At 42.9% G+C, this 71,657-nt stretch overlaps 2 protein-coding genes and 1 pseudogene across 4 annotated transcripts; 1 reads left to right on the top strand and 2 right to left on the bottom strand.

Annotated features, from left to right (window-relative positions):
- Positions 1 to 3,355: 3,355 nt before the first annotated feature.
- Positions 3,356 to 4,648, bottom strand: LOC138085252 (UAP56-interacting factor-like; annotated as a pseudogene).
- Positions 4,649 to 13,024: 8,376 nt separating this feature from the next.
- On the top strand, positions 13,025 to 13,957 carry LOC138086239 (olfactory receptor 2M3-like). The gene has a single exon (XM_068981036.1). The coding sequence runs from the start codon at positions 13,025 to 13,027 to the stop codon at positions 13,955 to 13,957; it is 933 nt and encodes a 310-aa protein (XP_068837137.1).
- A 32,144-nt stretch (positions 13,958 to 46,101) lies between these two features.
- On the bottom strand, positions 46,102 to 68,808 carry BTNL9 (butyrophilin like 9). Of its 3 annotated transcripts, XR_011145363.1 has the most exons (12): positions 68,682 to 68,808; positions 63,562 to 63,696; positions 61,162 to 61,509; positions 59,460 to 59,741; positions 53,916 to 54,044; positions 53,686 to 53,718; positions 53,387 to 53,407; positions 52,239 to 52,259; positions 51,987 to 52,013; positions 49,376 to 49,402; positions 47,364 to 48,272; positions 46,102 to 47,207 (listed from the first exon to the last, which is right to left on the bottom strand). XR_011145363.1 is itself a non-coding variant. In XM_068979481.1 (11 exons), exons 1-11 carry the CDS (start codon positions 68,713 to 68,715, stop codon positions 47,653 to 47,655), a joined length of 1,677 nt encoding a protein of 558 aa, XP_068835582.1. In that variant the 5' UTR covers positions 68,716 to 68,808; the 3' UTR covers positions 46,102 to 47,652. The 3 variants fall into 3 exon arrangements, 2 of the variants coding, with proteins under 2 accessions (XP_068835582.1, XP_068835583.1); XM_068979481.1 differs by having other exon boundaries at positions 46,102 to 48,272; XM_068979482.1 differs by lacking the exon at positions 47,364 to 48,272.
- Between the last annotated feature and the right edge of the window lie 2,849 nt (positions 68,809 to 71,657).

Genomic DNA, 71,657 nt, shown 5'->3' with positions numbered 1-71,657 from the left:
GTACCTCATTGTGGCTTTGATTTGCATTTCTCTGATAATGAGTGATATTGAGCATTTTTTCATGTGTTTGTTAGCCATCTGTATGTCTTCTTTGGAGAAATGTCTGTTTAGTTCTTTGGCCCATTTTTTGATTGGGTCGTTTATTTTTCTGAAATTGAGCTGCAGGAGTTGCTTGTATATTTTTGAGATTAATTCTTTGTCAGATGCTTAGTTTGTTATTATTTTTTCCCATTCTGAAGGCTGTCTTTTCACATTGCTTATAGTTTCCTTCGTTGTGCAAAAGCTTTTAAGTTTAATTAGGCCCCATTTGTTTATTTTTGCTTTTATTTCCATTACTGTAGGAGGTGGTTCATAGAGGATCCTGCTGTGATTTATGTCAGGGAGTGTTTTGCCTATGTTCTCCTCTAGGAGTTTTATAGTTTCTGGTCTTACATTTAGATCTTTAATCCATTTTGAGTTTGTTTTTGTGTATGGTGTTAGAAAGTGTTCTAGTTTCATTCTTTTACAAGTGGTTGACCAGTTTTCCCAGCACCACTTGTTAAAGAGATGGTCTTTTCTCCATTGTATATTCTTGCCTCTTTTGTCAAACATAAGGTGTCCATAGGTGTGTGGATTTATCTCTGGGCTTTCTATTTTGTTCCATTGATCTATATTTCTGTCTTTGTGCCAGAACCATACTGTCCTGATGACTGAAGCTTTGTAGTAGAGCCTGAAGTCAGGCAGGTTGATTCCTTAAGGTCCATTCTTCTTTCTCAAGATTGCTTTGGCTATTCGAGGTTTTTTGTATTTCCATACAAATTGTGAAATTGTTTGTTATAGTTCTGAGAAAAATAACATTGGTAGTTTTATAGGGATTGCATTGAATCTACAGATTGCTTTAGGTAGTATACTCATTTTCATTATAGTGATTCTTCCAATCCATGAGCATGGTATATTTCTCCATTTATTTGTGTCCTCTTTGAGTTCTTTCATCAGTGTTTTATAGTTTTCTATATATAAGCTTTTGTTTCTTTATGTAGATTTATTCATAAGTATTTTATTCCTTTCATTGCAATGGTGAATGGGATTGTTTCCTTAATTTCTCTTTCTGTTTTCTCATTGTTCGTGTATAGGAATGTCTGTGTGTTAATTTTATATTCTGCAACTTTACTATATTCATTGATTAGCTCTAGTAATTTTCTGGTGGAGTCTTTAGGGTTTTCTATGTAGAGGATCATGTCATCTGCAAACAGTGAGAGTTTTACTTCTTCTTTTCCAATCTGGATTCTTTTTATTTATTTTTCTTCTCTGATTGCTGTGCCTAAAACTTCCAAAATTATGTTGAATAGTAGCAGTGAGAGTGGGCACCCTTGTCTTGTTCCTGACTTTAGGGGAAATGCTTTCAATTTTTCACCATTGAGGATAATGTTTGCTGTGGGTTTGTCATATATAGCTTTTATTATGTTGAGGCATGTTCCTTCTATTCCTGTTTTCTGGAGGGTTTTCATCATAAATGGATGTTGAAATTTGTCAAAGCTTTCTCTGCATCTATTTAGATAATCATGTGGTTTTTACCTTTCAATTTGTTAATGTGGTATATTACATTGATTGATTTGTGGATATTGAAGAATCCTTGCATCCCTGGGATAAAGCCCAGTTGGTCATGATGTATGATCTTTTTAATATGTTGTTGGATTCTGTTTGCTAGGATTTTGTTAAGGATTTTTTGCATCTGTGTTCATCAGTGATATTAGCCTGTAAATTTCTTCCTTTTTTTTTTTTTTCCTTGTGTGGCATCTTTGTCAGGTTTTGGTATTAGGGTGATGGTGACCTCATAGAATGAGTTTGGAAGTTTACCTTCCTCTGCGATTTTCTGGAAGAGTTTGAGTAAGATAGGTGTTAGCTCTTCTCTAAGTTTTTGGTAGAATTCAGCTGTGAAGCCTTTTGGCCATGGGCTTTTGTTTGCTGGAAGATTTCTGATTACAGTTTCAATTTCTGTGCTTGTAATGGGCCTGTTAAGATTTTCTATTTCTTGCTGGTTCAGTTTTGGGAAGTTATACTTTTCTAAGAATTGTCCATTTCTTCCAAGTTGTCCATTTTATTGGCATATAGTTGCTGATAGTAGTCTCTTCTGATCCTTCGTATCCTTCTGTCTGTTGTGATTTCTCCATTTTAATTTCTAATTTTGTTGATTTGACTTTTTGTTTCTTGATGAATCTGGCTAATGGTTTGTCAATTTTATTTATCTTCTCAAAGAACCAGCTTTTAGCTTTGTTGATTTTTGCTAAGGTCTCTTTTGTTTCTTTTGCATTTATTTCTGCCCTAATTTTTAAATAATTTCTTTCCTTATGATAGCCCTCGTGCTCTTCATTTCTTCCTTTACTAGTCGCTTTAGGTGTAGAGTGGACTTCCCTGGTGGCTCAGAGGGTAAAAGCATCTGGCTACAATGCGGGACACCTGGGTTCAATCCCTGGGTCAGGAAGATACCCTGGAGAAGAAAATGGCAACCCACTCCAGTACTCTTGCCTGGAAAATCCCATGGACAGAAGAGCCTGGTGGCTGCAGTCTATGGGGTTGCAAAGAGTCAGACACGACTGAGCGAATTCACTTCACTTCACTTCATTTAGGTGTAGAGTTAGGTTATTTATTTGACTTTTTTCTTGTTTCTTGAGGTAAGCCTGTATTGTTATGAACCTTCCCTTTAGCACTGCTTTTACAGTGTCCCATAGGTTTTGAGTTGTTTCAAACATCACATTTTAAACTGAGGCTAATGCCTGAAGTCACATTTCTTGTTTTAAAAAGTTCAGCATTAAAGATTTACAACTCTGGAGGATTAACCTAATGTTATTTGAAAAATGAACCAAGTTACAAATATCCCCATAACTCTTAAACCCCAAACTGAAATTCTAATACTTTTTATATCCCTAATGAAGAAAAGACAACTGCAGTTATTACATGAACAGTATTAAAGTACAAGTGACAGCAACAAAGGGACCTACTTTAAATTTTGAAGACCAAGATTTACCATGGCAAGGTGTAAAAAATGGGCAAAGGTGATGAGATCCTAAATACTACTATCATAAAATAATCAATTTCTGTCTTTCCACCTTCTTTCTGCTACATGAGAAATCAAAACAGTCAAACAGAGAATTGTTCTGTCTGGACCAACCATGAAATCTTTAAGAACATATAGGTATAGTCCCTCTTATTCTTTCAGGGTATTATTTATACATGTTTAAAAAATACTTCAAAAACAAAAATGAGTTATTTAGCCTTGTGAATATTTTGAAATAAAGTTTCTTGAATTTCTGTGATGAACTCTTCAAGCAATTAAATTTTTAAGCATCATCATTTAAAAGTTCCTTTGACATGAGATCTATCCCATGGTTACAAAGCGGCTACCTCCTTTGTTGAAAGTGGCTCTCTGTTCCTTCAGGATCCCAAATGGCTCATTAAAAGTCATCCCCATCTGTTTTCCAACACTGTTTATTTCAAATTGTAGGGGGACACCTTTAGGAACTTTCTTTACATCAGATTGATCCCGTTTTGTCAAGAATGAGGGCACAGCAGTATGAGCTGATTGTGGTTTCTGAGTTACTGGGCACTGCGCTGCTCCTGGATTATCAATGGATACAGTCAAAATTCCTCCATTTGTGATAGAAGTTCTCTATTGATGAGTTCTCTTTGCTGCTACATCATCTAGCAGTTGTTCTGAGTTCAGCTGGGCCTGAACCTTCAGGCCTCTTCTGAAAAGAAAAGCTCCCTGACAAGTGTCTTTCTGATGACTTAATTTATTTCCACTCCTGGTAAAACCGGCTGGAATGTAATTTTTTCTATTTAACTGGTTAGGTCTGTGAGTGCTGCAACTGGTTATCCCTGCTCTATTCATTTAGTCTCAGAAGGTTTGCCTTGCTTTTTAATGTTGGAAATTATCGTTCTATATTCTTGTCACTTAGAGGTGATCAATTCATAGGACTAATTCTTTTTTGAATTCCAGTTGCTTTCCTAGATGCAAGGCCAGTGATAACTCCATAAGGACGTCTATTCCCAGGCATCACTCTTCTTCTACGGCTCAGACTATTCTTACCAAAACCAGAATTCCATTGATTAGTACTCTCATTCTGAATTGCCTGGCACCACTTTGCTGAAGTCTTCTATTTAATCTCAGGAAATTCTGCTTCTTTCCTTCCTTTAGATTCAATTTGATGATATCATCCTCAGTTCAGTTCAGTTGCTCAGTCGTGTCCGACTCTTTGCGACCCCATGAATCGCAGCATGCCAGGCCTCCCTGTCCATCACCATCTCCCAGAGTTCACTCAAACTTACGTCCATCGAGTCGGTGATGCCATCCAGCCATCTCATCCTCTGTCATCCCCTTCTCCTCCTGCCCCCAATCCCTCCCAGCATCAGAGTCTTTTCCAAAGAGTCAGCTCTTCGCATGAGGTGGCCAAAGTACTAGAGTTTCAGCTTTAGCATCATTCCTTCCAAAGAACACCCAGGACTGATCTCCTTTAGAATGGACTGGTTGGATCTCCTTGCAGTCCAAGGGACTCTCAAGAGTTTTCTCCAACACCACAGTTCCTAAAACATCAATTCTGTCCAGGTTTTCATTGCTGCGGGCTTTTGGCGGCGCTGTTGCTCCTATTAACTGGGTACTAAATCGGTTCATGGGAGAAAGCAATGGCACCCCACTCCAGTACTCTTGCCTGGAAACTCCCACGGACGGAGGAGCCTGGTGGGCTGCAGTCCATAGGATCGCTAAGAGTCGAACACGACTGAGCGACTTCACTTTCACTTTTCACTTTCACTCATTGGAGAAGGAAATGGCAACCCACTCCAGTGTTCTTGCCTGGAGAATCCCAGGGACGGGGGAGCCTGGTGGGCTGCCGTCTATAGGGTCGCTTAGAGTTGGACACGACTGAAGTGACTTAGCAGCAGCAGCAGCAAGTAGCTACACAGCTTCTTTATTTGTTTTGGTTTGCATCAGTTCAGTTCAGTTCTGTTCAGTCGCTCAGTCGTGTCCAACTCTTTGTGATCCCATGAATCCCAGCACGCCAGGCCTCCCTGTCCATCACCATCTCCCGGAGTTCACACAGACTCATGTCCATTGAGTCCGTGATGCCATCCAGCCATCCCATCCTCAGTTGTCCCCTTCTCCTACTGCCCCCAATCCCTCCCAGCATCAGAGTCTTTTCCAATGAGTTAACTCTTTGCATGAGGTGGCCAAAGTACTGGAGTTTCAGCTTTAGCATCATTCCTTCCAAAGAAATCCCAGGGCTGATCTCCTTCAGAATGGACTGGTTGGATCTCCTTGCAGTCCAAGGGACTCTCAAGAGTCTTCTCCAACACCACAGTTCAAAAGCATCAATTCTTCGGCGCTCAGCCTTCTTCACAGTCCAACTCTCACATCCATACATGACCACAGGAAACACCATAGCCTTGACTAGATGGACCTTAGTCGGCAAAGTAAGGTCCCTGCTTTTGAATATGCTATCTAGGTTGGTCATAACTTTTCTTCCAAGGAGTAAGCGTCTTTTAATTTCATGGCTGCAGTCACCATCTACAGTGATTTTGGAGCCCAAAAAAATAAAGTCTGACACTGTTTCCACTGTTTCCCCATCTATTTCCCATGAAATGATGGGACTGGATGTCATGATCTTCGTTTTCTGAATGTTGAGCTTTAAGCCAACTTTTTCACTCTCCTCTTTCACTTTCATCAAGAGGCTTTTCAGCTCCTCTTCACTTTCTGCCATAAGGGTGGTGTCATCTGCATATCTGAGGCTATTGATATTACTCCTGGCAATCTTGATACCAGCTTGTGTTTCTTGCAGTCCAGCATTTCTCATGATGTACTCTGCATATAAGTTAAATAAGCAGGGTGACAATATACAGCCTTGGCGTACACCTTTTCCTATTTGGAACCAGTCTGTTGTTCCATGCCCAGTTCTAACTGTTGCTTCCTGACCTACATACAGATTTCTCAAGAGGCAGGTTAGGTGGTCTGGTTAGTCTCTTATACGCAGCATATTGATGAGTCTTTTCTTATCGTATTTCACCCTTATTTACCTTAAGTGTTTTTTATTGTATCTCTTTGCGTAACTTTTTTTTAAAGCAACTCCTCTAGATATTGAACTATACACATAGCTTTTCAAAATCTACCAATATTAACATTTTATCCATATGAGTAAGTTAGAAAATTTATTTTTCCCTTTATGTCCCTTTATCCAATGCATTTTTAACTTAATTTTCTAAAGTATTTCCTATATTTATTGAGAACCACATTAGACAATGTAATATTTTTCTTCATCCTTCAAACATAATTTAGAAAACTAAAATATTTCTCATATTTTTGTTCTTTATTTTTTTTCCAAGAATCCTTATTTTATCATTTGTATTCTGTTTAGAAAAATTCTTTAAGTCATTTTTTTAGAGTAGATTTTCTCCCAACAAATTCTCTTAGTTTTCTTAAATTATTTCATTTCCTTTTCTTTACTAAAATATATTTTCAAAAGATATCAAATGACAGTTCTTTTCCTTTAGGACTTAAATACTGTTGTGTCTCTTCCTTCTGTCCATTACTGTTTCCTATAAGAAATTTGCTGTCAAAAGATTTGTCCCACTGTATGTAATATGTCCTTTCTCACTCACTACTTTAATTAATTTTCATTTTGTTTAATTTTCAGAAGTCTGGCTATGATGTCATTGCTTGGATTGCTTTGGGTTTATCTTGTTAGAGGTTTCTTCAACTTCTTAAAGCTCTAGGTTATTCATTTATTTATTTGCTACCTATAGTGAGTTTCTGTTTGCATACTTTTTCAGCTCCACCCTCCTTCATCTACTTTCTGGAACTTTGATCACATGATTGCTAGATCTTCTGTTACAGTGCAGACATGTCCTGAGGCTGTTCCTCTTTTCTTAGTCAATCTTCTTTATATTGTTCACATTAGGTACTCCCTCTTGTATTATCTTCAGATTCACTGATTCTTTTCTTTGTCTTCTCCTTTTTGTTCTTTAGTACAACCATTGGGTTTTAAATTTCAGATATTTTACTCTGAGTTCTAAAATTTTTCATGTTTTTCATTTTATCTTCTCTTTCTTTGTTGAGATCGTCTCTTTTTTATTTATCTTGAATGTATTTTAATTGCCTATGGAGGCATTTTTATAATAGTTGATTTAAGATCTTTCATGCATTTTGACATATCATCATTTCAATTTTGGCATCTGTTGTCTTCTCATTTAGTTTGAGTTTTTCCTGGATTTTTGATATAATGAATGATATTTGATCATAACTTGGGCATTTGGGATATTATAAGGCTGTGGTTTTCAGGCTTTAGTTTTTGTAGGTCTCCTCTAAGACTGTTCCACTGGATAAAAGGGGGTTTACCACCTCATTAGTGACAGGTGGGTATGGAAATACAATTTCTCCACTTAGTCTCTACTGACACCTAGGTGTTGTGGTGGGAGTAAATTATGTAGGTCTTTTTGATTGACATCTGTAATTACAATTAATTGTGTATAATTATGTGATGAATATTTTTGTTACTGCTAATTTCCTTTTCTTGTGCCTTCATGATGTTAATATAATTTCACCAGGTTTCTCATGATTATTGTTTATAAGATATGTCTTTCTCTATTCTTTCACTTTCCTATCTATTCTTTAGTTTTAAAGTGAGTTGCTTATAAAAAGTACCATATCATAGGCTCTTTTTATTTTTTAAACCTCTGGCTAAATATTCATTTCCATTGAAATGTTTAGTTCATTTATATTTATTGTAATTATTGCTCTGGTTGAATTGAAATCTAACATGTTTCTCCTTGTTTTCCACTTCTATCATCTGTTATTCATTTACAAAAATGATTTCTCCTATTGACATTCTTTGGGATTAATCAAAATTGGCATTCCATTTTTTCCCCTCACCTTTTAGGTATATCACTTTCTCTTATTTTTGGTTTTAAGTGGCTGTTGTAATATTTACAATATGCATCTTCCACAGTTTACTATCTGATTTAATTATGTATCAATTCAGGTATAATATAACAAATTTACAATTTTCTCTATCAAAACACTGGCTAACCCATGATTTAGAGCACTCTGTTTTCTGGCTCCATCCCTTCTGCCAACTAGCAGGAAATTTAATATTGCTGCAATACTCTTGCTGAGCTACAGTTCATAGTCTAAATTTATGAATATAGAGACCATTCATATTTTTTCCTGGAGAATTCCATGCTTGTAGGAAGATCCAGGAAGATCTTTCTTTCTTCTGTTAGTTATTTCTCTGTCTACTATTTGTCTTGGAGGGGAAGATAATACAATGCTCCCAAATATTCCACTTTTCTGTAATGATTATTTTGAGTGAAAGGAACTTGAAACACAGTGAAGGTAGGAAGAAGCCTTCTCTGAACTCCTGTTATGGGTCTATAAACATATCCTCCAAAACAAGTGTAGTTGTCATGAATCCCTTCCCCAGGAGTTTTAACACAAATGAAAATTTGACTCTCATCATGGGAAAAGACACTAGAAGTGATACCACATCCAGATGAACTTTGTCAGAAACTATCATATCTCCTGTCTACCCTTCTAAGTCCCATTTATCTTTCCTAAAAATCATGTGCTGCTGCTACTGCTGCTAAGTCACTTCAGTCGTGTCTGACTCTGTGCGACCCCATAGACGCCAGCCCACCAGGCTCCCCGGTGCCTGGGACCTCCAGGCAAGAATACTGGAGTGGGTTGTATTTTCCCTTAATTGGCTTATATCCTCTCTCCTTTTTGGCAGTTAAGATGGTGTTTAAGCCTGAATGCTAAGTCATCTCAGAGTTATGCACTTTCTTGGGTTATCTCCTATGTATACATTAGTTATGCATACATGTATGCTTAGTCATACATGTCATGCTTAGTCATGTCCAACTCTCCAGGGGAGCTCTCCAGGCTCCTCTGTCCATGGAATTCTCAGGCAAGACTATTGGAGTGGGTTGCTGTGCCCTCCTCCTGGGGATCTTCCTGACCCTGGGACTGAACCCATGTCTCCTGCTGCTCCTACATTAGCAGATAGGTTCTTTACCACTGCACCACCTGGGAAGATCTGCATACATTCATGGTAATATTTTTTTTTTCTTGTCTGTTTCTTTTTCTCTTGGTCTTTTATTACAAAAGTCAGTGAAGAACTCAGAAAGGTAGAGTGCCTGCCATAGAGTCTCTGCCAAAATGCAAGTGATCAGGACTGATTTCCTTGCTGTACCAAACTCTGAATAAGTAGCTTTTACTTTCCTCGTTTGACTGGTCCTCATTTAAATCCACAATGCTCAATAATTATTTGTTGAATGAACAACCAATAATTGAGTAGAAAAATTATAGGACATCAGTTGAATGCAAGATTTGCAGAAGAACTAACTAAGCTCTACTTCTCATTATTCACAATTAAATTCTCAGAAAGGAGCTAGACATTTGCTCTGATATTCTTTGGTGATCACATTGTCTCCCAGCCCCTATGGGTGATGTGAGGGTGAAGAACCCCGAGGGACGCATATGTGAATGTGTCAAGGGATGTCTCGTGTGTGCCTCCTCCCTTTGTTTAGGTGAGACTCAGGGGTATTTTTCAGATCCAGGGTTATGGGGAATAAATTTTGTCCTATAGCCATTTCATTAATTTTGGCTTCTTCCTTGAAGTAGAGTTTCTGTCCATCCCCTGGGGTCATTATGTACTGAATTGGGTCTCAAGATAGCTGCTCTCCAACTGAAGGTATAAACCTGGGATATGAGCTCATCAATTTTGTAAGAAGGAGAAGAATATCTTGGATAGTTAATTGTAAAATTTTTAGTTAGAGCTGTGGAGTTAGACGAGACTCTGTGTAAGAGTCTTTCTCAGATGACAGCTTGCTCTTGCATTGTTCTGAGGACTAGATCTTTGCCTACTTCTTAGGTCTGACCCATCTCTGCTATACTCCACTGGGTGGAGTAGAAGGTGAACTCTAGGGAACTGAATGGGTCTGGTAAGTGCTGAAGGGGGTGAGGGAAGACTAAACAGATGAGGGACAAAGGTGACTGGGAAGGGGAAGAAGTGGATCTGACTTCCAAGTTCAGTCTATAGAGTGTCAGGCTGGATACAAAGATACCTCCTTGTTGCCAAAGTCAGAGACTTGAAAGATGGTATTCTTAGTTTTCTTGAGCAAAATTGCTATCATTGCTTACTGTTCTCCAGTCTCTGGACTCAGTTCCAAAGTAGGAAGACAGACCTGTTGTGTCATTGCCTCAAATGTGCCCCCATCAGGCTGGCGTCCATGGCTATGCTTCATTCCTGCTTGTGCTGATCAGGAATCTACCTCCTTGAGCTATTCTCCGGCTCTCTTGGCTGGTATATCTCTGTAACTCACTCTGTCGTAGGATTTCCCTGTCTCCTGCCGTGATCTCCTGATTCTAGCCATTTATCTCATCTCTGCTAAGATGAAAATGGCATTGTGCAGGCACATTGACCTATACCAGTGTGTAAACCTATATTTCATTAGAATTACCTGGGGATCTTTCAAAAAAATCATATGATGAGACCCTATCCAGACCCAGTACCCATAGTCCCTGCAGTGGAACCAAGATGTACACATTTTTGAAAACATTCTCTTTAATGTCTTAGAGACAGACATGACATGACCCCAGTCATGACCACTGGATTTCAGGAATCTCATTCTTCCTATCTTTTCTATTCATAATTATCTTCCTAATGGAAACTGTTCTGATAGTCTTTGTTTCTCTTTGACATTCTTTTCAGTTTTTATTAGAGGGAATGCTTGAATTGCAATTGTGACATCAAACAAGACAGAAGCAGCACACTCCAGAAATGCGCCCCTGGAGACCCACCACTTGTGGTGTGAGCACTGACTATTTCTTTCTTGGTAAGTTCAGTGAGTGTCACTGACTCTTAGAACAGTTACTGGTTCTAACCAGTTTAGAGTCAACTGAGTTTAGGCACTAAAGAGACTGATGGACAACTGAGAGATAGTCATGTCCAAGTCCCTGCCCTCACATACCCCACAGTTCAAGTAATGGAGTAGGGTGAAGGGTTGGCATACTTCCAGAGAGGCATTTCTGAGGTTCTCTTGTGTATTTGACATGACACTGTTGTGTCACAACTCTGTTGCAGTGCCTGCTGTGTTGGGAAAATATAATTAAAAGCCAAGTCAGTCTCTTCCCCATTTTTAAAACCTATCCACAAAGGTAGAAGAGAAAGAAAACAGTTTGTTTTTTTAAAAATTATTTATGTATTTTATTTTTGGTCGTGCTGGATCTTTGTTGCTGCTCAGGCTTTGCTGTAGTTGTGGTGAGTGGGGGACAATCTCTCGTTGAGGTGCTCAGACTTCTTACAGAAATGGCTTCTTTTGTTGTGGAGCATGGTCTCTAGGGCATGTGGGATTCAGTAGATGTGGTTCCCAGGCTCTAGAGCACAGGCTCAATAGTTGTGGCACAAGGACTTAGTTGCTTCGCAATATATGGGCTCTTCCCAGGCTAGGGATGGAAAATTCTTTACCACTGAGCCATCAGGGAAGCCCAGAAAGCAGTTTTATTTTTGTATAAACATTAAGTCAGAATTTGATGTGTGTTTACAGGTAATCAGCTAAGAGGTTGCAAAGACAGAGGAATTTGAACCCTTTGTACAGCCAGGCAGTGACTACTCATTACTTGCATGCTCTCAAGATAAACAACAATAGTCCTCAAGGAAGAGGAATTGACAGCACCATTTGTCACATGGAGTTCATTCTAGATTCACCTGGTAATTGGTGTGACTCTCTGTGTTTGTCACTTGTCTTCATCCAAAGGAAATACCAAGTTCTCACATGTTATGACAAGAGATAGTTCTGCAGCTTGGAGCAAGGTGCCTGCTGAAGTTAGGGTCCTGCCTGCCTGCAGAGCCTGGGAGGTAAGGACTCTATCTTTTTTGACAATAATGTTTCCAAGAATTGGGTTCTAAGTTCTTAAGAAAATATTTTTATTTTACTCTTAAAATGTTTACATACATTTCAGAGAGATGAGGAACTTACAAGTATACATTTTCTAAGCAATTGCTAAGTAAAGTGAGGATAGGACTCTATCCCTTTATTTTCAATTTATAAATATAAATTACATTTACAGCTGTCACCCCTTTCCCACATCCTTCTCTCTTTCTCTCTATCCCCAATACTCACTTTCTCCAAATCAGAGAAGAAGAAATTTTCTTCCACCTGTCTAGTTTCTGGCTGGTGTAGGAACTAAATTGACATGAGACAGATCCACAGGAGAAAGTCAAATAAAGGTTTAAGAACATGCATACCTGAGAGAGACTCAGAAAATCTGAGTAACTCACCAAAAGGGCTAAAACCCTCATTTTAAGTACCATCTTCAGCTTTCAAGACAAAGTAGGATGTTGAGGGTAGTAGTTTGGGACTTCAAAGGGGAGGAAGGTGATGGACATGGGGATGAAAAACCAAAATTTGGTAAATAAATGTTTGCTGGGCCATGCTGGGACAGAGCAGACTCTGCCCACAGTTTCCCCCACACATACACTCTAAATCCATGTTCTTTGCAGATCTCTCTGATGATAGATCTATTCCGGGATGAGTCTTTTAGTGAAATTCTTTTAAGCGCTTAGGGGGAAGGTTAAAGCTTCTTCTTTAGTCTTTTAGGTCATGATTGTTTTCAGTTTGAAATAATCCAAATGCCAAAGTGACATTTTGGGGTGACAAATTTTATTCCCCTATATCTTCTTAAATCTATATTCTCTTTCCCCAAATCTCTAGGTATTCACTTGCTAATTAAAAGTTCTGTGTCTCCCTTGCATTCTCTGACCTTCCCCCACTGGGGGCCTGCTTCCTAGTCTTTCAAGAGAAATAAGCTCAAATCCTGGAGACAATGGAGAGGAGATGGATTTTCACTGTAGGAGGAAAGGATGGGGCTAAGACAGAGGGTTGAGCACTGTCCTTTAAAAGAAACCAGAAGAACTTATTTTCCTTGTACAATGGAGATGCCAGGTTAGTCATTGTGTTCTTATGTTTGCTCATTTATTTTTTTCTTAGGCTGAAGGCCATGGACGTATGGAACCATACCTCCCTGTCAGATTTCATCCTTTTGGGTCTGTTCAGCTACTCACCGTATGACTTCTTGCTTTTTACCCTTGTCCTCCTGGCCTCTGCTGCTTCTCTGACTGGCAACATCCTCTTCCTCCTGCTCATACAAGCTGACAGGTGCCTGCACACTCCCATGTACTTTTTTCTTAGTCAGGTCTCCATCATGGACCTGACCATGATGGGCACAGTGGTGCCCAAGATGGCAGCCAACTTCCTCTCGGGAAGTAAGTTCATCTCTCGGGGTGGCTGTGCCACTCAGGTCTTCCTAGTGGTCATGGTAGGAAGTGCTGAGTGCTTCCTCCTGGCAGTCATGGCCTATGACAGGTATGTGGCTGTCTGTCTCCCTCTGCGGTACCCTGTGCTCATGAACTGGAAGGCCTGCTGTGTGATGGCCCTTGCATCCTGGATGGTTGGAGTGACTGACAGTGTAGTTTATGTGGGCATGGTCTTCAGCTTCCCCTACTGTGGCTCTCTCCAGGTGGACCACTTCTTCTGTGAGGTCCCCACCCTGTTGCGGCTCTCCTGTGCAGACACCTCGCTTTTTCAGGACCTCATCTATGCTTGCTGTGTAGTCATGATGCTGCTGCCCCTAGGGGTCGTTGTAGCTTCCTATGCCCGGATCCTCATGGCTGTAGTTAACATGCCCTCCACCGAGGGGAAACAGAAGGCGCTGACTACTTGCTCCTCGCACCTGACTGTGGTGGGTCTTTACTATGGGGGTGGCCTATTTAACTACATGCAGAAAGCTTCCGCTAGGACGCCAGCAGAAGACAGAGCCATCTCCACCTTCTACACCATCATTGCTCCGATGCTCAACCCACTCATTTACAGCCTGAGGAACAGGGAGGTAATGAGGGCCTTTAAGAAGGTCCTGGGGACATGGAGAATGTAGCCATGCCCACCCTTCTGAGGCTTCCTCTCTTGTTCTGTTCCTTCTTCCAGAAGCTCAGATATTCTTGTGGCTCATCCTCCTCTGTACCCCTCAGCCCCTTCAGGCTGGTTGGGGTGAGGCTATGAGCTGAGTAGCCTCACCTGAAAGCATTTGGATCGAAGATGTCAAGGAAACATGGTAGTTATCAGTTTCACAATGAGTCTTTCCTCCATGAACATTCCTATTTCCATGCAGTGAAGGCTCATAAATACATTTTTGCCTTTTCCCCAGAATTGCCAGGGACAGTCTTTCTTCTGATCTGCATGCTAAAAGTGAGCAAGGAGTGAGAACTGATTTAGAACTCACTGTCCACTGAAATGTGGTACATAGGTCAGAGGTAAAGTCTGACAGGTAGGAGCTGAGCAACCTGGACAATGTTATTTCTTTCTCTGAGTTTCACTTTATCATCTGTACCATCATAGCTACCAGTAAAGTCCAGTGTTTTCTGGCACTAACTACTAGTTACTTATTATAATACAAACTCCATTTCAGTCTATCTTATGTTAGTAAGCAATGTAAAGAGTTTTGTGCCTTCTTGAAATTGTACATTAAATATGCCAAAGTATCAAATCTCAGAAACAGCCAGAACATTTTTATAGTCTGTCTGTCAGTATAACATTGCAGACGAAACAGAAGACACAAAGGTTTTTGCAGTCAGGTTATTTGGGGATCTACTAGTCAAAGTATTATGGCTCTAGCAACAGTCCTTCTAAAGATTATTCAGGGTTGATTTCCTTTGGGATCCACCGGTTGGATCTCCTTGCTGTCCAAGGGACTGTCAAGAGTCTTCTGTAGCACCACAATTCAATTGCACGAACTTTTCAGCACACAACTTTCTCTATGATCCAACTCTCACATTCTTACATGACTACTGGAAAAACCATAGCTTTGACTATACAGACCTTTGTCGGCAAAGTAATGTCTCTACATTTTAGTACGCTGTCTAGTTTTGTCATAGCTTTTCTTCCAAGGAGCAAGTGTCTTTTAATTTCATGGCTGCAGCCACCATCTGCAATGACTTTGGAGCCCAAGAAAATAAAATTTGTCACTGCTTCCACGTTTTCCCCTCCTATTTGCCATTAAGTGATGAGACCAGATGTCATGATCTTAGTTTTTTGAATGCTGAGTTTTAAGCCAATTTTTTCACTCTTCTCTTTCACCCTCATCAAGACACTCTTTAGTTCCTCTTCACTTTCAGCCATTAAAGTGGTATCAGTGTGCATATCTGAGGTTGTTGATATTTCTCTTGGCAATCTTGATTCCAGCTTGTGCTTTATCCAGCCCAGCATTTTGCATGATGTACTCTGCATAGAAGTTAAATAAGCAGGATGACAATATACTGTGTTGTACTCCTTTCCCAGTTTGGAACCAGTCATTTGTTCCATGTAATGTTATAACTGATGCTTCTTAACCCACATACAAGTTTCTCAGCAGACAGGTCAGGTGGTCTGGTTTTCCCATCTCTTTAAGAATTTTCCACAGTTTGTTGTGACCCACATAGTCAAAGGCTTTAGTGTAGTCAATGAAGCAGAAGTTGATGTTTTCCTGGAACTCCCTTGCTTTCTTCATGATCCAACGAATGTTGGCAATTTGTTCTCTGGCTGCTCTGCCTCTTTGCAACTCAGCTTATACATCTGGAATTTCTCCATTCAGGTATTGCTGAAGCCTAGGATTTTGAGCATAACCTTGCTAGCATGTGAAATCAACTCAATTGTTCAGTAGTTTGAACATTCTTTGTCATTGCCCTTCTTTGGGATTGAAATGAAAACAGATCTTTCCAGTTCTGTGGCCATTGCTGTTTTTACAAATTTGCTGACATATCAAATGAAGCACTTTAACAGCATCATGTTTCAGGATTTAAAAAATCTCAGCTGGGATTCCATCACCTCCACTAGCTTTGTTCAAAGTAATTCTTCCTAAGGCCCACTTGACTTCACACTCCAGGATGTCTTGCTTTAGGTGAGTGACCACACCATCGTGGTTTTCCAGGTCATTAAGACCTTTTTTGTATAGTTCTTCTGGGTATTCTTGCTGTCTTTTCTTAATGTCTTCTGCTTCTATTAGGTCCCTACCATTTCTGTCCTTTATCATGCCCATCCTTACATGGAATGTTCCCTTGATATCTCCAGTTTTCCTGAAGAGATCTCTAGTCTTTCCCATCCTATTGTTTTCCTCTATTTCTTTGCATTGTTCAATTAAGAAGGCCTTCTTATCTCTTCTTGCTATTCTCTGGAACTCTGTATTCAGTTGGATATATCTTTCCCTTTCTCCCTAGTCTTTCACTTCTCTTCTTTCCTCAGCTATTTATAAGGACTCCTCAGACAACCATTTTACCTTTTTGCGTTTCTTTTTCTTGGAGACAGTTTTGGTCACCACCTACTGTATAATGTTATGAATCTCTGCCCATAGTTCTTCAGGCACTCTGTCTACCAGATCTAATCTCTTGAACCTATTCATCACTTCTACTGTATAATCATAAGAGATCTGAACCAGGTCACATTTGAATGGCCTAGTGGTTTTCCCTACTTTCTTTAATTTAAGTCTAAATTTTGCAATAAGGAGCTCGTGATCTAAGCCACAGTCAGCTCCAGATTTTGTTTTTACTGACTGTATAGAATTTCTCCATCTCTGGCTGCAAAGAATATAATCAATTTGATTTCAATATTGACCATTTGCTGATGTCCATGTGTAGAGTTGTCTCTTGAGTTGTTGAAAAAGAATGTTTACTATAACCAGCGTATTCTTTAGACAGAACTTTTTTAGTATTTGCCCTGCTTCATTCTGTACTCCAAGGCCAAACTTGCCTGTTTTTCCAGATATCTCTTGACTTCCTACTTTTGCCTTTCAATCTCCTATGATGAAAAGGACATCTTTTTCTTCTTAGAACCAGTCAACTTCAGCTTCTTTGGCATCAGTGGTTGGGGAATAGTTCAATTACTATGATGTTGAATGGTTTGCCTTGGAAACAAACCAAGATCATTCTGTTGTTTTTCAGACTGCACCCAAGCACTGCATTTTAGACTTCATTTTCTGTGAGGGCTGCTCCATTTCTTCTAAGGGATCCTTGTCCATAATAGTAGATTTAACGGTCATCTGAACTAAATTCTCCCATTCCTGTCCTTTTTAGTTCACTGATTCCTATAAGATATCAGTGTTCAATCTTGCCATCTGCTATTTCACCACATCCAGTTTACCTTGATTCATGGACCTAATATTCCAGTTTCCTATGTAATATTGTTCTTTACAGCATCAGACTTTACTTTCACCACCAGACACATCCACAACTGAGCATCTTTTCTGCTTTGGCCCAGCTACTTCATTCTCTCTGGAGCTATTAGTAATTGCCCTCTGCTCTTTCCCAGTAGCATGGTGGACACCTTCTGACCTGGGGGCTCATCTTCCAGTATCACATATTTTTGCCTTTTCATACTGTCCACGGGGTTATCCAGCCAAGAATGTTGGAGTAGTTTGCCATTCCCTCCTCCAGTGGACCATGATTTTCCAGAGAACTGTTCACTGTGATCCATCCCATCCATTTTGGATGGCCTTACATGGCATGACTCATAGCTTCATAGAGTTATACAAGTGTCTTTGCTATGACAAGGCTGTGACCCCTGTCTGGGGCTAAAATGCAGTGTACCTGACAGACAGTTGGTTCCCTGGGGGCTGCCTGGCATCCTAAAGCAGGTAAACACATCTCCATCTACCAGGGCCAGGCATAGGGCAGGCTGGGCAATTCTCCAGCAGGAGGTGCCCTCTGACTCAGTCTGGAAGGCAGAGATGGGGGTGGAGACCCAGGTTGGGGTCCCTGCCTCCTCCTCCCTGGGGCCCTGAGCTTTGTCCACATGTGAGTGCCTGGGGGCTTCCACCTCTTCCACCTCTGCTGACCTCTACTGGAACTGAGACTGCAGCTTCACTGAAGGGTGATATTCTTTTAGACAGAGAGTCTTAAGTGTTCATTTATGGGTGATTAGGTGGAGATTAAAGTATCAGGCAGTATCCAGGTACCAGGGACCAGGGGGAAACTTCTTAATATTTGTTGTCTGGTTTCACCTCAGTCTTAACTGTAGAGAACTGACAAGACAGTACAGTGGTAAGAATTTGGCTTCTATATGTCCCTCATCTTATTTCCTTCATGTTTTCCAAGTAGAATCCTGGATCCCATTATCTCTTTGATTTTTTAAAAATTATTCATTTGTTTGTTTATTTTTTTATTTTTGCAGTTGAATGTGGTATCCATATGTGTGGGTTTGGAAGCATTTTTCCTGTATTGACTAAAAAGATGCACAGTGTGAGAGTTGTAAGTTAAATTTTATTTGGCCTAAAATGGGGACTTCAGCCTGGAAGACAGCACCTCAGATAGCTCTGAGAGACTGCTCCAAACAGGTAGTAGGGGAAGGTCAATAAAAAAAAAGATTTTGGTGAAGAGTGAGTACAATGCAATCAAGCACTCATTTTGCAAAAGGTTTTCTGCTAGTCAGGAGGACCTGATGTCACCATGAAGTGCTTTTCTAGATATGAGCAGATGCAAGGATGGAGATCTTGAAGTCAGTTCCTAAAAACGTATATCTAAAGACCTGTTTCACCATATTCCTTGGAGCACAGAGTGCCTCATTCACCATGCTGAACTGCCTTGAGGGCATGTCGAAGGTCAACAGCTGCAACAGCACTGGATTCAATCTCTAGAGGCCGATGGCAAACTCTTGACAAGTACCAATTTGTAGTTGACACCTGCTTGGTATTCCCTTACCTTCCTTGATCTCTGCCTGTTTTGATTGTTGTTCAGTTATTAAGTCATTTCTGACACTTTGTGACCCCATGGACTACAGCACAACAGGCTGCTCTGTCCCTCACTGTCTCTTGGAGTTTGGTCAAATTCATGTCCATGGAATTGATGTTGCTATCTAACCATCTCCTCCTCTGCCACCCCATTCACCTTTTGTCTTCAGTCTTTTCCAGCATCAGGGTCTTTTCCATTTTGTGGCTCTTTGAATCAGGTGACGGAAGTACTAGAGCTTCAGCAACAGTCCTTCAAATGACTATTCAGGGTTGATTTCCTTTAGGATTGACTAGTTTGATCTCCTTGCAGTCCAAATGACTCTCAAGAGTCTTTTCCAACACTGCAGTTTGAAAGCATCAGTTCTTTGGTATTCAGTCTTTTTTATGGTCCAACTCTCACATCCATACATGATTAGCAATGGAAAAACCATTGCTTTGATTATACAGAGCTTTTAATTTGGGGAAATTCTTGGCCTTAATTGCTTCAATTGTTTCTTGTGTTTCTTCTCTTTGTATTTCCATTATGAGTATGTTGCAACTTCTTTCGTTATCTCACATTTCTGAGATAGCCTGTTTTTTTAAATCTGTCTTTTTTGTTAAATTTTCCGTTGTTTCTATTGTTTTTGCAGGGAAGAGCCAACTTTGACTCCATGTTGGATCTGTTTCTTTGGCTTTAGTCTTTGTTTTTCATTGCTTTTTGTTATTATAATCATACATAATAGCCTGCCTCAGGGAACCATGCCCCTCTACCTGACTGTTCAACTAAAGTTCCTTTGTTAGAGAGAATCTGACCAAGCCCACCTGTGAAAGATGGCAGAATAGAAGAAATATATCCCCTTCTAGTGGCTCAGATGGTAAAGCGTCTGCCTACAATGTGGGAGACCCAGGTTCAATCGGGAAGATTCCCCTGGAGAAGGAAATGGCAACCCATTCCAATATTCTTGCCTGGAAAATCCCATGGACAGAAGAGCCTGGTAGGCTACAGTCCATGGGGTCGCAAACAGTCGGACACGACTGAGCGACTTTCTTTCTTTCTTTCTTCTATTTAGCAAGGTAAATGGCCTTTTTCTTTACTTCTCATCTCTCTCTCTGTTCTGTGAAAGAAACTGGAATCCAGACCCCTATAAGATAGCTCTTTTGAGACATTAGTCTGCCATCTTGGTGATCCAGCTTTCCAAATAAAGTCTTATTTCTTGCCTCAACTCCTCACCTCTGATCTATTGACTTGTGTGGCAAGCAGAGTGAGCCTGGACACAGTAACATTGTCATATCCTGAAGAGCAGAGATTCTTTCCTCAGCTGTATGTAGTCTAGTAATGAGACCATCAAAGTCAGGGGTCCCCACCTCTCGGGCCATGTACCAGTACTGGTCCATAGCTTGTTAGGAACTGGATTGCCAAGTAGGAGGTAAGCAGCGGGTAAGCAAGTAAAGCTTCACCCATATTTGCAGCTACTCCCTATCTCTCCCACTATCACCTGAGCTCTGCCTCCTGTCAGATCAGTGGCAGTATAGATTCTCATAGTGTTGTAGCCATGCATTCCAGGAAACAAACTCACTCAGAAGGACAATGCAGATAGTGGAGTGCAGTATATTACACCAGCAGGCCCAAGACAGAGTCTCCTCTTAGCCAAGGACCCCGACCAGTTTTTGTGACAACCTTATATACCCCAAGTGTACTTGCTCAAACCCACCTCCCCAGATTTCTTGAAACTAGTCTGGACAAGGTAAAAGAGAGATACGATCAAAGTTAACCCATGATTCATGCATCATAAGCCTAGATAGCTAAACAGTGGACATTTATCAATAAGCCTGTGGTCATATCCTGATAAACATAATGGAATTTATGACTTTGTTCTGTTACAGAGATAATTAGCATATTCTTTCAGATGGAGAGTCTGAGTACACAAGTCCTGAGGCTCCGGGGGTTCTGGTTTTCCATTGGTATGCCATTTCTATAGATACCAGACACAAGTTCAGAGTCCATTGGGAAGGTGACCATGCATGTAGCCTAATGTTCACAGTCTGCCCTGAGATGGAGTCCAGCTCTGTTTCCTTCTTCAATAGGAGTGTGATCACACTGTGAACTGTGCATGCAAGGAAGATGTGTGCTTTTAAACCATCCCTCTCCCATTGTGCATGGGAAAACTGCCCTCCATGTAACCATCCCTAGAACCAAAAAGTTGGGGGCTGCTATCAAAGGCATTCTTCCTTTCTGGTAGCATTTTTGAACTCTAGTATTTATTTTTAATTCTTAGAATTTCCATCTCTCTGCTTACACATTACTCATCGGTTTGCTCTCACATGTTGTCTACTTTTTCCTTCAGAGCCCTTAGCATACTTTATTTATATATTTATTTAGCTACCCCAGGTCTTAGTTGTGGCTTGTGGGATATAGTTCCCTGATCAGGGATCCAACCTGGGCTCCCTGCATTGCCAGTGTAGAGTCTTAATCACTAGACCACCAGGGAAGTCATAGCATCCTAATCATAGCTGCTTCAAATTGCTCTGAAAATTCCAATGTCCCTGCCATATCTGAGTCTGGTTCTGGTCCTTGCTGTCTCTCTTCAAACTGTCTATTTTACATTTTGGTACAACTTGAAAATTTTTGTTGAAAGTCACACATGATATACTGGGTAAAAGGAACTGCTGATAAATAGTTGGGGAGGAGAAGCATTTTATAATCCTATGATTAAGTCCTAGTATTTTAGAGAGCCTGTGCCCCTGGGCTATGTACTTTACCAGTGCTTCTCAGTGCTTTTCCCACACTTAGAGAAGCTGGATGGCTAGAGGAATGGGATTGGGTAGTTCCCTTCTCCTAGGTTGGTGAGGCTGTGGTAAAATTTTTCTTCAGGTGAGAGAGTCAATTCCTAGGTAGGCTGATAAGAAGTCTGGGGTCCCTGAGGAGGAGAGAGGGGTCTGGGGCTTTTGAAGAGGAGATAAGGGTCTGGAGTTCTCAAGGAGGAGAAAAGGACAAACTTTTTTCTTTAGGCCCAGAGCTGATGATTGTACAACAAAACATTTCATCTTGCTCAAGGATATGTTTTTTCTTAAACTTTGTATATAACACAATGTATCCTGCTTGAGGACATGTTTCTCTTTCTTGAGAACCTTCAGACTAATCCTGTCATCCTAAAATGTATATTATGGGAGTGGGTCTGGTAAGATCTATTGTTAGTTCTAATCCTGTCATCTTAAAATGTAAATTGCAGAGTGGGTCTAGTATATCTTTACAACCTTGAGACATTCTTTTGATTTATTGTAATAGCCAATTTAAAAAGTATATAGCTCCCTTGCTAAGACTAGTGAGTGGTATACTCTATCCCCCTTTTGATGTCTATGTCAGAAGCTTTCTGTGTCCCTTCTTACTTTAATAAAACTCTGCTATACAAAAGCTCTTGAGTGATCAAGCCTGATTCCTGGTCCAGAAGCTAAATCTTTGGAAATCTCGAATCCATCATCATTAATCATAAGCTATCACAGAGCAGCCTTGTGAACAACAGACTGCTACAGTGTATTTCAATCTAACTACTTATTCTTGGATTTTCAATGTGAGAATCTGGTAGAGCTCTTAAAGATAAAACTCACAAAAGTGTGGGGACCACTGATGACTAGAGCCCCTGGAGTTTTTAACTTCCAAACTTGATGACACTGAGCCCCCAGCAATTTGTCCATTACAGCTCAGGATTTCCTGCCCTAGCACTAGTGTCTAAGGTTTCTATTTGTGAGGAGGTTTTTGACTTAAGTTGTGATTCTCTGAATCTGCCTGTCTCTCCAGTTGTGGGGGGAGGTGGGGCAGTGGTTTGCCCTTGGACTTTGAAGCCGAGTAGGGGCCTATGGGGCTCCCAGAAATGGAAGCCTCTCTGTCTTCCATTTCTTGTAGGCAAGACTCCAGCCATTAACCTTCCCTGAGTTCCAAATAAGGGATTCAAACTGTTGCTAATAAGGGAGGAGCAGTCAAGAAATCTAGTCCCTTAAATCTATTTCTCACTTACACTGTATAATCATAAGGGATTTGATTTAGGTCATGCCTGAAAGGTTTAGTGGTTTTCCCCACTTTCTTTAATTTAAGTCTGAATTTGGCAATAAGGAGCTCATGATCTGAGTCACAGTCAGCTCCCAGTCTTGCTTTTGCTGACTGTATAGAGCTTCTCCATCTTTGGCTGCAAAGAATGTAATCAATCTGATTTCTAGATCTGATAGACAGAGGGCCTGATGAACTATGGACAGAGGTTCATGACATTGTACAGGAGACAGGGATCAAGATCATCCCCAAGAAAAAGAAATGCAAAAAAGAAAAATGGCTGTCTGAGGAGGGCTTACAAATAGCTGTGAAAAGAAGAGAAACCAAAAGCAAAGGAGAAAAGGAAAGATATAGCCATTTGAATGCAGAGTTCCAAAGAATAGCAAGGAGAGATAAGAAAGCCTTCCTTGGTGATCAGTGCAAAGAAATAGAGGAAAACAATAGAATGGGAAAGACTAGAGATCTCTTCAAGAAAATTAGAGATACCAAGCGAACATTTCATGCAAGTTTAGTTCAGTTCACTCACTCAGTCACCCAACTCTTTGCGATCCCATGAATTGCAGCACGCCAGGCCTCCCTGTCCATCACCAACTCCTGGAGTTCACTCAAACTCATGCCCATTGAGTCAGTGATGCCATTCAGCCATCTCATCCTCTGTTGTCCCCTTCTCCTCCTGCCCCCAATCCCTCCCAGCATCAGAGTCTTTTCCAATGAGTCAACTCTTTGCATGATGAGCTCAATAAAGGAAAAAAATGGTATGGACTTGACAGAAACAGAAGATATTAAGAAGAGGTGGCAAGAATACACAGAAGAACTGTACAAAAAAGATCTTCATGACCCAGTTAATCACGATACTGTGATCACTCACCTAGAGCCAGACATCCTGGAATGTGAAGTCAAGAGGGCCTTAGAAAGCATCAGTATGAAGAAAGCTAGTGGAGGTGATGGAATCCCAGTTGAGCTCTTTCAAATCCTAAAAGATGATGCTGTGAAAGTGCTGCACTCAATATGTCAGCAAATTTGGAAAACTCAGCAGTGGCCACAGGACTGGAAAAGGTCAGTTTTCATGCCAATCCCAAAGAAAGGCAATGCCAAAGAATGCTCAAACTACTGCACAATTGCACTCATCTCACACACCAGTAAAGTAATGCTCAAAATTCTTTAAGCCAGGCTTCAGCAATACGTGAACTGTGATCTTTCAGATGTTCACGCTGGTTTAGAAAAGGCAGAGGAACCAGAGATCAAATTGCCAACTTCTACTGGATCATGGAAAAAGCAAGAGAGTTCCAGAAAAACATCTATTTCTTCTTTATTGACTGTGCCAAAGCCTTTGACTCTGTGGATCACAATAAACTATGGAAAATCCTGAAAGAGATAGGAATACCAGACCACCTGACCTGCCTTTTGAGAAACCTGTATGCAGGTCAGGAAAAAACAGTTAGAACTGGACATGGAGCAAAAGACTGGTTCCAATATTGTCACCCTGCTTATTTAACTTCTATGCAGAGTACATCATGAGAAACGCTGGGCTGGAGGAAACACAAGCTGGAATCAAGATTACCAGGAGAAATATCAATAACCTCAGATATGCAGATGACACCACCCTTATGGCAGAAAGTGAAGAAGAACTAAAGAGCTTCTTGATGAAAGTGAAAGAGGAGAGTGAAAAAGTTGGCTTAAAGCTCAACATTCAGAAAACAAAGATCATGACATCCAGTCCTATCACTTCATGGGAAATAGATGGGGAAACAGTGGAAACAGTGTCAGACTTTATTTTTCTGGGCTCCAAAATCACTGCAGATGGTGATTGCAGCCATGAAATTAAAAGATGCTTACTCTTTGGAAGGAAAGTTATGACCAACCTAGATAGCATATTGCAAAACAGAGACATTACTTTGCCAACAAAGATCCATCTAGTCAAGGCTATGATTTTTCCAGTAGTCATGTATGGATGTGAGAGTTGGACTATAAATAAAGCTGAGCACCAAATAATTAATGCCTTTGAATTGTGGTGTTGGAGAAGACTCTTGCAAGTCCCTTGGACTGCAAGGAGATCCAACCTAAAGGAGATCAATCCTGAGTGATCTTTGGAAGGACTAATGTTGAAGCTGAAACTCCAGTACTTTGGCCACCTGATGCAAAGACCTGACTCATTTGAAAAGACCCTGATGCTGGGTAAGATTGAGGGCAGGAGGAGAAGGGGATGACAGAGGATGAGGTGGTTGGATGGCCTCACTGACTCAATGGACATGAGTTTGGGTAGGCTCTGGGAGTTGGTGATGAACAGGGAGGCCTGGCGTGCTGCAGTTCATGGGGTCACAAAGAGTCAGACTGAGTGATTGAGTCAACAAATCACCTGAGGCAAGATTAAAGGGACTTAGAGAAGCTCATCAAGATTAGGAGACCTGAGTTGAGACTAAGTAGTGAAAGCCCTGCTCACGCCCTAATCTTGTCAGAGACCCCACCTCTGACATACTGTTATAAAATCCTCATCAAGATCTCTGGAGTTGAGATATGTAGTTTTTCAATGCAGAAGTGCTGTGTATCTCTCTTAGCCTGGCAAAGCAATAAAGCTATCCTTTTTTGCTTCACCCAAAACTCTTCCCCTGGGATTTGATTCTGCACCGGAGTACAGAGAGGCTGAGCTTTCAGTAACAACCTCACTTCTCTGATAGATCTAAGAAGAATTGTTGATTTTTCAGTTTGTTCTGCTTTTTTATTTGTTGGGATGGAGTGGTGACTTCTAAGACCCGTACATGCTGGATTGGAAGCTTGAAGTATAGCCCCATTCTCTCTGGTCAAGGTAAGACATCAGCACCAAACGTCGAACTTCAGGAGGGCCTGAGGGTAAGGTGAGCAGGGTCCTGGGACAGATAGAACAACAAGTGGACCCTGCTTCCTCTAGGCTTGGGCTGTAATAGGTTTTGTCAGCCCAAGTGTTGAAGTGTGTGTGTTTGGGTTGGGGTGGGAGGTTGGAGGGATGGGTGTCGTAGAAGGTCGGTATAAGTATCTTGCTTTTCTCTTCCTTTATTTCAGTATCAGATGGCTTTGTCTGATATTGTTCTGTGTTTATGTTCAACAGAAGAACATCAAGGTCTAGCTGATGGTGTGAGGTCAGTTTCAAGTTGTCAGAGGCTGCTTTTATCTTTCCTGGTATTTCTCACCATAGTGAATGTTAAAATAATTTGTTTACTATTTAGAAAATAAACCTCTTTACTTATATTTCAAAATAAAGAGTAAGGAGTTGAAAGTAAGCATGTAAACCAAGGTATATGTTCATCTTCAACTGACAAGGTAAAGATCTTTCTAAAGAAATTGCAAAGATTGATCTTTGAATATAATATGTTTATCAAAGACACCCATGTATAAAGCAAACAGATAAATGACAGATTGGTAAATTTTGTTAATTTTTGACCAAAAGAGAGATCAATTAACATCTCTAATATATAAAGAGCTACTAAAGAGAGACATAACATTTTGACAGGAATGTGGACAGAAATTCATGGGAGAAATAGAAATGGCCCCAAAAGATGAAAAACTAGAATGTTTATTGATTATTCTAATTTGAGATAGCTTTCCACTTATCAAATTATTTCTGATTGAAGAACTAATTCTTTTACCTGGAGATGAAGAGAGAATGGAGCTGGCTGCTGCTCTGATGGACCCCAGAGATACAGCTCATCTGAGGTTTGTGTTCATAATAAGCTCCCAGCAGATGCCTCTGCTCTCTGGAAATTAGGAATCACAGCAGTATTCATATCACCAACAGAAATCATAGTCATTTACAGATTACTTGCAATTGTTGCAGACACCTTGAAATAGTGTTTGTAACTCCTTTGAAATTATTTCATTTATTAGGCTTACTGTTTATTTACTATCTAATAAGTGGGGCTTCCCTGGTGGCTCAGTGATAAAGAATCTGCCTGCCAATGCAAGAGATGTGGGTTTAATCCCTTGGTTGGGAAGATATCCTGGAGAAGAAAATGGAAACCTACTCCAGTATTCTTGCCTGCCTGGGAAATCCCATGGACAGAGGAGCTTGGAGGGCTACAGTCCATGGGATCACAAAAGAATCAGACATGGCTTAGCAACTAAACAACAAATATGTGTTACTATTTGTCTGAAACACATAGAATTACTAATGGTTTTAAGACCATTTTGACATTCAAAAATGGCCCACCTAGATAAAATTTGTTTTAATTTTTGATAACCATGCATTAGTATAATAGCTTTCCTTTGTATATGGAGGGTGCACCATGTAGCATGCAGGATCTTAGTTCCTTAATCAGGGATCAGTCTCATGCCCCTTGCGTTGGGAGTACAGAGTCTTAACCATTGGACTACCTGGGAAGTCCCAATACTATGTATTTTCAACGTATCTCAAACATTTTGAGAGGGCATACGTGGTACCAAAAGGGTTAAGGTCCCTTCTTTTGGTACAGTGGTGCTCCTATTTGGATGCCCATTACAGTCACTCACAAGCCTTAAATGCTTTTAGTGAAAGTCTCTCAGTTGTGTCTGACTCTTTGTGACCCCATGGACTATACAGTCCATGGAATTCTCCGGCCAGAATACTGGAGAGGATAGCCTTTCCCTTCTCCAGGGGATCTTCCTGACTCAGGAATCAAACTGGAGTCTTTTGCATTCCAGGTGGATTCCTCACCAACTGACCTATCAGGGATATCTGGATCTCAAATGTGAACTTTTGATTTTAATTGCCCTGGATTATGGCCAAAGCAACTTATAAAAGATTTATGTGATTCATGTGATGGATAAAGAAAACATGGTATATATACATACAATGGGATATTACTCAGTCATAAAACAGAATGAAAATATTGACATTTGCAGCAATATGGATGGACCTAGGAATTATCATACTAAGTGAAGTCAGGTAGAGAAAGACAAATATATATCACATCACTTATATGTGGAAGCTAAAAAATATAATACAAGTCAACCTATTTTACAAAACAGAACAGACTCACAGAAATAGAAAGCAAACTCATAGTTTCCAAAAGGTAAAGGAAAAGGGGAGGGATGAATTTGGATTATGGGATTAATAGATACACACTAGTGAAGTGAAGTAGCTCAGTTTGTGACCCTGTGGACTGCAGCCCACAAGACTCCTGTCCATGGGATTCTCCAGGCAAGGATACTGGAGTGGGTTGCCATTTCCTTCTCCAGGGGATCTTCCTGACCCAGGTATTGAACCCAGGTCTCCTGCACTGCAGGCAGATGCTTTAACCTCTGAGCCACCAGGGAAGCCCATACATACTACTATACATAAACAAGTTTTTACTGTATAGGACATGGAACTACATAGCATGTCACTATCTTGTAATAACCTATAATGGAAAAGAGTCCAAACAGACCCAATATTGTAAATCTTCAGTTCAATACAAAATAAAAGGTATCCATGTGATTCTGACACACAGCTAAAGTTTGAAACCATTGCCTGCAATGACCTCTTGCCGATCCCCTTCAAATCCCACAGCAGGGTGAGCAAACGGAAATGACTCACTAAATCAACTAAGATAGCAGCAGAGAACAGTGTAGGCCTCTCTTCCCAGAACACACTGTAAACAGACTGGAGAAATCTTTTTGTTTTTTGGGGATTTAATTTTTTGTTTAATTGGTTTAATGTTTTTGTTTTGGGGTTTGTTTTTTTTTTTTGGCCACACTGCACAGCATGTGGGATCTTAGTTCCCCCACTAGGGATAGAACCTGCAGTGGAAACAGATTCTTAACCACTGGACTGCCAGGGAAATCTCGATCAAAGGATCTTTTCAAGTTGACTGCTTAAAAGTCACCCAGGTTGCTTGCTGATGGAGCAGATTTGCAGGTCTTCCTTCAGAGATTCTGAGTACATCCAGTGTAAGATCAGGAAGTCATTTGTCCAAAAACCTGCAGGGAGGTGGTAGTGCAGGTGAGCCACCCATGTTTAGAGAAGTACTGCTTCACGGGTGCTTGGTTCAGCCCCCTTGCAAAGCCTGTCCCAGTGCCTTCTACTCGGTATGCCCCTTTCACTCTTCACTTAGAAGTTGAGTGCCTCCCATGGCCATGCTCTCTCAGTTGCCTCTCACTAGCTTTCTGCTGCCTTAGGGTGTGCGATGTCTGGAGAAAGTGAACGTGAAGTCGCTCAGTTGTGTCCGACTCTTTGCGACCCCATGGACTGTAGATTTTCCAGGCAATAGTACTGGAGTGGATTGCCTTTTCCTTCTCCAGGGGATCTTCCTGACTCAGGGATCGAACCCAGGTCTTCCTCATTGTAGACAGACGCTTTACCATCTGAGCCACCAGGGAAATCTGGAAAAAGGAAAAGTCCTAAATCCCTAGGGAAAAACCCCATCCATTCACCACCCCTTACATTTTTTTGCTTGTGCTAAGTTGCTTCAATCATGTCCAACTCTTTGCCACATTGAACCGTTGCTCTCCAGGCTCCTCTGTCCATGGGATTCTGCAGGCAAGAATACTGCAGTGAGTTGCCATGCTCTTTAGGGGATCTTCCCGACCCAGGGATTGAACCCACATCTCTTAAATCTTTCCTGCATTGGCAGGCAGGTTCTTTGTCACTAGCACCACCTGGAAAGCCCTAGAAATATTGAAGTACTGACACAAAGTCAATACAGATTACCTTAAGAGGGTTAAGATAAGAGAAGAAGAAAAGAAAGGAAATAAAAAAGATATTTGCTAATTTATGTATATATAACACAAACATGTATAACAAAATAAGGAAATACTTATAACACTTTTACTCCTCATTTCTGTGACCAGTTGTGTGGTTGTAGCTGGCATTTATCACTACTTTCTACTACTCATCCTGTATTCCCTTTGCTTCAGCATGCACCTCAGCTGGTTGCTGTTCTTTAGCTGGCAGAGTAAGCTTAACTTTCTTTTTTTTTTTTTTTTAATTTACTCAGCTGCATCAGGTCTTAGTTGCAGCACATGTGATCTTCATTGTGTCAAGCGGGATCTTTTGTTGTGGTGCACAGACTCTAGTTGTGGCACACAGCCTTCAGAACTTGCAAGGTTAGTTGCTGTACAGCATGTGGGATCTTAGTTCCTTTACCAGGAATCAAATCCACACCCCCTGTATTGGGTACATGGAGTCTTAACCAATGCATTATCAGGGAAGTCCCCTTACTTCTAGTAAATGCTAAGAAAGGTACAAGACTAAGTTCATCCACTTTCTGTCCTCTCCCTAGCCCACCGGACCAGTCTTTGCCTCCAGCTCCTCCCATCCCCTCCAGCCCTGCACTCAGTGCCTGCCATCCTACTTTCTTCCCTAAGTAAGTACCTGTGTACTGCTCTCTCCTGGCGTCCATGTAACTAGCACTTGTCTTTCATCTTGCATTTCCAGTCCATTAGCAATTTGGACTGTCAGTGACCTCAGTTCCTCAATTTGACCTCAGTTTGGACCATCAGTGACCTCAGTTTCCTCCACCTTTAATCTTACTTTCTACTTGGTGGCTCCATGCTCTGCCTGCTAACTAGCAGAAGCAGTGGGCATCCTTCCCAACTATTTCTTTGTTGTTATTCAGTTGCTAAGTTATGTCCAACTCTTTGTGACTCCATGGACAACAGCATACCAGGCTTCCCCATCCTTCACTATCTCCTGGGGCTTGCTCAGACTCATGTTCATGTGAGTCAGTGAATCCATCCAACTATCTCATCCTCTGCTGCCCCCTTCTCCTGCTGCCCAGCATCAGGGTCTTTTCCAATGAAATGGCTCTTCACATTAGGTGGCCAAAGTACTGGAGCTTCAGCTTCCACATCAATCCCTCCAATAAATATTCAGGGTTGATTTCCTTTAGGATTAACTGATTTGATCAACTTGCTGTCCAAGGAACTCTCAAGAGTCTTTTCCAACACCACAATTCAAAAGCATCAATTCTTCAGTGCTCAGCCTTCTTTATGGTCCAACTCTCATGTCTGTACATGACTGCTGGAAAAACCATAGCTTTGACTATACAGACCTTTGTTGGCAAAGTGATATCTCTGAGTTTTAATATGCTGTCTAGGTTTTTCATAGCTTTTCTTCCAAGAAGCAAGCGTCTTTTAATTTCACAGCCACAGTCATGGTCTGTGGTGATTTTAGAGCCCAAGAAAATAAAATATGTCACTGTTTCCACTTTTTCCCCATCTAGAAGAAAAATCACCAATAGAGTAGTGGAGGTGGGGAGAAGAGGAGAAAGGTACCATCCTTGGAGTTTGACATCCAGCAAGTTTTTGTTTTATTTTGGCTGCACCATGGGGCATGTGGAATCTTAGTTCCCAGAACAGGCACTGAACCTGTGGCCCCTGCAATGGAAATGTGGGGTCTTAACCACCAGCAAGTTTTGACCTCACCTGGTCTGGGTGAGATTTTTCTATTCCTTGTTCTGAAACTCTTCATGCAGTTTTAAAAAATTAATATCTCCAAGATTCATATCCTGTGTGAGTCTTTCTTGTAGCTCAAAGAGCAGCAGCTGGTGGTTCTAAGGGTGAGGCAGGATTGAATTTGGAAGACAGTGAGCCTCATGTTTGTGCTGCAGTTGGGAAGATGGTGCCAATGTGGAGTTGCTGAAAGCTGAGCACTGGACTGTTAGATCCCAAGAAGGAGGGACATGAAGGAAGGATTAATCTGTTCTAGAGAAGTGATTGAAAGATCAGGTGTCACTGAGTCTCCTCTGGAAGGTACCAGGACCTTCACTCCTAGAGAACATTTGGGACAGTGTTGTCCTTTTACATGCATCTTGGGACATCTGTTGAGCACAACTGCCTTTTAGCCTCACTTTTCCTTCCGCATCTATACTACTTGTATACTGCATATCCAGACCCACCAGAACTGCTAGGGAATATACTGGGGCTCCAAACCTTCCCATGTAACCTTCCTTGGCTGATGACCATCAGCCCATTGCTCCCCTCCCCACAGCAGTCTGAGTCTCCAGGCTTCTAAAATAGATCCACCTAAGTCAGAATCACCCTGAACCCATTAAACCTGTGAGTTCTCCTGACTCCTGAATAAGATTATTTGGGGCTGGGAGTCATGGATCTGTATTTATGAAAGCCCCAGGAAAGTTTTGAAGCATCCTAAATGGTAAAGACTAGTTCCAGCACTGCATGCTATGGGAGCTTCCGAGGATCTGCCCATCCTGACTGTGCCTCTTTGTCTTGGGGCCTTGCCTACTGACTTATGACTATTTCCAGCTGTCTTTTTGTAGCCTGGCCTTCTTAAGAGCAATATTCATCTTTGGTCTGCAGTGCCTGGCCCTTAGTGAGCTCTGATCTGGGCTCCTCTTTACACCCACACCAACAGCAAACACCTGATATGGTCTGTCTTACTGCATCTCACTGCTGAACCCAGGGTAGGCAAGGGTCCAGCTGGGAAGCTGAAAGAAGGTCCGAGGAGCAGTAGGAACTGCAAACATTATTCACAGCAGCAAGGCAGACATGCTTTACTCTCTAACGGCTGTCACAAACAATGCCACCACCTTGACTCACTCTCCAAGAGTGTTTCAGGTGCTGTTTATATATATAAAATACACCACGATGCACATGCTCAGTGCTACAAATGATCCCAGCTGTAGGACATGAGTGGAGTGGGGCAAGAGTTTGACCACCACCACCTGGCCAATTGATATCTCCCTACATAGTCTCTCATGGAGTCTTGTAGAAGATGCAGGGAGAGAGGGCTGCCGGAGAAGCACAGGCTGCTCTATTTGTAACTGGTAGATTCACAGTGGCTCAGGGTCCCTCTGGGGCAAAACCTCCAGAAGCCCCATCCACTTCCACAGTCTGTAGGAGCTGCTGAACCTCAAGTAAAACGTAAGTGACCACAACTAGGATGGGGCAGGTACCCTCTCAAGAGCAGAAACAATTCCTTGTGAAAATGGTTCAAGTTGGAGATAGGATGTGATAGGATTCAAGTCCAAGGGTCCACACAGCCAAAAAGCTTATGAACACCTCCAGGGTGGTGGGAAGGTGGCAAAACAGTGGCCAGGGTAAGCTTTGATATACAATCTCTACTTGAGTTAGGTGACAGGCCTCACTGTTCCCCAAACAAAACAGAAAGCTCCTCAGTGTAAGTCTGGCTGCACTAGCCAGAGCACATTCTGGATGGTTTTGGAAGGAAGTGATGGCTGCAGGGGAGGGTCAGACAATGGGCTCAGCTGTATTTCAGCAGCCTGAGAGGGAATAGCTTGTCAAAACAGATAAGTCCAAAGGCAAACCGGGAGGCTAAGGGGAGCTACTGCCACATTCTAGGTGCCAGTGAAGATGTCTCAGACCACATAAGAAGTGATGCAATTCTGGGGTGATTGGGCCAGTAAAGCTGAAAGAATTTGTGGATAGGCTAGGCTGAAATATGACAAAGAAGAGTTAAAGATGGCACCAAGATCTTGAGCAACAGGAAGAAGTGAAGTGAGTTAGCAAGGGCAGGGAGGGCTTCCCAGGTAGTGCAGTGATAAAGAATCCACCTGCCAATGCAGGAGATGCAAGAGGTGCAGATTCAATCCTTGGGTAGGGAAGATCCCCTGGAGTTGGAAATCGTAACTCACTCCAGCATTCTTGCCTGGAAAATTCCATGGACAAAGCCTGGTGGGTTACAGTCCATAAAGTTGAAAAGAGTCAGACTCAACTGAGTAAGAGCACGCATGAGATGCAAGGGCAGGGAGCAAGCTGGTTGGGAGAGGGTGGGACATCAAAAGCTCATTTGTCCTCAGGTTATGTTTGAAGTGCTTCTTAGATGTTACTCTCACCATTCTTCCAAGCCAACACTCCCTTTTGCCTATACCTGAGAATTTATCTCCTGCCCTGTCTCCCTACCTTCGTTTTTTTAGTTTATTTATTTTAATTGAATGATAATTGCTTTACAATATTTTGTTTGGGCCTCCCTGGTGGCTCAGATTGTAAAGAATATATCTGCAATGCAGGAGACCTGGGTTCAAGCCCTGGGTTGGGAAGATCCCCTGGAGGAGGGCATGGCAATGCACTCCAGTATTCTTGCCTGGAGAATCCTATGGACAGAGGAGCCTGGTGAGCTACAGTCCATGGGGTCACAGAGTCAGACACGATTGGAGTGACTAAGCACACACTGTTTGTTTCTGCCATACATCAACATGAATCAGCCATAGGTATACATCTGTCCTTTGCTTCTTCAACCTCTCCCTCACTTCCCACCCCGCCCCACCCTTCTAGGTTGTTACGAGCTCCAGTTTGAGTGTTCTGAGAAGCGAAACATGTTAGTCGCTCAGTCATGTCCAACTCTGTGACTCCACAGACTGTAGCCCACCAGGACACTCTGTCCGTGGAATTCTCCAGGCAAGAATGCTGGAGTGGGTTGCCATGTCCTTCTCCAGGGGATCTTCCAAATCCAGGGCTGGAACCTGGGTCACCTATGTTGCAGGCAGATTCTTTACCATCTGAGCCACCAGGATTCCCTGAGTCATATAACAAATTCCCTTGGCTATCTACTTTACATATGGTAGTGTATGTGTTTCCATGCTACTCTCTCCATTCATCCCACCCTAGAGCCTTCCTCCCCACTGCCTATGTCCATAAGTCTGTTCTGTCTGTGGCTCCATTGCTTCCCTGCAGATAGGCTCATCAGTACCATCCTTCTAGATCCCATATATACGTGTTAATATATATTTGTTTTTCTCTTTTCGACTGACTTCACTCTATATTATAGACTCTAGGTTTATCCACTTCATTAGAACTGGCTCAAATGCATCCTTTTTTTTTTACTTATTAATATATATTTTAAAATTTTATTTTTTAACAGAAGAATTATTGCTTTACATAATTTTGTTGTTTTCTGTCATATATCAAGAATCAGCCACAGGTACACCCATGTCCCCTCCCTCCCGAGTCTCCCTCCCCGTCCCACCACTCTAGATTGTCAAAGAGCCCTTGTTTGAGTTCCCTGAGTCATACAGCAAATTCCCATTGGCTATCTAGTTTACACATGGTAATGTAAGTTTCCATGTTGCTCTCTCCACATACCTCACCCTCTCTCTTCTCCCCTCTCCATGTCCATAATTCTGTTCTCTATGTCTGTTTCTCCATGCAGTTCAGTTCAGTTGCTCAGTCCTGTCTGACTCTTTGTGACCCCATGGACTGCAGCCCACCAGGTCTCCCTGTCAATCACCAATTCCTGGAGTTTACTCAAATTCATGTCCATTGAGTTGGTGATGCCATCCAACTATCTCAGCCTCTGTCTTCCCCTTCTCCTGCCTTCAATCTTTCCCAGCACCAGGGTCTTTTCCAATGAGTCTTTGCATCAAGTAGCCAAAGTATTGGAGCTTCAGCATCAGTCCTTCCAATGAATATTCAGGACTGATTTCCTTTGGGATGGACTGGTTGGATCTCCTTGCAGTCCAAGAGACTCAAGAGTCTTCCCCAACACCACAGTTAAAAAGTATCAATTCTTTGGTGCTCAGCTTTCTTTGTAGTCCAACTCTCACATCCATACATGATCACAGGAAAAACCATAGCCTTGACTAGACAGACCTTTGTTGGCAAATTGATGTCTCTTGCTTTTTAATATGCTGTCTAAGTTGGTTATAATTTTTCTTCCAAGGAGCAAGCGTCTTTTAATTTCATGGCTGCAATCACCATCTGCAGTGATTTTGGAGCCCCAAAACATAAAGTTTGTCACTGTTTCCATTGTTTTCCCATCTATTTGCCATGAAGTGATGGGACCGGATGCCATGATCTTAGTTTTCTGAATGTTGAGTTTTAAGCCAACTTTTTCACTCTCCTCTTTCATTTTCATCAAGAAGCTCTTTAGTTCTTCTCTTTCTGCCATAAGGGTGGTGTCATCTGCATATCTGAGGTTATTGATATTTCTCCCAGAAATCTTGATTCCAGCTTGTGCTTCCTCCAGCCCAGCATTTCTCATGATGTACTCTGCATAGAAGTTAAATAAGCAGGGTGACAATATACAGCCTTGATGTACTCCTTTTCCTATTTGGAACCAGTCTATTGTTCCATGTCCAGTTCTAACTGTTGCTTCTTGACCTGCATACAGGTTTCTCAGGAGGTAGGTCAAGTGGTCTGGTATTCCCATCTCTTTAAGAATTTTCCAGTTTCTCCATTGCTGCCCTGAAAATTAATTCATACGTACCATCTTTCTAGATTCCATATATATGTGTTAATATACAATATTTATATTTCTCTTTCTGACTTACTTCCCTCTGTTTAACAGGCTCTACGTTCATCCACCTCATTAAAACTGACATTGGTGGTGAAGAACCCACCTGCCAGTGAAGGAGATATGAGAAATGGGTTTGATTCCTGGGTTGGGAAGATCCCCTAGAGGAGGGCATGGCAACCCACTCTAGAATTTTTCCCAGAATCCCATGGACAGAGCAGCCTGGTGGGCTACAGCCCAAAGGGTCACAAAGAACCAGATGGGACTGAAGCAACTTAGTGCACACACATGGTAGTTTTATTCCTAGTTTTGAAAGGAAACTCCATACAGCCTTCCATGGTGGCTCTATCATTTATATTCCCTCCAATGGTGCAAGCACCTACCCTGACTTAAAATTTTTTTTACTGAGGTATAGTTAATTTACAATGTTGTGTTATTTTCAAGTATATAGTACAGTGATTCAGTTATACATATGTGTTGATATTCTTTTTCAGATTCTTTTCCCTTATAGGTTATTAAATTTTGGATATAGTTCCCTGTGCTATACAGTAGGTTCTTATTAGTTACCTATATTATATATAGTAGTGTGTATATGTTAATGCCAAACTTCTAATTTCTCCCTCCCACCTTTTCCCTTTGATAACCATAAGTTTGGTTTTTATCTCTGTGACCTACACTCACTTTACATTTTCTAGCTTCTGAACCGAGAAAGAATACTTAAAAGTGACAATCTGATTTTCATTGTGGATGTGACCTATCTGCCATGGTCTTATATTACCTCTTGGGGAACACCTAACTATCTTCTTATGTCCCCAAAGCCTCTCCTGTACAATGTCACAAATCTCTCTCCATAGCTGTGAAAAGAAGAAAGGTGAAAGGCAAAGGAGAAAAGGAAAGATATATCCATTTGAATGCAGAGTTCCAAAGAATAGCAAGGAGAGATAAGAAAGCCTTCCTCAGTGATCAATGCAAAGAAATAGAGGAAAACAATAGAAAGGGAAAGACTAGAGATCTCTTCAAGAAAATTAGAGATAGACCAAGGGAACATTTCATGCAAAAATGGGCAAAATAAAGAACAGAAATGGTAGGGACCTAACAGACCCAGATAATCAAAAAGTTATGATCACTCACACTCACCTAGAGCCAGACATCCTGGAATGTGAAGTCAAGTGGGCCTTGGGATGCATCACTACAAACAAAGCTAGAGGAGGTGATGGAATTCCCATTGAGTTATTTCAAATCTTAAAAGATAATGCTGTGAAAGTGCTGCACTCAATATATCAGCAAATTTGGAAAACTCGGCAGTGGCCACAGGACTGGAAAAGGTCAGTTTGCATTCCAATCCCCGAAAAAAGGCAATGCCAAAGAATGCTCAAACTACCGTACAATTGCACTTATTTCACACGCTAGTAAAGTAATGTTCAAAATTCTCCAAGCCAGGCTTCAGGTATATGTGAACTGTGAACTTCCAGATGTTCACGCTGGATTCAGAAAAGGCAGAGGAACAAGAGATCAAATTGCCAACATCTGCTGGATCATGGAAAAAGCAAGGGCATTCCAAAAAACCATCTTTCTGCTTTATTGACTATGCCAAAGCCTTTGACTCTGTGGATCACAATAAACTGTGGAAAATTCTGAAAGAGATGGGAATACCAGACCACCTAACCTGCCTCTTGAGAAACCTGTATGCAGGTCAGGAAGCAACAGTTAGAACTGGACATGGAACAATAGACTGGTTCCAAATAGGAAAAGGAGTACATCAAGGCTGTATATTGTCACCCTGCTTATTTAACTTCTATGCAGAGTACATCATGAGAAATGCTGGGCTGGAGGAAGCACAAGCTGGAATCAAGATTTCTGGGAGAAATATCAATAACCTCAGATATGCAGATGACACCACCTTTATGGCAGAAAGAGAAGAACTAAAGAGCTTCTTGATGAAAATGAAAGAGGAGAGTGAAAAAGTTGGCTTAAAGCTCAACATTCAGAAAACTAAGACCATGGCATCCAGTCCCATCATTTCATGGCAAATAGATGGGGAAACAGTGGCTGACTTTATTTTGGGGGGCTCCAAAATCACTGCAGATGGTGATTGCAGCCGTGAAATTAAAAGACGCTTGCTCCTTGGAAGGAAAGTTATGACCAACCTAGACAGTATATTAAAAATCAGAGACATCAATTTGCTAACAAAGGTCTGTCTAGTCAAGGCTATGGTTTTCCGGTAGTCATGTATGGATGTGAGAGCTGGACTACAAAGAAAGCTGAGCACCAAAGAATTGATGCTTTTGAACTGTGGTGTTGGAAGACTCTTGAGTCCCTTGGATTGCAAGGAGATCCAACCAGTCCATCCTAAAGGAAATCAATCCTGGGTGATCATTGGAGGGACTGATGTGGAAGCTGAAATCCAATACTTTGACCACCTGATGCAAAGAGCTGACTCATTTGAAAAGACCCTGATGCTGGGAAAGATTGAGGGCAGCAGGAGAAGGGGACGGCAGAGGCTGAGATGGTTGGATGGCATCATCGAAACAATGGACATGGGTTTGGTTGGACTCTGGCTGTTGGTGATGGACAGGGAGGCATGGTGTGCTGCAGTTCATGGGTTCGCAAAGAGTCGGACATGACTGAGAGACTGAACTGAACTGAAGGCCTCTCCATCCTGCCCCTACATCTCTTCCAGTCACTTATCCCACTCCAACTCTGCTGTAATCTTCAGGTTCTTGGGGGCTCCCTTGTTTCAGTGACATGGACTGGACATTTCCTTCTCTCTAGCCTTTTCTCCTGGGCTTCCCAGGTGGTGCAGTGGTAAAAGAATCTGTTAAAGCAGGAGACTCAAGAGATGTGGGTTTGATCCCTGGGATCAGGAAGATCACCTGGAGAAGGAAATGACAACCAACTTAGCCTTTTCTCCTAGGCCTTGAGACATCTTTCAGGTCTCTCTTCCTTTCAGAGACCATCCTTGTCCCCACCCTTACCCCTGCTCAGGTGGGAATCCATCATGCATTCACTTGGCTTCTCAGTTTCACAGTTCCTAGTGCACACGCTTCTGCTGCATATAAGTGTTCAATGCCTTCATTTCCTGCTAGGCCACAAGACCCACAGTGGATCCTCAGCCCCTCAGCATAGGGTCTGACATCCTCTGAGCTTTGAACACAACAGTCAGATCTATCAGTGGATAGATTTACCAAGCACCTGCTGCAGGTGAAGCTTCCAGTTTTCTGAAAGTAGGACGACAGGGGCCTCAGTCCTGGGCCATCTGTGCCTCTCTCTGAGGCCAGTGACCCTCCATGCCTGTTTATCCTACATGATTTTGCAGAGGTCTTTGGCCTGCCACATGGGTCTCTAGTGTTCCTCATTCCTTCTCTTGTCAATTAGGATCACTGCCATATTTCTCTAGAAATTCTGCTGTGACTGTCTCCCTTCATGTTTCTGGAGCTAATAACTTCATGAGTGTGGGGCCACAGATCCTAGCTCTCCTTTCTGGAAACCTACTTTCCCCAAATCTAGGGTACCTTTTCCTTTCTTTTACCTTTAAAAAATATATATTTCACATATAAGTGAGATCATACAGTATTCCTCTCTCTGACTTATTTTACTTAGCTTAATGCACTCAAAGTCCACACATGTTGTCACAAATGGAAGGATTTCCTTATTTTTTTATGACTGGAATAGCACTTTTATTCATTCATTCATCAATGCACAGGTTGTTTTCATATCTTGACTATTGTAAATAATAGTGCAGTGAATAGGGATGGGGTTGTAAAGATATTTTTGAGTTAGTCTTTTCATTTTCTTTGGATAAATACACCAGAAGTGGAGTTGCTGAAACATATGATAGCTATATTTTTAATTTTTTGAGGACCCACCAGATTGTTTTCCATAGAGGTTGCACCATTTTACATTTCCACTAACAAGGCATGAGGATTCCCTTTTCTTCACATCTTTACCAATATTTGTTATTTTTTATATTTTGGATTATAGCCATTCTGACAGGTATGAGGTGATAGCTCATTGTGTTTTTGATTGGCATTTCCTTATTAGTGATGTCAAACATCTTTTCACATATCTGTTACCTATTTGCATGTATTCTTTGGAAAATGTATATTTAGATCCTTTCCACACTTGTTTAGTTTTTTGCTACTGACTTGTATGGATTCTTTCTATTTTTTGGATTAAATCTCCTTATCAGATACATGATTTGCAAATATTTTCTTGCATTCAACAGGTGGCATTCTGAATTCTGTAATAGTGTTTTAGATTGCTAGCAATTCTTTTTGATTCCTTCTCAGAGTTTCAGTCTCCCTATATGCATTATCTATTGTATTTGCAATGTGTTCCACTTTTTCCATTAAAATCCTTAGCATAGCAATCATAGTTATTTTAACTTCCTAGTCCAATCATTCCAAAATAATTGCCATATCTGAATTTGGTTCTATTGTTTTCTTTTTCTCTTCAGACTTTTTTTTTTTTTCTTGCTTTTAGCTTTGTAAATTTTCTTGAACTCAACATGATCTATTAGGTAACAGGAACTAGGTAACTTGGCTCTAGTGTGATGGTGTATGTTGACCAGGCTGGGAGTTACACTGTGTTTGCTGTTTGGTTTGGCTGTAGCTGTCCAAGATATCAGTTTCCTCTAGTGTCCTTGTTCTTGTTTTCTCCTAGCATTTCATTTTCTGTTCAACTATAACCTCTGTCATTATGTAGGGATTCTGTGGTTGTGTTGGAAGAAGGTGTCGGGAAGACAGAACATTCTGTAGTCCTATGATTATGTCTGTTTTCTATGGGTCTGGGCCCCAGGAATATAATCTTCACAAGTACTTCTCAGCTCCCCCCTTCTTTACTTCTGTATGATAGGAAGGCTAGAGGGGGCTGGGGTGGCTAATTGCCCTTCCCCAGGTCAGAAAAAGTAGTTTTCCTTAAGACCTGGCCTTTGTTACATAGAATTGGAGGAAGGACTGAGGGCCCTGGAAGATTTCAAAATGGTTGTTCCTGATGGAAGAGTGAGAGAATTTTCCTCCAGTCCTCACAGTGAGAACGTAGTGGGGATCCTGAAGGTAAAACTCAAGAAAGTGGATGGGGTAACTAAAACTGCTGTCCCCTTGAGTTTTAAACTCTCAAGCTATTCCACTTCTGTCTCTGTCTACTGGAGTGGGTTACCATGCCCTCCTCCACTGTCTCTAGCAGTCAGTTAATTACAGTTTGTGTTCCTATACTCTCCACCAGCAGGCTGCTCCACTTGGACAGCCTGTGAAACAAGAGGGAAGGGATCAGGGCACAATCCTTAAAGAATGACAGAATTGTTGAGGATACAACATTAACTGGTTAGAACTAACTAGGCCTAAGATGGTAGCTTAGACTTCCAGTAGACATCAAGCCTCATTATACACTCATTGTAGTACAGTAGCATATGCTAAAAGATACACTTATAGGAAACATAATTCTGAAGCAGACCATAAAAGGTCAGGCCCAATTTCTGGAAATCTCCACCCCTTCTCCAAGACAGTTGGAATAACCCTTCTATTTATTATCCTATGAAATTACCCAATTCATAAAAACTAACCACCTCTTTTTTCTGGGCCACTCTCACCTTTTGAGATGGACTGCATTCTGTCTATGAAATGTGTGTCTCTCTAAATAAATCTACTTCTTACCTATCATTTTATCTCTCTGAATTACTTCTGCATTGAGATGTAAAGAACCTGAGCTTGAGTAAACTGATACCAGATGAGTGGTCTTATCTAAAAAAACAGTGAGTTTTGATTAGGTGTGAATCTCCTCTGAGTTGTGCAGTTTTACCTAGAAGCTGTGATTTTCTGTATCTGCCTATCTCCCTAGTTTTCAGGGAAACAGTTTGCCTTGTGACTTTAATACTCTGACAGATCTGAGATTTTTTTTCAGTGTTTTCAGTTATTTTCTTATTGTAAGAATGAGAACCATGCTTCTAAGCTTCGTATATTGCAGAGCAGAAATCTGAAGTCTAGGTTACTGTGTCTGAGGTTCCCTACCCTGACTGCCAACAGAGGGACCTAATTCCATTTAAATGACTCGTTTCCTTTCACTGATTTTTGTTTTTTCATGCTTCTTTGCCCGTGTAGCTCAGTCAGTAAAGAATCTGCCTGCAGTGCAGGAGACCAGGGTTCGATCCCTGGGTTGGGAAGATCCACTGGAGAAGGAAATGGCAACCCACTCCAGTATCCTTGCCTGGAAAATCGCATGGATGGAGGAGCCTGGTGGGCTGCAGTCCATGGGGTTGCAAAAAGTCGGGCACGACTGAGCGACTAACACTTACTTACACTTACTTTTGACCTACTGAGAGTAACAAGTGACAGTTAGAATGGTGGTCTGTACCTGGCCTTCCAATAAGGTTGTGGACTTCCAGATTAGTAGAAGACAGATTACAGCTGGCCCCCATCTTGTGTGGGGTTTATGTTCTATATCCAGATTCAGGACCCACAAAGACTCCAACCAGTACCCCATGCTGCCCAGCTCACCAGCTGCATCTCTGTTTCTCAGTCCCAGGGTTCTCCCAGGTCTCTTGCTGACTGCTCTTCTCCAAAGGCCCACTCCAGGGAACATCTAGAGAACATCCAGGGACACGGCAGCAGTCACATAACACAGGAGTGCCAGCAATAATGTTGTTTTGGAACTTTGTCTACAAAATCTTCTCCAAACTGTTGCTGGGAAAGAAGACGATGGTAAGAGTTGCTCACCCTGATGTGAACTGTGGCAACCAGTATAGAGGGGTCTGTTGGCTGGAGGAGGAGCCCCCCAAGCCTCATCAGTGTTGGGAGTGTCCTGAGTCTTGGCCCAGGTGGGACTGAGCTTCAGATCAAGTCTTTGGGAGGCACCGTTAGAAGATACAAAGCTGCCTGGAGCCGGGGTGGAGCTACCAGTAGAAGAACCAGGGAAGGAAGCAAGCAGAGTGATGGCAGTGTGGTGAGGGCTGCAGAAGTAGAACCAGAGATGCTCATGCTGGAGTAAATCTGGGAGAGCACCAGCATTACTGTTTGCAATAATTCTTTTAAATTATTTTGAGAGATACTTTTTTAACCTTTAAGAATCAGTGTAGTTACATTTATAATACTTTCTGTATCAGTTTTTAGGTGTTAGAAACTGGCAAGAAGCCTGAGAGGAGGCTTAATTTGGAAAAATCTATCTTTTTCAACGGTGTCAATGTGAAAAACATTTTTACAAATGAATTTTGGCTCTCAGGCACTGATAAACTGAGGCATTCTAGTGTATGATATGGCCACCATCTTCAAATGAAAAAGCAAGCACTTGCTGTCCTTTGAAATATCTGCTGTATCTATGCTGCTATGTGTGCATGAGTTAACCTGCTTTTATGGTTGTATTTTTTGTGTTGAATATCTATTTTGAGTCTGCATCATTATACTTTGATTATTCATAATTTTTCACTTTATGTAACTAATGCATGTTGACAATAAACTGTAAATAAAAGAAATGTATGAAACAAGATTTATTTATAGGTTAAATGAGATCATTTCCTTTGGGCGATAGAGGATGGGAAGGAAACTGGGGAGGGAGTCCCCAAGGTTTTGGGTGTTTTAATGCATATAGTGAGAGGCAATAACCCTCTCTGGAAGTACTTGCCACTCCCCTAATCCAACCCTCAAAGAATCATGCAATTTTCGGTGATGACTGCAAGAAGAGCATAGCATCTTGTTTGATCCACCCAGAGGAAGAGGAAACAGGGAGATGTGGTCCCTGAAGACAGCATGCCCAGTCTGCACTCTATGCACACACATATGAATTTACTATGCGTCAAAAGAACATCTGGGAAGCTAGCCAAAAGTAAGCACTTTACTGGATCCTTTCTAAGCATGCTGTCTGCCAAGTGAAGGGATCCAGAATCAAAGGAGTGCTGGGCTGGCCTGGCACGAACAGGGTGGAGCAGAGATTAGGAGCTCAGCCAAGCCTGGGGGAACTGAGGAATAGGGAAGATTCAGGGAGGCTGTGGCTGCACCTTCCCTCTTGTCTCCTCTTCTTGCCTCAGCACTGAGGCAAGAGCCTGTGAGAGTAGAGCAACAGGAAGTTTTCAGAGGCAGGATGACCCCCTCCCCACATTAGGCCCCCTCCTGCTGGGGTCAGAATTGGACACCAGGTCAGAGTTTGCAAACTGAACAGTATAATCAAAGCTGTATGAATATGATGGGCTCTGTTCAAGATGCTACTGAGGAACAATAAGGAAGGATTTCATAGAGGAAATCAAAGGCAGTGATTTGAAAACCATAACAGACATGACAACGTGTCATGTTACTACACCATGGTGTTGACTCTTCAACCAGATGGATTCAATTATACATGAAAAAAATATTTTCTTGTGACTTTTTTCTGATTGAGATGAGGCAGAAGGAAAAGACTCATCAACTTTTTTTTTAATTACAGAAGCAATATATGCTCCTTGTAAAGATATATGTGCACCATAAAAATTTATAGCACCGTGGTACCCCACAGTATGAATAAGCTATATTTATCTGTTCTCCTAGTTACAAGTACATGGTTCCAAACCTCTGTTTTCACTGCCACAGTGAGCATCCTTTTGCATCATTAGGTGTAAATATTTCTGTAGAACAGATTCCTGGATGTGGAATTGCTTGTCAGAGGACGTTCATGTTTAGAAAAAATTTTTTTTTACATAATGACACTGTGTTTAATGAATATGAAAGTTCAGGTGAGGCCAACTCAAGGAAGGGGGCCCAGAGAGGGCTCAGTGTCTTGTGTGAGAGGTAAACTGTGACACCACTTCCCAGAACCCCTCTCCTCTACAGGGATTCACACTGGCCCCCTCAAAGCCTCTCAGCAGTCCTATGGAGACAGCAGAGCATGATGACTGGCCCCATTTTACAGTTGGGAAAACTTGACTTCCAGGCAGATTCACTGCTTGCCCAAAGCCACACAGAGTTCCCGGTCCTGCCTCCTGCATCTCTGTGGCCTGGCTCAGGGGAGATGTGAGTGGTGTGGGGGACAGAGGCGTGGTGTCTTCCACATGGGTTGATGTTAACAAAGTTGACCTCAAAGTAGCTGTACCAATATATAAGCCCACCAAAAATGTGCCCGATCCATGGGAATCTGTCTTTCCGTGAAAGATTCCTGTGGAGACAAGGATGACTTGCGTGTTGCTGTCAAAGTCTAGGTGCTCTCAGCTCTGCTAGTCTCTGTGAGTTAACCACAAAGACCATCTCAGGTAGGGTAAGCCTCACATCACAGGTGTGCCTTATACACTGGATTGGGACCCATACATAGGTGTTGTTTTCATCCTTTCCCAGGTTTGAGGAATAGCTGCATGGAAAATGTGAACAGTGGGGAGAATTGAATGTACCAGGTCCTACTTTTAGAAAACTTGACAGAGGGTCACTGGGCATCGACTGGAAGGAGGTGGGGGTGATTTGGTAAAACTTTCTCTTCTCCCCCATTTATTTGTTCATTTATTTATGTATATCAGTAAAGATACACATATTCTTGGATTCCTTTTTTCTCTATAACTCCCATTAATTACTTTGATGTTCAAATTTGGCTAATGGGAGTCCCTTCAAACTGGCTTTTCTGTCCAGTTGACATTTCCCCCTCTATTGTTTGAGGACTTCTTGCATTCTGGTAAAAGATAGACTCATTCTGCTACGTGTTTACTTCAACACCCCCAATCTATTAATTCAGTTCTGGCACTATCTACCTAGTGTGTGCGTGCTAAGTCGCTTCAGTCATGTCCAACTCTTTGTGACCCTATAGACTGTAGCCCACCAGGCTCCTCTGTCCAGGGGATTCTCCAGGCAAGACTATTGGAGTGGATTGCCATGCCCTTCTCCAGGGGATCTTCCCGACCCAGGGATTGAATCCGCATCTCTAGCATCTCCTGCATTGGCAGACTGGTTCTTCATCATTAGCACCACCTGGGAAGCCCGAGAGATAGGGTCAGATCCCACAGGCCCTCAGTCCTACAAGACTTCCCTTTCTCTTTCAATACCAATTACAAATCCAGGTTGCCTGTGCTTCTGACCCACTCACTATAAATTGGAGATTCCCAAGACCCCTACCTTGAGTTCCATTAATTTACCAGAGCAGCTCACAGAAGTCAGGAAGAGTTTACTAACTAGATTACAGATTTATTATAAAGTGATATAGTTCAAGACCCAGGTAGAATAGATGCATAGAAGAAGGTATGTGGGAGGGGTACAGAGCTTCTTCCTTTATCTCTCTGAGCACCTCTCTCCCGGCATCTCCAGTGTTCACCAGCCTGAAAGCTCTCTGAACCGAGTCCTTTTGGGGTTTTATGGAAAGTTTTCATCACATAGGCATGACTGGTTAAATCATTGGTGCTTGGTGGTTGAACTCAATCTCCAGCCCCTTTTCCCTCTTTGAGGTAGGTGGGTAGGGTAGGGCTAAGTTACAACCCTCTGGTCACACAGTTGGTTCCCATGGCAACCAGCCTCATCCTTACTGGCTTTCTAAAAATTGTCTCAGTAATATAAATTCAGGTGTGGTTAAAAGGGCTTGTTATGAATATCCAAAGACATCCTTACAACTCTTATATTTTAGAAAGTTTCAAGGGTTTAAGAGCTCTGTTCTAAAATCTATGTCAAAAACCAAATAAATTTCCTAGTATAGATCAGAATCTCACCATGTATTTTCCCTGTGCCAGCCCTGAAGTGCACCATTTCTCCAAAGAGCCTCGGTTCCTTTCGGTAGTAAATAGTAACTAAAAACTAAGATCTCAGTGCTATACATGTTCATTGGTACAGGGGTATTGTTTTTTCTAAGCCCTCAGTGTAGACAGAGCTAGGAACTCTATCACATCTGTCTATTTAACAACAATATGCTTCTATTTCATAGTAAAAACCTCGAGTTCACAATTATTCTTTCATTCTCTCCTTTCCCTTATGTCTTGTTTTATGTTTTTATATTTTGTTGTTTGTTTTGTGGGCTTTTTTTTCTTTTTGTATCTCTTGTCTCTGGCTAAAGAAACCTCTCAGCACACAGTGAATTGACCTCTTCTTGGGCAATTCTTGTCATTATTCATTTTAATGTTCAAATTCTCCTATAATTGGTCAATGGAGCCCCTTTCACCTAGTTCCAATGTCTTTTTGCTATGTTCCCATCCGTTTTTGAGCATTCTTGAACATAAAAGCAAAAGATGTTCTCTACTCTCACCACTTCTCCAAGTTCATTTTGGTGCTAATTGGCAGTGAAAACTAGCATCTGAGCCTTAGGTGAACTTGTTGCTTATGAAGTGTCATTGTTTCCAGACCTTTGTAGAGCTAGAAAATACATACAAAAATATTAAAATACAGAAATTAACTGATACCCCAATCTTATCTGATGAATTTTCTCCTCTTTTTTCCCCATTCCAGTTTCTTTCATGTCTTCACAGTGAACACTGTGACTCCTAGCAACATGAATATATGTTTACTCACCTGCTCAATCCTACAACACACACAGATAAGGTTTGGAATTGTCTTTCTTTAAAAAAAAAAAAAAGAAAAAAAAAGAAAAAATCATATTCATACATGTACACATTCACATCTACATAGGCAAAGGTCTCTCTTTGCCCCCTTTCTGCTGAGCCTTTTGGCCTTTGCCGACATTCTGGGGCAGACAGTGAGGTTAGTGTGTCTGTTGGCTTTACAGGAAGCAGAAGAGCATAGCGCCAGCTGGGTATCCAGGAAGCCGCCCAGGACCCAGTCCAGTGGCCACGAAAGCACTTCACCACAGGCCCAGGGCAGGGTTCGAGGACTCATTGGGTTGTAACCAGGCGTCACTGTCCTCCTCTTCGAGGACGCGTTTCTTACCAACTGGTAATGGGCAGATGGTGAGCGGATCTGGGTGTTCGCTGCCATCGTGGGCTCTAGGCCTGAAATATGCGCAGAGCATCCCCGAGAAGGTGTCGGTGAAGGTGAAAATGTGGGAGCCGTCGGATACGTTGAAGAAGGACAGCTTTCCAGCCTCAACATCCAGAAAGATGCCCACGCAGCGGGGCGGCACGCGCACGCTGAGCGGGACGCGGTGCTGGTCTAGGACGAAGTACTCACAGCTGTTCCACAGCCCCATCACCCAGTAGCCAGTCGCCGGGCTCATGCGAGCATGCCCTGCACTTGGCACCGCTGCCAGACACACACCAAGAAACCAGCGGCTGCGGCGGCCCACGTGCACCTCCCAGTAGTGGCGGCCAGTGGAGAAGCACTCCCGGCTCAGGACGCACGTCTGCTCAGAGAACCACTGAGGGTTCTCTGACCCCAGCGCAGTCCTGCGTGAGAACACGCTTTTGCCATCCTCGGAGACCTCCAGGCTGGGGTGGGCGGAGCCAGGATCCAGGGTCACATCCACTGCGCAAAGGCACAGGGTCAGTGCCCGCCAGGGACGGTTCGGCCCGCACCCACATCCCTGTCCCCTCCCCTGATAGGCAAACGTCTAGTTCTCCCGATGGAGCAATCGGTGGAATAGTTACCCCTCTCCTGAAGCCCCTCCTCCCACCACCCTGGGACTGAAGAAGCATGAAAGTCACTCCCTAGCTTTTGAAAGTGATAAGAGGAATTCATTTCCTTCCTTAACCAGAAGGCTCTTGAATTCCATGGTGCCATACAGAGCACAGATAGCAAATGAGGGAGGTTTGTGGGAATGGAGGCGGGCTCACTTTTCCCAAGACCTGGGCCACAAGAGGGCTCCCCAGGTAGTGATAGTGGTAAAGAACCCGTCTGCCAAAGCCCGACACATAAGCGAGAGGGGTTGATCCCTGGGTCAGGAAGAGCCCCTGGAGGGGGGCATGGCAACCCACTCCAGTATTCTTGCCTGGAGAATCCCATGGACAGAGGAGTCTGACGGCTACAGCCCATAGGGTGGCAAAGAGTCCTACACGACTGGAGTGACTTAGCACACATGCCCAGTCAATGGGAAGGAGCTTAGGACTTGTTCTTCCTGGCTGCTCTTATCACTCAGTGTGACCTTGAGATCACTAGTGAGCTCTGGGCCTCTGTTGTACAGCAATGTTAGGATTTTAAAACTGAAGGGGACCCCTGGGATCATCTAGTCCAGTACCCTGCACTCCAGCAACCCATTCCCCCTCCACCCCCAAATCACACTCATTTGATGGACAGGGACCCCAAGGATCCCTCTGTCAGATAATGTGAGAAGTTCTGCCAGATGGAAACAAATCTAGTAAAACCCAGAAAGTTATATGCATGTGGGAGCATCAGAGTGCACACAAATGTGTGCATGTGTGAGTGCAATCACATTTGTGCATATGAGCATGTATGTGTGCAGGCATACATGTCATGTCGCGTGTGTGTGCAAGTGAGCTTGTGAGTTGTATGCAGGCTCCATCCATGGCTCCTGGAATGACCCTTCCTCTAATCTCAGTTCTGGAGACCTCCCTTCTGATTAAGATTCAGCCAACCTAATTCACAAGATACAGTTCCCTGGCTTCAGTTACCTGCATGTCGTTGAGCTGCTCTCCACTCTGAAACCAAACAGAGAAGAAAAAGAGACTCAGAGATCTGAGTCAGTAACTCTGGAACCTTGAGGGAGCCTTAAGATGCATGAAGGATGCCTGTAAACTGAGTAATCTCATCTCCATCATGATAACTTGTTTGGACCCAGACTAGCCTGGGTCCACCATGGCATCTTCCCAGGAATTTGGGATTGGGCAGGGAGGCTGGTGCCAGTGCTGGCTTATGCCAAAGCTGTGTACAGGCTGAGGTGGTGCTGGATAGTGGGATGACAGAGTATGTGAGCAAAGAGAACCAATATAGGCAGTTGGGATGCCTTGAAGGATGGAAACAAAGCCTCCATTTCTGACTGGCTTAGTCCCCAGGAGGCCCAGCTGAGCTTGGCTCCTGTTCTAAAACATCCTTTGGACGCCCTGACTTGCTCTCTTTCTTACTGTGTGGATTTCTGTTTTGTTTTATCTCGTCCTATATTACAGCAGAGAACACCAAAGTCACAAAATGCAGAAACAGTAGAAGATGTTTTCAGAGCTCCATAAATTTATATGGAGTTTTTCAACCCTGATTTTGCATCAGAATAACCAGTAGAACTTCACAAATCTAGAGCTCTTGCATAGAATAACTCAAATCTATACAGTTGTCAATCCTCCCTAAATTTAGCTGTAAATTCAAACCAATCCCAGCTAAAACTACTTTTGGATGTTTTGGGGAACTTCATAAATTTATCCTAAAATTTATATTTTTAAAAGGTCCACAAACTTTAAAAAGGAAGGGGAAATGGAGGAGAACTTGTACTTTCAGGTACTTTAAAAACCAAGGTAATAGGTGACCAAGAGGCAGACCCATCAAGACATGGCAACTGAGTATGCACTAACGGTGATGTCCACATTGATGGGTAAGCCACAGATAGTGTGTAGCAAGCGGCACTGGGAAAGCTAACTCTTTATATGAGAAAAATCACTGGATTCTTGTCTAACACCACATAAAAAGGTAAATTTCAGATGGATAAAAAACTTACACATAACATATAAAGTGAATAGAAGAAAATGTAGGAGACTAGATTTGTGACCTAAATGTGAAGAAGATCTCCAACAAAAGCTAAAAGTCACAAACCATAAAGTAAAAGTGTGATAAATTATATTTTATCAGAACTAATTATTTTCAATAAGGGGCACCATTGGACAAAGCTAATAGCAGATAACAGAAGAGAAGAAGGAATTCACAATGTGTGATAACAATGAGAGATTAATATCATATATATTATATAATAATAATAATATTGCATGAAGGATGCCTGCAAGCCCAAAGGCTCCATTCCCCAGCACTGACACCAGCCCTGTCCTGTGAATCAACAAGAAAAAGATAGCAACAACGTATGGAAAATAGGCAAAGGACACGAACTGGCAATTTTCAGAAGAGGAAGCCCAAAAGCCAGCTAGCATGTAAAGAAATGCTCAGATTTCTTAGTGCTCAGTTGAGTGCAAACCCAAAGAATAATTACTCAGCTCCATTGACTGGCAAGCTTAGAAAGCTGGCTCACAAGAGATGTGGGCTCATGGAGCTTCCATGCACTGCTGGCATGGGATGATGGTGCTACTTTCAGGAATCCTTCTATCCCACTTAGTGAAACATCCCTAGTGGACCAGCACTTCTCCTCTTAGAGAAATCTCCACACAGGGCCAGAAAACAATTTATTCAGCACTAGTGGTCTATAGTGATATGGAGTTAGAAGGCTGGATGTCTACTCCAGGAGGATGGCTGGCTCAAATGGAGTGCTCTGCAGCAAGGGGATACAGACTAGAGTTACATGTGGCAGCAGGGATAGATATTAAAGCACAGTGATGAGTGAGAAAAGCAAGTGAGATCAGCATGAGACCATAAATATCTTTACAGTAACTACAGTGTATGTGCACAAAACAGAAATTTCACCTCTTGCAAGAATACATACAAAATAAAGATACACATTACTGGCTGTTTTACGGGGGAAATGGAAGAAGGTACAGGGACAAATATTTACATGTAAGGTAGCATGCCCATTCCAGAACCACAGGTGAGAGTCTTTGAGGGCAGACACCAGGAATCTAGGTGATTCTGATGTGCAACCAGGATTGGCACCAATGATTTACTGTATGCTTACACCTCTGCTGCTGCTGCTAAGTCACTTCAGTCGTGTCTGACTGTGTGTGACCCCATAGACGGCAGCCCACAGGCTCCCCCGTCCCTGGGAATCTCCAGGCAAGAACACTGGAGTGGGTTGCCATTTCCTTCTCCAATGCATGACAGTGAAAAGTGAAAGTGAAGTCACTCAGTCGTATCCGACTCCTGGTGACCCCATGGACTGCAGCCCACCAGGCTCCTCCATCCAGGGGATTTTCCAGGCAAGAGTACTGGAGTGGGGTGCCATTGCCTTCTCCACCTCAGGGCAATGTAAACATAAATATAAAAGTCAAAGTCAAATATAGCCTATACCGAGTGACATAGATTAATACATGTGTGTAGCAAATGGGATAAATCAGAATGAAGCATAGTTGGTTAGAGCAGGTGACTAGGATGCGGAGACATAAAGTGGACAGTGGGAGAAACATGGGCTTCACTCACCAGCCTGGCCTTCAGCCCTTCTCCAGTCTGAAGTAGCCAAGGAAAAGCAGAATTAGAACAAAGTCCCTTCAGCCTCCTTGTTCATACATCAAATTTTGCACCCACCCCTGCTCCACTCCCCCTTTTCCTGCCACCCACCCAGCCAGCAGGGTTCCAATCTGGCCGTCATACCTGCTTGGGAGATCAGAAGCACATTTACAGATAACCAGATAGACAAGAAGAGATAGTTCTGGGCAGGGGAAACTCACTTACCCAGCTCTACTTGAAGCTTCCCTGTAAGCAGAATCCACAGAGAAAATATAAGCATTTGGATGAGTGAAACCACCTTCACAAGGCAGTTAGGTCACTGAGACAAGGTTTCATAGTCTTAAACTATTATTCATTCCAATCCTGTTTTAGGTGCTGCATCACCCATCTGCAAGCTTCTTACTCCTCACCCTATTCTTTGCTCTACGGCAGAAATCTGCACAGGGCTGGGAAGGGAAAACATTTGCCCTGAAACTGCAAGCTTTTCCTAGGGAGGAAGTCCCTGTGTAAAACCAGGCACAGGGCACATCCTGCATGAACCTCAAGGTCACTTACCAGTTATTATTTTAAAAAACCAGGTGGATATCACACTCAATTATTTCCCCTGGCAAGATACCAAGACTCTGATATTTTGCCACCAGAAATGCATTCCTCTGAGTTCTCTACTCTATGCCATCTTTTAAAAGTTAAGACTAGGAAAGGCAATGATATGCACTAATTCAGACTATAGTGTTAATGACTTATGCTGTTTTGTTATTGTTTGGTCAATTGTCTTTTGTTTGTTTTTCCCTGCATGGCTAGGTAGACTGCAAAACAAGCTTCTACTTCACTATTTTGCCTGGTGTTTTTCTGGGGCAGACAAAGTGGTTCTCAGGGTCTTCCCCTACCCATTGTGGCCTTCTCCTCCATCCCCTCATCCTTTGAATTCACCCTTTCCTCCTCCCCCAACATGGTTTCAAGGTGCTGAATCCCCCTGGGGAGAAAAGTGGATTTGATAAATTACTTTCACTTTGGTGCGAATTACAGATGCCTTCTTTCTCAGTGACATTTGCTTTAAAAAGAGAAGGCTATCCTAGGAAGATAAACCAGAAGGAGGAGACCTTTAACCGTGGAACTGTAACTGAATCATATAATTTGCAGCAGAGGGCCTGGGAAAATCTATCCAGAAATTCTTAAGTCATAATTCCTTGGCAGGTGTGCACAAGTCCATTTGGGAGGAGAAAGACAGGATACGCAGAGGGCTGGATATAGAATTAGATCACTGTGATTCAGTCCTCTCCAAAGGGGGCCTAAAATCACTGAACCCCTGTTTCTGCCATGGGTTACCCCCCTAGCCCACCACCAGCACAATGGGCATGGCACCCAGAACTTACCCAGCTCCGCTGTGAGTTTCCCTGGAGAAAGAAACAAAGAATAGAGAAAAATTTCCATCCATCACTGAGGGCTTGCTTCTCCAAAGTGCACAGACTTGGAACCCACATGCTCTGGAGAGCCAGTTTGAGCTGGACATGGGAGAGGAACAGGCTCCAAGGCAAGAGAAGTGAAAGTAAACCTCTGCCCCAATCCTTCTCTGCCCCCTCCCAAACTCCCCTAACCCTATGTGCCCTACTTGTCTTCTTGACCCAGTGCCCTCAGAGATGTGGGTAAAAAGCCCGTCTGTCTTCCCGCTTACCTTTGTCTTTCTCTGCCTGCTTCTTCAGCTTTTCTGAAAGGAAGGAAAAAGGGGAGCAGAGATCAGTGCATGCACTACTTTACCTGTTTCCCGTGTCCCATTCCTGCCCTGCCGCCGGGCAAGATGGCCCCTCAGCAGTGGCCTTCCCCGCCCCACCACATGGCCGCCTCCACCACTTTTCTCCTGGGCAAAGCCAGTTCCAGGAGGGCAGCCCCCTGACTGCCTGGTACCTTGGGACTTCCGTTGCTTCCGAAAGAAGTACAGCACCAGCATCATGAGGAGAGCCAGAAGGAGCGGCAGGCCCACCAGAGTCCCAAGGAAAGCTCTCTTCCAGGGAGAGGTTCCAGGTAAAAACACATCTGGAAAACACCGCACTCATCACTAAATACTAAGTGAGAAGACTGGTCCAGACATTGTAGGTCAGAAAATCTCTCTAGCAACTGGTTGGCCCTTTCTGGGCCCTACCATGTCTGTATGCATGCTTAGCCACTTCAATTATGTGTTTAACTCTTTGCAACCCCATCAACTGTAGCCCACCAGGCTCCTTTGTCCATGGGATTCTCCAGGCAAGAATATTGGAGTGGGTTGCCATGCCCTCCTCCGGTGGATCTTCATACCCAGCGATTGAACCCACATTTCATATGTCTCCTACATTGCAGGCAGATTCTTTTCCCACTGAGCCACCTGGGAAGCCCAGGCCCCACCACAGCCATCTGTAAAATGGACATGAAAGCTATTGCATGGTGCTCAGGAGAGGTAGCATCTGAGGAAGAGTAGAAACTTGAACTTGCTCAGCACAGAGGGGAAAATACTGCAAACTGAGGGATATAAAAGCAAGGAGCTGATGGGCTCTGCCCAGTCCTTTATCTTAGAACTTATGTGACCACAGCCCTGACCTCCTTCTACTTCTCACTCTTGCTTTACATCTAAGAAAATTAGAAATCAGGGTGTTGATATCTGAAACTCAGTGAATAATTGCTACCTATTGCTCTGAAAAACTATGGGAAATTCTGAAAGAGATGGGAATACCAGACCACCTGACCTGCCTCTTGAGAAATCTGTATGCAGGTCAAGAAGCAACAGTTAGAACTGGACATGGAACAACAGACTGGTTCCAAATTGGGAAAGGAGTACGTCAAAGCTGTATATTGTCACCCTGTTATTTAACATACATGCAGAATACATCATGAGAAACACCGGGCTGGAAGAAGCACAGGCTGGAATCAAGATTGCTGGGAGAAATATCAATAACCTCAGATATGCAGATGACACCACCCTTATGGCAGAAAGTGAAGAGGAACTGAAGAGCCTCTTGATGAGAGTGAAAGAGGAGAGTGAAACAGGTAGCTTAAAACTCAACATTCAGAAAACGAAGATCATGGCATCCAGTGCCATCATTTCATGGCAAATGGATGGGGAAACAATGGAAACAGTGAGAGACTTTATCATTTTGGACTCCAAAGTCACTGCAGATGGTGACTGCAGCCATGAAATTAAAAGACGTTTGCTCCTTGGAAGAAAAGTTATGACCAACCTAGACAGCATATTAAAAAGCAGAGACATTATTTTGCTAACAAAGGTCCATCTAGTCAAAGCTATGGTTTTTCCAGTAGTCATTATGAATATGAGAGTTGGACTATAAAGAAAGCTGAGCGCAGAAGAATTGATGCTTTTCAACTGTTGTGTTGGAGAAGACTCTTGAGAGGCCCTTGGACTGCAAGGAGATCCAACCAGTCCATCCTAAGGGAAATCAGTCCTGAATATTATTGGAAGGACTGATACTAAAGTTGAAACTACAATACTTTGGCCATCTGATGCCAAAGAACTGACTCATTGGAAAAGACCCTGATGCTGGGAAAGATTGAAGGGAGCAGAAGGGGACAACAGAGGATGATATGGTTGGAAGGCATCACTGACTTGGTGGACATGAGTCTGAGTAAGCTCTGGGAGTTGGTGATGGACAGGGAAGCCTGGCGTCCTGCAGTCCATGGGGTCACAAAGAGTCAGACAAAACTGAGCGACTAAACTGAACTGAACTGATTGCTCTGACAAATCCATGTGTCATATTGCCCTTCATGCAAACACCTGGCTTCTACTTCTCATCACATCTTTGCAAGAATTGTTAGCAAAGCCATGTAGGGTTGACTGACAGTTCCCCTCTTCCCACTCCAGGCATCCTAAGGAGGATCTTCCCAGAAGCAGAGTGTGGTGCAGAGCCTACAGAGACAGTGGCCAGACGGTAAAGAAATACAGCAATCCTCTAGAAACTCTTGTGGAAATTCGATAGAATAATTTTATGTCTGTTGAAGACAATGAAATTGGTGTTTTGATCTCAATGGTTTTTAATTTTTTTAATTGTAGTAAAATAAACATAACACAAAATTTACTATCTTAACCATTTTAAATTTATAGTTCAGTGGCATAAGTACATTCATGCTGGAAATTCCCTGGCAGTCCACTGAGTTCAATCCCTGGTTGAGGAACTAAGATCCTGCAAGCCATTGTGGCATGGCCCAAAAAAAAAAAAAAAAGTACACCAACATGGTTGTGCAGCCAACACCAGCAGTACTTTTTTTAATTGTCCCAAACTGAGAGTCTGTACCCATTAAACACTAACTCCCCAATCTTCCCATCCAGCCTCTGGTAACTTCTATTCTGCTTTTCATCTCTATGAATTGATGATGCTGGGTACCTCATATAAGTAGAATCATACAATATTTGTCCTTTTGTGTTTGTCTTTGTTTCACTTAACATAATGTGTTGTTTTGGTTGGTTTTTAATTTCCTTTTTTTAGCAGTGTGTTTTTATTATTTGGTAAAAGTATTGAGCCACAAAGGACTGGTTCTTCACCACAGATGGTTTTTGAAGCACTGACCTAGGAGGTAAAGAGCTCAGAGTCCTAAGCCTTGATGACCTGTGATCTCCATCTTGCTCTCTGTTCCAGCCTTTCCTGCATCTTTCCAGCTCTTCCAGTTGCTATGCACATTTCCATCTCAGGACCTTTGCACTTGCTGTTCCCTCTACCTAAATAGTCTCCTTGCAGAAATCCACGTGACCAACACCCTTTGTCAAGGTTAAACACAAATTTAAAAATTTGTGCAAAAAAGCAAGCGAGATTCCCCTTCCCCTTCTCTTACACTGTTTCCTTTAGAAAATTTATAAATTCTTTCTCTATCCCTTCAAGTGCTTCCCAGGTGGCACTACTGGCAAAGAACTCAACTGCTAACACTCTCTGACATAAATCACAGCAAGATCCTCTATGACCCATCTCCCAGAGTAATGGAAATAAAAACAAAAATAAACAAATGGGACCTAATTAAACCTAAAAGCTTTTGCACAAAGAAGGAAACTATAAGCAAGGTGAAAAGATAGCCCTCAGAATGGGAGAAAATAATAGCAAATGAAATAACTGACAAAGAATTAATCTCCAAACTATACAAGCGGCTCATGCATCTCAATACCAGAAAAACAAATAACCCAATCAAAAAGTGGGCAAAAGACCTAAACAGACATTTCTCCAAAGACATACCAATAGCTAATAAACACATGAAAAGATGCTCAACATCACTCATTGTTAGAGAAATCCAAATCAAAACCACAATGAGGTATCATCTCACACCAGTCAGAATGACCAACATCAAAAAGTCTGCAAACAATATATGCTGGAGAGGGTGTGAAGAAAAGCGAAACCTCTTGCTCTGTTGGTGGGAATGCAAACTGGTACCATCACTATGGAGAACAGTGTGAAGATTCCTTAAAAAAAAAATGGGAATAGAACTGCCATATGACCCAGGAATCCCACTACTGGACATAAACCCTGAGGACTGAAAGAACTGAAAGAAACACACGTACCCTGCACGCGTTCACTGTAGCACTATTTACAATAGCTAGGACATGGAAGCAACCTAGATGTCCATCAGTAGATGAATGCATAAAGAAGCGTGGTACATATACACAATGGAATATTCAGTTCAGTTCAGTTCAGTTGCTCAGTCATGTCTGACTCTTTGTGACCCCATGAATTGCAGCACGCCAGGCCTCCCTATCCATCACCAACTCCCAGAGTTCACTCAAACTCACATTACTCAGCTTTAAAAAGGAATGCATTTGAGTCGGTTCTAATGAACTGGATGAACCTGGAGCCTATTATACAGAGTGAAGTTAAGTCAAAAAACAAATACTGTATATTAATGCATGCATATGGAATTTACAAAGATGGTACTGGTGATCCTACATGAGGAGACACAGATGTAAAGAACAAACTTTCGGACTCAGTGGGAGAAGGTGAGGGTGGGATGATTTGAGAGAATAGCACTGAAGCATGTTCATTACCATACATAAAATAGATGACCAGTACAAGTTCGATGCATGAAGCAGGGCACCCAAAGCTGGTGCTCTGGGACAACCAGAGGGATACGGTGGGAGGGAGGTGGGAGGGGGGTTCAGGATGGGGGGGACACATATACCTGTGGCTGATTCATGTTGATGTGTAGCAAAAACATCACAATATTGTAAAGTGATTATCCCCGAATTAAAATAAACTAATTAATTTTAAAAAAGAAAAAACTGGTTAAAAAAAAAAGAAGCTGACTGCCAGTGCAGGAGATGCAAGAGATGGCTTCAGTCCCTGGGTCAGGAAGATCTCCTGGAGGAGGAAATGGCAAGCCACTCCAGTATTCTTGCTTGGAAAATCCATGGACAGAGGAGCCCAGCAGACCACAGTTCATGGGGTCAAAAGGAATCGGACACGACTGTAGTGACTTAGCACGTACATTCCTTTAAGATGTATATAAATCTCTCTGAAAGTTATATAAGGATCTTCCAGCTTTACAATCCAGGAATGATTTTCTTAAGGAGCTCAGAGCCATCTCTTTGAAATGGAAACATCAAGAAGAAAGCACACCTATCGCCAGGCCTCTTGGGAGGTTCACTTAGGCACCTGGCTCCAAGCGGTAGCTACATGCTTGTCACTGAGATAAGAGCTATCTTTCCCCTTTGCAGAGAAGCAATTAGCTAACACAGATGTTACCAGTTACCCAATTACCGGGTGAATTTTGGGTGAACTATGTATCACACACATATATATCCCTATGAACATTAAATCCATCAGTGGGGGCCTCATAACAAAACTTTGATGCTAGATAATGGCCTCACTTTCAACTCATTCCTAACGGTCTTCTTTCCTGATTCACCACTTTTAAATCCATGTATATATATTCAACCCACCATACTTAGCACTCTTCCCTGCTTCATGTTTCTCTGTATCACTAATACCTTCGAACATGTGCTATAATTTACTCTTTTGTGCATCTGATTCCCCCATGGAATGTGCATCTGAGGGCAGGGGTTTGGGGAACATTGTGAGTGCTCAATAAATATTGTTTGAGGGATAAAATTAGGAACACATGGGTTCTTATGATGCTGTCTAATAATATTGGCTTTCTGGAACCTCCCCCCAATAACTGTACTCTTAGTAGGTTTTAAATATTATGGCTTCAGGTATCAAGTTCAGCCTGCCCTGTACACAACCAAGCTCCAGAGCCCTTGTGTCCTAATAGATGGTTTTGGGGATAATGGCCTGGAGGAGGACATGGCAACCCACTCCAGTATTCTTGCCTGGAGAATCCCAGGGACAGAAGAGCCTGGCAGGCTACAGTCCACGGGTTGTACAGAGTCAAACACGATTGAAGTGACTGAGCACTCAGACACATAGGAATAATGGAAACGGAGAACTTAAAGGCTAAGAAGATGAGGGTGAGCTGGTACCCACTGACCTGCTATGTGGATCACAAACTCTTTCTTTTGGCCTAGGAGGTGGTTCTGAATGGAGCAGGACACGTTGCTGTGGGCCCCCTCTTGGACAACCACAGATGTTTCCAGACTGAACAGGCCTTGGACATCCTCAGTGATGTTTTCAGTCTCCGGGGGCAGGCATCGTCCATGATGGTCTCTCCACTGAGCCTGCGGTTTGGGGTACCAACCACTGGAGTGGCACCTTAGCTGAATGCCTCCCTCCTTGAAGCCCTCAATGGAGATATGAGGGTCTGAGCCCAGTCCTGGGAGAGGCAGGGAAGAGTAGGAAAGATCAGGCTCCTTCCCAGATGTACATGAAATTCATGTCACCAGTCACCATTTGCAGTCACCATAAGGCATGGTGACTGTGACCACTCAACACATGTGGGCTTGCAGCCCACCATGGACCATAAATGACAGGCTAAACTGTAGATGGCATGTGGGGACAGCACTACCTCTGAAGGGCATTTTAAAATAGGGAAAGGCTGCTGGTATTCAGCCATATAATGCAAGGGACCGTCCCCCTAGGTTGAAGACTAACCCCATCCCAAATTTCAATAGATTGCCTTCTCTATCTCTTGAATCCCACCAGAATTAAAGTATCTTTGTTATGCATACTTTTAAAAATCTCTTTACCCAAGTAAACTAGCTTTATATTTTGAATATGCAAAACCTTAATATGGTTTAAACATCAATACTATAAAAAAAAACAAGTAGATCAAAAAAGCCCCAGGCTTTTCTCCATCCTTTGCATCTCATTGCTCCCTCTCCTTTAAGTAACCAATTTCATTAGCTTCCTGTGTTTCTTTTGTGCCATGTTTCTTCTCCTTTCTTACACAAAAATTAATATGCTATAGAGCTTCTTTTGCATCTTGCTTTTTCTATGCTTGGACATTTAGGGAGTTTCCATCAACCCTAAGTACTCATTGGAAGGACTGAAGCTGAAGCTAAAGCTCCAATACTTTGGCAACCTGATGCAAGGAGCTGACTCATTGGAAAAGACCCTGATGCTGGGAAAGATTGAAGGCAGGAGGAGAAGAGGGTGGTACAGTATGAGATGGTTAGATGGCATCAGTGAATCAGTGGACATGAATTTGAGGAGGACTGAGGAGCTCGATGTGCTGTAGGCCATGTGGTCACAAAGAGTTAGACATGACTTTAGGGACTGAACAGCAGCAGCACTGCTGTACAATGTATATTTATACAAATGCCTTTCTTTCATATTGGAGTTGTGGGAGGTATATCTCCAGGATCAACTCCCAGAGGTGGAATTGCTGTTCAGAGGCAGACACAAAGGAAGTCAGTCCTGTTAGCTATTGCCAAATCCCCCTACGCTGGAGTTCAGGACTTTGAATTCCATCAGCACAGTAAGAAGGGGCCTGCTTCCTCCATCGAGAGTGTGTAGTCCAGCTATTGAATGTTTGTCAGTCTGATAGGGAAAAATTACCTCTCTCTAGTTTTAATTTGCCTTTTTCTCACTGTGAGTAGAATAATTGTCTTTTCCTTTGTTTAAGGGCCATTTTGTGTGCATTTTGGGGATTCATTTACTGACGAATATTTTTTAATATTCTTTTTTTTTTAATTAGAGAAATTTTCCCTTTCTCTGTGCTTTTCAATCTATCTTCTCTTGAGCTCTTCCCAAATGGATCCTTCTCCCCTCCGTGTTGGGGACTGACCACGCACCTGCTACCTCCAGCTCCCAGGTCGCTTCCCCAGTGAAGTCCCTGGAGAGGAAGCGGCACCCATACAGACCCTGGTCGGCGGGGACTACGCGGTGGAGCCGCAGAGTCACGCTGCCGTCTGCGATATCGTCCGTGATGAGTTGGGTCCTGTTCTGGAACTGCTTCATCTGCCAGCCGTGGAACTCTTGCTGCTCTCGGTACAGGTGCACCACGTTCGAGGCCTGGCTCCGGAACCAGAGGATCTCCATGTGCTCGGCGTCCTGGTATGGCGACAGGTGGCAGGAGAATTCCGCTTCATCGCCGACGTGTGCCAGAATGGGCTCCTCATGGCCTACCACCCTGATCTCCTCTAGGACAAGATCCCAGACAATGGCCCAGATTAATTTTCCTCAAATAAGATAATGTACATGTTTTGTGGGTTGGCTTTGTGTTTTTTTTTTTTTTTTTTGCCAAAGATTCCATGTAATTTAGTGCCTCAAAAATATGTTTATTTGTTTGTTTTTTGCAGCTCAGAAATCCACAGTGAACTGTTCAAATGACAAAGGTGAAACACTCTACAGGAACCAATCCTGTTTCTTGAGCAAGTAATTGTCATGAAATAGTTGGATGCGCCATGTTAAAAACTACACAAGACACATTACAACCAGATACAAATGTGTGGTGGGGTACTGGTAGCTGGTTTGAACCAACCAGCTGCCAATATTATTCAGGGGACGGTTGTGTCAATATGGCCAGGGCATTAAATTAAATGGAATCTTTGGCAAAAAAAAAAAAAAATGTACACTATCCTCTTATGTGAATAAAAATTGACATATTTGCATAAATGTGCAGAATAAAAGATCTGAAAGAAGAAAGACCAAATTATTGATGGTGATCATTTCTGCATGGTGCGAATAGATGTTTTCTTATTTTTGCTTTTGTTTTCTTATTTTACTTTTTTGATTTTCTAATATTTTATAATGTACACGCACAGCTTCTGTAATAACAAAGAATATTAAAGTAATCTCGGGGGGTGCTTCTTGCCTCACGGGTTTTCCTATCTAAGATCAAATCCTGCTGTCGAGATTTTTATTCATCTGGATCTTTCATTTGATTGTCCTCTGCAGTGATGTCTCCACGTGGCTGCTTTACTCCCTGTTTTCTGCAATTTCCATGAGAGTTGCTGTTCCTGCTGCAGTGCCTTTCCGCCCAGCATGCCTTCAGTCATTTTTTTCTAGCTTCTGTGCTCCTTCTTTCCTTCTTTCAAAGCTCAGCTTAATCCCACCCCCAATTCTTCCTTTGTGAATTCCTCCCATCCTTCACTTTGCCCATAGAGCATGGGAGCACCTTTCTTCTCTCCATATGAGACCCCTTGTTGCCTACTGGGTACAGCCTTGACACCGCTCCTACCAGCTTCCCTCTTGAGGTTCTCTCCAGCTGTCGCTGCTCCCATGCCTGATGCCTGGCCCTTTTCCTGGGCATACCCTGCCTCAGTTTACTCTCTATCTGTCATCTTCCTACAGACTGTCTCTTGCAAGGTTCTACTCATACAGTACCTCCTGTCTATGGCCCTTCTTGGCTTTCTGGAAAAAACAAATTGGTCTCTTAGCTGTGATCCCAGATCTCTGGGTACATTTCTCTTGCAGCTCTGGTCACACAGCTGGACAGTCATGTATATCATGTCTGTCACCTTCCTTCAACTGACTGCTTTGTCAATCACTTCAGCATCCCTGGTTTCCAGCTCAGGGAGTTGGGGAATTCTATTTGCATAATTAGTTTACATTCTCTGTTAGTTGCTTCTTTCTTGAGAGATGGTATGACCAGGATCCTTTCTGTTCTTCAAAAGCTATGGCTTATATCGCAGGAGAGGAGTTAAAAATATTTTCCAACTGGTTCAGCCTAGTGGACTTCCCTGGTGGCTCAGACGGTAAAGTGTCTGTCTACAATGCAGGAGATCTGGGTTCGATCCCTGGGTCGGGAAGATCCCCTGGAGAAGGAAATGGCAATCCACTCCAGTACTATTGCCTGGAAAATCCCATGGACAGAGGAGCTTGGTAGGCTACAGTCCATGGGGTCGCAAAGAGTTGGATGCGACTGAGCGACTTCACTCTCTCAGCCTAAGTACAGACCACTAAGACTTTCCTGGCACCCTCCCACTATGCTTTCTGCCATGGTTGTGAGCTGTGGAGTTGTTGGGGATGGGGGCCCTGAAGGGATGGTGGAGGAGCACTGTGGGGCTGGACGGTGCTCAGGGTCAGTGACTCTTTAACAGCTGGGATGGAGGGCTTATGTTTTAGCCCCTGAGACAGCCTAGTAAAAGGCTGCAAGATCTCAGGCCTGGAATAACCTGCAGAAGGGGTGGGCAGAAGCTGATGTGCTCGCTGAGGTCCTGGCTGTCTGGGATGCAGATTAGACACGTTACCTGAGCACAGCACCCTGGGCTGGAGGAGGAGGAGCAGGTGAGTGAGGAAGAAGAGACTGCTGGGCAGACATCCTCGCTGGTAGGAGTTCAGGAAGACTGAGAAATCCATCACTTTTCCACAGAAGTGGGGGCCACCTGCAGAGGGATAAAGACATACTGGAGTGGTGCGGTAGAGTTAGAGCGCCACGTATCAGGCCTGACATCTGTTACTGCCTCAAGTCTATTTTTTTCGGGGACTTGCAAGCTCCAGTGCCTGGCTTCTTCCAGTCATAGCCAGATGTGAGAGTTGCTTCTAATTTTAACAGGCAGCATTGCTTGTCGTGGGGTTGACCCTTGCTTGGACTCACAGTCCTCCAACAGGTCAGGGCCAAAGGGTCCCAGAGGAAGCAGCTTCTGAGCTTCTCATTGTTTAGAGCCAGGAATAGAGCCATGCATTGTGTGGGAGCTGAGTTAGGTTTCAGTGACTTGGCCCAAACAAAGGGAAATCTATAAGAACTCCCAGATGCGTTTTCCTTTTCTCGGCCCAAACCTGTTCCCAATTCCCTTTGACCTGGAACATCAGATCCACAAAACAGAGGAACAAACACAGTGCACTTTCTTTTTTTTTTTTTTAAATATAAATTTATTTATTTTAATTGGAGCTTAATTACTTTACAATATTGTATTGGTTTTGCCATACATCAACATGAGGCATGCACGCCTGGCTGCCTTTTAACTCCAGCCACACCTAGGACACCTTTTTCCAGCCCTGAGACCTCAGGTGGAGTTCCCAGGAGGTCAGTTGATGACTGTCACTGAGTCAATGGCATCTTTAAGACCACAGTGATGGGGCTGTCTCATTGATTCCTCCCCATACCCATCCGTGGCCCCAGAGACCCAGCCCCAGTGCAAGCAAGGGCTGTTTCCTCTTCATTCCTGATGCCCTTTGGGGAGCTTTGGTAATGTAATATGAGAATCAGTGAGCCTGAGTAACCAGCTCATCTTGGGAAATATACAAGCCTCCCCACATATCTCCTCTATTTAGTTGTGGGACTTTATGCAGATTATGTAACTTGCTGAATCTTAATTTTTTCACTTGAACAATGGAAAAAACCAATCCAACTCAGAGGGTTGTTAAGCCTCCAAGGTGAGATGGATACTCTTTAAAGAAAAATCAGCTCTTCCCTCTGCCCTCAACTTCCAAACATCTGCTTTCTGCTCCCCATCTTCTTCTAGAGGCTACATCCCTCTCCTTTCACTCCATCATAGCATCCCAGAGCAGAAAGGCCCATGGCAGTTTCTACTCTACTGATTCCCGTCTCTCCTCTCCCTCTGTCTGCCACCCCACTCTGCTGTTTGGTTTGCCTTTTACCACAGACCTGCGAGGTGGCACCCATTCCTGGGGTCCTGTGGCTACAGAGCCCCAGCCACACCATCAGTAATATCATCAGCAGGGTTTACACGAAAGACTTTAGTTCTTTTTTTATCGTGTAGTTGATTTACAATGTCTTAATTACTGCTGTACAGTAAAGTGATTCATTCTTTTTTTTTTTAACATTTATTTCCATTATGGTTTGTGTTGGGCTTCCTTGGTGGTTCAGATGGTAAAGAATCTGCCTGCAATGTGGGAGACCTGGGCTTGATCCCTGGGTTGGGAAGATTCCTTGGAGAAAGGAATGGCTATCCACACCAGTATTCTTGCCTGGAGAATTCCAGGAACAGAGAAACCTGGTGGGCTACAGTCCATGAGATCACAGAGTCAGACACGACTGACTAACACACACACGGTTTGGATTATAGAGACTTCCCTGGTGGCTCAGACAGTAAAGAATCTGCTTGCAATGCAGGAGACCCAAGTTCAATCCACTTTCTTTTAAAAAAATATTTTCATTATGGTTTATCATAGGATATTGAATATAGTTCTCTATGCTATACAGTAAGACTTTGTTTATCCATCCTACATATGAAAGCTTACAGTAAAAAAAAAGAAGCCGAATTCCAAGGGTTGAATGATGGTTAGCAGAGGAAGAGGATGGGGGAATGTGGTACATGTTGGTCAAATGGTACAAGCTTTCAGATATAAGATGAATAAGTTCTGAAGATCTAATGTATAGCCCAGTGATCATAATTAATAATACTGCATTGTATACTTAAATTTTGCTAAGATTAAAGTTTTAGTGTTCTCACAACAAACAAAAAAGATAAGTATGTGAGATGGTAGATATGTTAATTAGTTTGGTTGGGATTATTATTTCACAATGAATGCATTTATCAAGATTTCATATGGTACAAATATATACAATTTGGGGGGCTTCCCTGGTGATCCTGTATATAGGATTTTCCACTGCCAATGCAGGGGGCCCAGGTTCAATCCCTGGTCAGGGAACTAGATCCCACATGCCACGACTAAGAGTTCATGTGCCACAACTAAAGATCCTGTATGCCACAACTAAGACCCAACACAGCCAAGTAAATAAATATGTTTAAAAAAATAAATAATATATACTATTTTTATTTGTCAATCATGCTTCATAAAGTTGAGAGAAAAACGTATTAGGTTTTAGTAAATTATTTTTCTGCAACTATTCAGGTAGTCATATTTTTTTTCTTTCTTTTTCAATTGATTAATTTACCTAAACTGTCAAAATCCTTAGAATAAAATAGTTGACAATGAAAAGAAAGCTAACAGTATGTGAAAGACTTTAAAACTGTTGGTCATGTAGCAGAAGATGGTCTGAGGAAGTGTGTAGGTAAGTTGATGGAAGGCAGGCAACGTGAATGACCTCTGTGCTGGAAGGACCTGGGCTGACAGGACCACTGCCAGAGGGAGAGGCAATGGCCTGTGAGTCAGCTGGTCAGGGGCCTTGCCTCATGGAAAGCAGAGGCTAAGTTGGGGAGCTCCATTCATGCATCAGAAGGGGCCCCTAAGGAAGGAGATTGGAATCCCCTTTCAAGGGGGCCTGGCTATTTTGATAGCCAGCAGCTATTGGAATACTGTCACACAATAACCACCAGAACAGAGGCCCTGGGCCAGAGCCCAGGCTCAGGCTGGGCAGTCTAGCCCTTCACCCTTTTGACTGACAGCAGAAATGTGTCTGCGACAGGCCCACCAACTAGGAACAAAGGACACAGAGCCCTATGAGTGTGAAGCTCTAAGGATACATCAGCACCAGCTAATGCCTTCCAAAACAAGGGGAGCTCAGAGGGTGTTTATGGATCCATACGGATTGGCCAGACTGCAAGGAATTAGTCGAGACTTGTGCTAGGAACAACTTGAGTGTTCCCAAGGCAGCAACAGGGCATTAGAGAGGCCTGCAGCTGGGGGAAGGGGCACCTCACAGCAGGATCAGTATTCAAGGTCCCATATTCCTGGGGAAGGAGGAAGCTGCCATGTATCAGTCAGTCTGTGTGTTCCAGACGCTGGAATTACTATCAGGACTGCAGTTCTCTGTTGTGATACACTCGTGATTTCAGTCACTGAGGCTGCAGGTGGAAGAGGTCATAAACACACATACATACATGCATGTGTCTGCAATAATAAAAATTAACATGAATTGAGTGCTTACTATCTACCCAGAACTTTCCTATGTCAGAAGTATTATTACTATTATCATAGGACCAAGGTACAGACAAGAAAACTGAAGCAGAGTGAGGCTAAGTGACTTGCCCTGCACACATGGCTGGAAGGTGGTGGAGCTGGGGAAGTCCCTCCCAAGCTCTGCACTTCTGTGGATGTAGCTTCCTCACCAGCAGTGTTGTGTCAAGGCTGGGTGCACCTCAGTTCTCCTGTCCCCCGATTCACGACCCCTGTTAGGGACCATCTGGTCACAGACTGCAGCACTCACTCTGACAGTATCTCACGGCAATTGAAGAAGTGGCTTGAGTCCCCAGATGTCAGCTGCGAGACTAACCAACCAATAAATGAATACAAACAACTCCACTTCTAATAAAACAGCTTAAAACGAGTGTTTCCCTCAGACCTTGTCAACAGCATCTTCTCCAGCAGGAGGTCATGCCCCATAGTACTTTTGCTTCCAACACTCAAGGAGCTGATTTTAAAGCCTTTAATTGGAGGGAAGCCGTCTGGTGAATTCTTGAAGGGAAACTAGAAGAGCTGAATGCTCCCTTCCCGTTCTAAAGAGCATGCTCCTCCCTGTTTGCTGCCAGAAGTTTGCCTTTTCCAACCTCCCTTAGCAGTTGAAACACTTACCCCTCTGAGAGGAAACCCCTTCTGATCTCAGCTATTCACATCACAGTGGAAATGGATTTTAGCTTCATTTTCTGATGGGGAGGTTTTGCTGGGGAAAAGTGAGAGACTGGACACGTTGCAGATTTGAGGAAGATGGAAGACCCAGGGAGGGTAAGGATGGCCAAAAAGGGGGTCCCAGGTTAGAGTTAAGCTCTGCTGGTGGGGAACGGAGATATAAGGGTCGTGGACACCAATGCCAAAGAAATGCTGCTGAAATGCTGCTACCATCCAGCCAAGTTTATCTTTCCTCTTCTTTCTTTGTTCCTTCTCATTTTTTCCCTGGCCACACTCCAACTTCATTCCAGTTTTCTCCTCCTGCATCTCCACCTCCTGAACAACATTTATGTTTTCTTGATTTCCAGTCCTTCAGCTCTTGAGTTTCTCTTTAAATATTATTTTATTTTGCTTTTGCTGTTTTTGTAGGCTTGGGCTGTGTGTGCTTTGCCCTTCTATCATTCCCTGTGTCCTAAGCTTTAAGACCCCAGGGGTAGGACTTTTGCACTCTTGCACCCTCTCCTTTTCCAGCACCCACAGCAATGCTTTGCCCTCTGCAAACTGTTAATTAATGCTCCCCAGCTTGCTTTGGTTTTATTTCAATAGGTCCACAAGAGTATTTACACCCCTGGTCTCTAAGGGAGATGAATTATCCCAAGGAGAGATCTTCAGTGAGGTTTCATATGGCTTGAGGGGGAAATGGGATGTGTCTGAATCCTTCCTCTTTGGGTGGAACTGCCAGAACGGGCATCTCCCCTCGGTCACACTGACATCCTTATCCTGAAGCCAGGTTCAGCTGATAAGATGGTACCAACCCATGCTGTGCTATCTCCTCAGCCCTCATTTTCTGTGTCCCATTTCTGAAAGGTGGAGGTTTAGACAGAATTGAGTCACATACCTGGCAGGTAGCAGCAAAGGTTCCAAAATGACATGTGATCTCAAGTTCCCTGCAAGGGAGACAATTGCGAAGTATCCTGGCTCCAGATGCTAAGGTCCCGTAGACACGAACTGGCAGCACAGTAGAAGGGGACCAGCTCTTCTGTGACAGAATTACTCACCCACCTTCCACATTAAGATACATGCTGCCTGCTCAGCCCTTTGTTATAAAAACCAAGATAGATAGAACAAAACGAGGAAGTCTCTGTCACATCCTGCCTGAATTGAATTTCCATGGAAAATGCCCCACTAAAGTCTTAGAAGTAGGGTAAAGGTATCTGGGAGTTCTGTAGGGACTGCAAACTACAGAAGCTCAGAGCAGGGAGAAGACGCTCCAGCTGGCTGCCCAGGATCTCTGGGGCTCCAGGGAGGCGGGATGGCCATGCCTGTCCCTTTCTCTTCACCATCATAGCAAAACATACAGAGACTGGACAGGAATATCCACTAAGGATTAGGAAAGGTCTGGTGCTCAACTCTTACCTCCATAGGGTTAAGGACAGTAAGAAAAATAATCTCAGAACTTGGCCATGAGTAAAACCTGCAAGAGCTGTTCACATATAACTTGGAAATGCAGTAGGGTGTTGTGCTGGGACTCCTGTAACGGAGCAAAGCTCAAAAAGAGAAGAAACAATGACTATCCCACCCTACCCCGTTTTGCCATATGCCACTATGCCACGTTGGTGTTAGTGGGAATGAAGCACAATGGACCAAGGTGCCAGCCTAACCAGCTATTACCCCAACCCTGACATCGTTCCTAGAGGACAAGTCAGAGCTGTGGTATAGGGGAATTCAAGCACGTGGAGGACTCCCAGAAAGAAAAGCCTGATGTTTAGGGAGGGGCCTGTGCAGGTGCTGGGGTTCTGGGTTAGTGGATGGAGGTGAAAACAGTGAACTTGAGGGCCCCAACCTGATGGTGACGCTTCATATTGAGGCAGGCTGGTGCAAGCCCCCCATAGAGACATTCCGGGACAGCAAAGGGAGCTGAGTAGTGAGCTTAAATGGTGGGTCCCAGTCCTGGAGGGCCCAGGAACAGATTTAACATAAAATTGACGCTGAATAAAGAACAGGATCGGGGAAATTATGGAGACAAAGGGAAGGGTAAAGACACTGAGTGGAGGGAGGCTGTTAGCATGTATGGGGCAGGAATAGGTCATGGGCTTGCCATGAGAGTTTACGAAAATCATCAGTGGAAGGCAGTCCTGGAAACAAAAATAGATGGGACCAAATTGTAAAGGACCTTTTATTCCACAGAAGGAAGTGGAACATTGTCCTAGTTGGCAGCCAAGAGTCAATTGGACATTCAAAGGACCTGAAGTGATTCAGGATGGGAAGAAAAATGGCGGTTGTTTGAGGGACTATTTGGAAAGGTTAATCCTGAGTTTTTTATTGGTCTTTCCCTGAGGTCCTGCACACCACTTGGGGAGAGGTGAGAATGTCAACCCAAAGGCAGCAGACAGAGTTCGCTTCTGTGACTTCTGGACACAGCACAGCTGGAATGTGGGAGGGAGACCCCCACCTGCCACTTCTGCACTTCCTGGTGCATCCTCCAGCAGGGACAGGACCCTGTGCCCTGTCCTACCAGCTGCACGTGGGCACCTCATTCCAAAGCCTCAAGAAGTGCATACAGGCCTGTGTTCAAAAAGATGAGCTCTGGACTCCTGGGGAGCTGCAAGTGAAAAGGGAAGGACCCTCAGCTGCATTTGTTTGAGCAAGCTCCAGAAGTTGGTGATGGACAGGGAAGCCTGGAGTGCTGCAGTCCATGGGGTTGCAAAGAGTCAGACACGACTGAGCGACTGAACTGAACTCAGCTGCCTTTGGTCAGTGAGGAACTCATCTTTATAGCTATTCCATTGGGTCACTTTGGCCAATTCTCCTTGGTGTATACCAACCTCACCATGAGGTTGTCTGAGAGGATTCGTGGGTGAGGAGCCAGAGAACACCTCCAGCATAAAGGCCATTCTCACATACGACATGGGAGGATGGAACAAAAAGTCATGCCAAATTCACAAGTAGATCGGTTAATTCTTCTGCAAAGAAAAAAAAAAAAAAAAGGAAAGACAGCAGAAGAAATGGCAATAAGAACAGCTTAAAATAAACTTGTGAGAACAGATGTAAATGTAGGGGAGAAGGGAAGTCCCCTTCTATACTGAGTTTGAAAATATATAAAGCTTTCCTTCATCTTCAGAGTCCATGGAGGAACTTGTATCCTCTTTCTCACTACCTCTCACTACTCATTCTAGCTTTTCCAGTCTTCTTTCTGTTTATTCTTGGCCCCTAATCTCTACCAGCCAAGCACCCATGGTAGTTACCTCCACCCCCATGCATTTTCTCCCAGCATCCCACCCACCTCTTCTCTCTGCTAATCTCTTTCCCCAAGTTCCTGCTCAAAATTTCTTCTTCCAATGCCTTCATGAATGAATTTCCTCTTACCTCTGTATACATACTTTCTTCTCATTTTTTAAGTTGCCTCATATAGTTTAAACTTGTATAAATGTCTCATGGGGCCACATTTACAAATGTCTTTATGTAACTATATTTTTTTTTCCTCTACAATTCTAGCTCCTGCTCTTCAGCAGCCAAGTCTCCTTGACCCTTGGGTACTAGAAGTGATTCTTCCTCAGAGAGGATTCTAGCCAATCGCATGACCTGATCCACAAAAGAGAAGACAGTTATTATAGGAGATGGGTTTTGCTCTGCACTGCTCAGAGGCAGAAAGATTTGCGAATTTCTCAGCAACCTTCCCCCAGCCCATACCATGGCTCCCTGAACTCTCCTATTATATACCTTCTTTTGTTGTTTTCCAAGAAACTGAGACTGAAGGTCCTGTGCCTGTCAGCTGGCAGGGTACTCACAATTGTGCTTTTGTCACACAAATGGTGAGATGCACACTTGCATTGAGAGAGAAGGAAAAACACACTACCAGCTCAGGCATTCATTT

This window comes from Capricornis sumatraensis, chromosome 9, assembly GCF_032405125.1.
Source record: "Capricornis sumatraensis isolate serow.1 chromosome 9, serow.2, whole genome shotgun sequence".
In the NCBI taxonomy this organism is placed as follows: domain Eukaryota; kingdom Metazoa; phylum Chordata; class Mammalia; order Artiodactyla; family Bovidae; genus Capricornis; species Capricornis sumatraensis.
Note: the sequence above shows the minus strand (reverse complement) of the source record. Positions and strands in the feature narration are given on the sequence as shown.

What these genes read in the sequence shown, in the direction of transcription:
- LOC138086239 (XM_068981036.1), top strand. Translation starts at nt 13,025, where the DNA reads ATGGACGTATGGAACCATACCTCCCTGTCAGATTTCATCCTTTTGGGT.
- BTNL9 (XM_068979481.1), bottom strand. Translation starts at nt 68,715, where the DNA reads ATGTCATTTTGGAACCTTTGCTGCTACCTGCCAG. An exon ending in GAAGCAACGGAAGTCCCAAG is followed by an intron (nt 53,719 to 53,915) that starts GTACCAGGCAGT and finishes CCTTCCTTTCAG; the next exon opens with AAAAGCTGAAGAAGCAGGCA. An exon ending in GAAACTCACAGCGGAGCTGG is followed by an intron (nt 52,260 to 53,386) that starts GTAAGTTCTGGG and finishes TTCTGCTTACAG; the next exon opens with GGAAGCTTCAAGTAGAGCTG.